At 35.2% G+C, this 72,089-nt stretch overlaps 3 protein-coding genes, 1 non-coding gene and 2 pseudogenes across 4 annotated transcripts; 4 read left to right on the top strand and 2 right to left on the bottom strand.

Moving 5' to 3' along the window:
• Nucleotides 1–1,752: 1,752 nt before the first annotated feature.
• On the top strand, nucleotides 1,753–3,125 carry LOC148198580 (uncharacterized; annotated as a pseudogene).
• Nucleotides 3,126–13,835: 10,710 nt separating this feature from the next.
• On the bottom strand, nucleotides 13,836–21,900 carry LOC124833036 (65-kDa microtubule-associated protein 1-like). The gene is made up of 10 exons (XM_047307404.2): nucleotides 21,737–21,900; nucleotides 20,501–20,594; nucleotides 20,219–20,422; nucleotides 19,834–20,094; nucleotides 19,501–19,716; nucleotides 15,763–15,918; nucleotides 15,371–15,682; nucleotides 15,134–15,221; nucleotides 14,499–14,647; nucleotides 13,836–14,322 (listed from the first exon to the last, which is right to left on the bottom strand). Exons 2-10 carry the CDS (start codon nucleotides 20,570–20,572, stop codon nucleotides 14,032–14,034), a joined length of 1,749 nt encoding a protein of 582 aa, XP_047163360.1. The 5' UTR covers nucleotides 20,573–20,594; nucleotides 21,737–21,900; the 3' UTR covers nucleotides 13,836–14,031.
• A 30,634-nt stretch (nucleotides 21,901–52,534) lies between these two features.
• Nucleotides 52,535–53,359, top strand: LOC148198579 (uncharacterized). Its single transcript, XM_088115859.1, has one exon. The coding sequence runs from the start codon at nucleotides 52,535–52,537 to the stop codon at nucleotides 53,357–53,359; it is 825 nt and encodes a 274-aa protein (XP_087971985.1).
• Nucleotides 53,360–53,365: 6 nt separating this feature from the next.
• Nucleotides 53,366–55,060, top strand: LOC148198578 (uncharacterized). Its single transcript, XM_088115858.1, has 5 exons — nucleotides 53,366–53,519; nucleotides 53,715–53,916; nucleotides 54,056–54,199; nucleotides 54,289–54,534; nucleotides 54,604–55,060. The coding sequence occupies exons 1-5, from the start codon at nucleotides 53,366–53,368 to the stop codon at nucleotides 55,058–55,060; spliced, it is 1,203 nt and encodes a 400-aa protein (XP_087971984.1).
• A 5,887-nt stretch (nucleotides 55,061–60,947) lies between these two features.
• Nucleotides 60,948–62,268, top strand: LOC148198577 (uncharacterized; annotated as a pseudogene).
• On the bottom strand, nucleotides 61,594–61,701 carry LOC124822456 (small nucleolar RNA R71). Its single transcript, XR_007027569.1, has one exon. It is a non-coding gene; the product is annotated as a small nucleolar RNA R71 (small nucleolar RNA).
• Nucleotides 62,269–72,089: the final 9,821 nt, after the last annotated feature.

Raw genomic sequence — 72,089 nt, 5'->3', positions numbered from 1 at the left:
GAACCCATATAACTCTGCAGTTTTCAACAATGTCCAACTAATATAAAAGTTTGTGAAGGAAAATATCATTAGCTTTTCTCATTCTATTGAGTGTATTAAAGGAGACTTTGCTGAAATACTCACTATTTCTCAGATGGTGAAGAAGAATGTTTTATCATGTATTCTAATTAACTGAATTATGACCAACCAACACATTTGTTACAGTAAAAATATATTTTAGGAAACTTTAAATATTATTTCCATGTATTTAATTTGTTATATTTCCTGTGTCTTGCTATTATTATTAGAATAACAATCCCACAATTTTAGGGATTTGTTCCGTAGAATAGGTTGCTCATTGAGCTCTTGTATATAGGAGACATATAATAGAAAATAGGTTTAATACCTATTTTGGTCCCTAGTTTCGTAGGGTTTGTTCAAAGTTGTCCTCCTTTTTTTCAAAAGTTCATTAACATCCTACTTTTCACAAAAACGGTGCACGTTAGTCCTTTTTGCTTACGGCGTTAGAAAGATTAACGGTAGAGTTGCTTACCTGGCGAAACCTGAATTAGCTGTACAGTTTATTATTACGTGACATTCTCAGTTTTTCCCTCTTTTCGCTTCTCTCTCCTCCCTTCGCCGCTGCACACCGTCTCCCTCCTCTTCGCCAAACCCTAACACCACCCCTCCATCCTCTACACCAAATGCAAACCCTCCTATGACATCGACACCTTCTTCTTCGACAACGTCAACCCATTAGAAGACATTGACTTCAACCCACCGCCCCCGGAGGGATTTGTCTCCCCTCCCTACACTGTATTTCTAAACTGTTTTGTTTGTTTTGAGTGCGGGAAGGGCGAGGAGATGGGGCGCAGCGCAGTAGCGGAGAGAGCGGAGGCGTACGGGGCGACGACGATCTTGGTTTACGACAACGGTGAAACACTGAGATTGGAAGATTGTGAGGTTTTTTACGTTAAATTATTTCTGAAGCAATGTGCAATTAGGGATTAGGGTTTGGGAAGAGGGGAAAAGGGGATTAGGGTTTAGCGTGCGATTATGGATTTCACAACGGAGAAGAAGGAATTAGAGAACAACAGTGCCAATAATCCCGAAAACGCTCATCAAACAATAGATTCTTCTTCTCAGTTAACGTTGGTCTTCACCCCTCTGAAGGTTTTTCTCCCTCACTTTGATTTTTTTGAATCTTGGCAATTGAATTACAGTATGATTGGTTAATGATGAAGATGAAGAAGTGTGATAAAGCTTTTGAGTGGAAAGAGGACTGCCACGTGGCACTCTCTTATTGGCTGAACTTGCCAACTAATTGGACTAATTGGACAGGTCATCTAATTTTGGCCACCAGAGCAACTTTGCCGTTAGTTTTTTAACGCCGTAAGCAAAAAGGATCCACTTAAACTATTTTTGCGAAAAGTAGGATGTTAGTGAACTTTAAAAAAAAGGAAGGACAACTTTGAACAAACCTTACAAATCGAGGGACCAAAATAGGTATTAAACCTAGAAAATAATATATTCTCTCTCCTAAATTCAAGATGGTATTAGAGCTCCCGATCCTTGGGAGCCTCTGACCGTGTGTTTTGATTGCAGCCTTCATTGCTGTCTAACCCTAGAGTTCCATCACAGCCTTCATTGCTGCCCAACCCTAGAGGTCCATCACAACCTTCATTGTTGCCCAACCCTAGAGTTCCATCCCAGCCTTCATTCCTACACATTTTCAATCTTCGTTTTTGTGTGCCTTAATTACACACTTTTGTAATGGCTGAAATGGAAAATGTAGACAAGTTCCAAAGTACGGGAGAATTGCAGAATGTTCATTCAACTTATAGATTGAATGGGAAAAATTATCTTAAATGGTCTCAACTCATTAAGACCATTCTAAAAGGGAAAGGAAAGGTTAGCCATCTCACTGAAGATGCTCCTGCGAAAGAAGATGCCAGATTCAAATCATGGGATGAAGAAGACTCCATGATCATGGCATGGCTATGAAACTCAATGGTTCCGGAAATTAGCGATACATGCATGTTCCTCACTTCTACAAAGGCTATATGGATTGCAATAGAGCAAACCTACTCTAAGGCAAAGGATGTTGCCCAGATTTATGAGGTGAAAGTAAAAACAATGGCAACCAAACAGGGCACTAAAACTGTCACAGAATATGCTAATCAACTTAAATCTTTATGGATGGAGTTAGATCATTACAGGGTCATAAAGGCCAAGTGTTCTAAGGATTCATCAATTCTAAGAGAATACATTGAACAAGATCGGGTGTATGATTTCTTGGTAGGCCTAAACCAAGAATATGATCAAGTTAGAATCCAAATATTAGGCAAGGAGAAGGTTCTTATACTCAATGAAGTAATGGCAATTATTCGGAGTGAAGAAAGTAGAAGGAGTCTAATGCTAGAGACCCCAATTGCGGATAATTCAACAATGCTTGTTGAAGGAGCAACAGTCATGGTTGCAGAACAAAAAAAAGTAGGTCATCTTCCAAGAACAGAGAAGAAAAATGAAGGAGTTTGGTGCACCTATTGCAACAAGCCACGTCACACAAGGGATAAATGCTGGAAGTTACATGGAAAACCTCAAAGTAAAGATTGGGGACACAAAGGAGGCCTTCCAAGGAGAGGGGGGCAAGCTTATGTTGCTACTGGTCCTGAAAGTCAGGAAGAATATGTACAACTCAACCATGAGGAGTTAGAAAGAGTAAGGTCCTTTCTTAGTAAATTGGAAAAACCCATAGGTACATGTTCATTGACATACTCTGGTAAGTTTCCATTTTCTTGTGGATTTAATGTCTCAAATACCCCATTTTCCCATTATTGGATACTATACTCTGGAGCCATAGACCATATGACACAATTCCCTAAACACTTCTCCACATATTCCCCATGTCCCAGCAATAAGAAAATTTCTACAACTGATGGAACCCTCATAACTGCAGCTGGACAAGGAGATGTCCAAATAACCCCAACCATAATACTAAAAAATGTTCTTCATGTCCCTAAGTTATCCACAAGTCTGATATCTATACAAAAACTTACCAAGGACCTCTTATGTAATGTAGTTTTTCATAGTAACTCTTGTATATTGTAGGACAAGAAGTTAGGGAGGACGATTGGACATGCTAGAGAATGGAATGACCTTTACTACATGGAAGATTTGAGTCTGCCCATTGAGAGTCACTCTCTAATATCTGAATCCTCCATGGCCAACAAAGAAAAAATCCAATTGTTTCATTGTTGTTTGGGACATCCTTCATTTCGGGTCATAAAGTTAATATTTCCTTCCTTGTTTAAAAATTTAAATATAGAAGATTTTCATTGTGAGGTGTGTGAGCTTGCCAAACACAAGTATGTACCTTTTCCTATCAGCAATAAAGTAAGCAATTCTCCATTTTATCTTGTTCATACGGATGTGTGGGGTCCCTCTAATATTCCTAGTATTTCCGGGGCTAAATGGTTTATAACCTTTATAGATGATTGTACAAGGGTAACATGGCTTTTCCTTCTTAAACACAAATCTGAGGTCAATTATGTTTTTCTTCACTTTGTTTCAATAATTTAAAAATCAATTTGGGGTTAATATAAAAATAATTAGGTCTGATAATGCCAAAGATTACTTCAATCATACTCTAAATTCTTTTTGTCAAAAGGAAGGAATAATCCATGAATCCTTATGTGTAAACACACCCCAACAAAATGAGATTGCAGAAAGGAAAAATGGGCACTTATTAGATCAAACTAGAGCTCTTCTTTTTCAAAATAATGTTCCAAAAAGATTTTGGGGGGAAGCCATTCTCACTGCTACTTACTTGATTAATAGATTACCTTCTACTGTTTTATCCTCAAAAAGTCCCATGGAAGTCTTAAACTCGTTCTACCCACATATAATCCATACAAATAACCTTCAACCTAGAATTTTTGGGTGTGTCTCCTTTGTACATGTTCATAGTAATGGAAGAGGAAAACTTGACCCAAGGGCAATAAAATGTATTTTCTTGGGGTACTCAGCCACACAAAAAGGGTATAGGTGTTTCCATCCCCCATCCAAAAAATTCTTTGTGTCAAGAGATGTTACTTTCAATGAACGAGTAAGCTACTTTGACCAATCTCATCTTCAGGGGGAGACTTTAAGAGAGGAAGATGAAACTTTGATATTACCAAATCTTTCTTTTGGACCAGAAACAAAAACTCAAAAACTATATGTGAGGTTGAAGCTGAAGAGGAACAAGTAGAGGTGAATCAAATACCTCAATCTATAGGACCAACAACTAAACCTCATGATAATACAAAATTTGGGAAAGATTTGGTGTACACACGAAGATGAAAGGCCATTCCAATATCTACTCATGTTCAAGAATCCAACCCTACAAGATTACCTGAGGTAATTCCTTCTGATCCTATAAATTCTATCTCTACTACTTGTGATGAATTTCCTTCTGAAAAATCAGTTGAACAGATAGATCATAATTTAGACCTCCCAATTGCTCTTAGAAAAGGAACCAAAACATGCACCAAACAACAACCTTACCCCTTGACAAATTATCTATCCTTTGAAAAATTCTCACCTACCCATAAAACCTTTCTCACAAGCCTAAACACGACAACTACACCTTCTTCTGTATCTAAGGCATTAATTAACAAAAAATGGAAACAAGCCATGGACTTGGAAATGGAGGCGTTGGAGAAAAATAATACTTGGCAGTTAGTCTCCCTACCGCCTGGAAAAAGGGTTGTTGGGTGCAAGTGGGTTTATATAGTGAAGTACAAGGCTGATGGGACTATTGAGAGGCATAAGGCAAGGTTGGTAGCTAAGGGATTCACCCAAACATATGGAGTGGATTACTTAGAGACTTTTGCATCAGTTGCCAAAATGAACACGGTTAGAGTAATTTTGTTGTTGGCAGCAAAGTACAATTGGGAACTGCAACAATTTGATGTAAAAAATGCATTCCTACATGGGGATCTTGAAGAAGAAATATACATGGAAATACCACCCGGGTATACGGGACAGATTGAGGCCAACACAGTTTGAAAATTAAAAAATGCGTTATACGGGTTGAAATAGTCACCTAGAGCATGGTTTGGGAGATTCATCAAAGTTATGACAAGTCTTAAATACAAACAGAGCCAAGGGGACCACACTTTATTCATCAAACATTCTGATTCAAGGGGAGTGACAATACTATTGGTCTATGTGGATGATATAATTATTACTGGGAATGATAAAAAGGAACAACAAAGGTTGAGCCAATGCCTTGCCAAGGAATTCGAAATCAAGACTTTAGGGAAAGTAAAATATTTTTTGGGGATTGAAGTAGCCCATTCCAAGAAAGGAATCTTTATATCCCAACAAAAGTATATCATTGATTTGCTACAGGAGACAGGTAAAACAGCCTGCAAACCAGCAAGTACACCTGTTGATCCAAATATAAAGTTCGGAAGTGTAGAGGAGGATGTTTCTGTGGATAAAGAAATGTATCAAAGACTTGTGGGAAGACTCATTTACCTATCTCACACTAGACCAGATATTGCCTTTGCTGTGAGCTTAGTTAGCCAATTTATGCACCAACCAAAGGAAGCACATTTACAAGCTGCACTTAGAATTGTCCAGTATTTAAAAGGGACTCCGGGAAGAGGAATTTTGTTTAAAAGAAATAAGAATGCCAGTCTTGAGGCATATATAGATGCTGATTATGCAGGTTCAGTTGTGGATAGGAAGTCAACTACTGGATATTGTACCTTTCTTGGTGGAAACCTAGTAACTTGGAAGAGCAAAAAACAAAGTGTGGTAGCTAGATATAGTGTTGAAGCAGAATTTCGAGCAATGGCCCAAGGAATATGTGAACTTTTATGACTAAATATTATATTGGAAGACTTAAGGATAAAGTGGGATGAACCAATGAGGTTATATTGTGATAATAAATCTGCAATAAGTATAGCACACAACCCAGTACAACATGATAGAACCAAACATATTGAGGTGGACAGACATTTTATCAAAGAAAAGCTTGACAGTGGCTTGATTTGCACCCCATATGTGTCCACTCAAGGTCAACTTGCAGACATACTCACCAAAGGACTGAGCAGTAGTAATTTTGAAAGAATTATATCCAAGCTGGGAATGGAAAACACTTATTCATCAGCTTGAGGAGGAGTGTCAAAATATATTTTAGAAAACTTTAAATATTATTTTCATGTATTTAATTTGTTATATTCCCTGTATCTTGCTATTATTATTAGAATAACAATCTCACAATTTTAGGGATTTGTTCCGCAGGCTGAATGAGCTCTTGTAAATATTTCCAATTCATGTAAGGAGAAATATAATAAAAAATAATATATTCTCTCTCCTAAATTCAAGAGTTACGAAATAAAAAAGATGAACACATTAAATAATAAATATACTTTAATATACAAATATTTAAGAAAGGTGATAGAAATGTAACATGTCACTTTGTTGGTTGGCTGCTTTAAACAAAAAGGACCTTAGCAGAAATGCAAAGGAATCTGCATGCAATCCTGAATATGCATCTGAAGCATAGAAAGGGTGATTACATCATGTCTACCAATAGAAGGTGCAACAGCTTTGTCAAAGAAAAGGTCCCCTCAACAAAACTTTCATGGGAAAGAAGACATGAAGATGCATATCAGAAGAAAGTCTTTCTAATTGGAACGATTCTGCATGTTTTTGATTGATTCAATGCGATTACATTGGTATCAGAATTTTGGAAGATAGTTTGTTTTTGTCCACGCTTTCAGGAGCCAAAACATGCAACCACTGTCATCTTGTCGTCACAGTTACAACACGAGACACGATCATGATGAAAAGTGTAAATACAGACATAACAGAATCATAAGCTTCTCTCAAGTTGCTAAAATATGAACACTACAATCCAAAGGAAATTACTTAATTTTATCAACATATTCTTACACTCTGTACTTTGTTTACAAAGGGATTAAGACAGTAGCTGACAATCTGGTTGTAATAAATATGACTCTCCTTTTAGATGTAGTTGATTTTTTTTGCATAAATTTCTAATGAAATTTTACTATTTTATTAGATTACCTGTTCATTGTTATGATGTGGTGATAAAGGAAATTGGTAAAAGTTAATTAGCTTGAACATGGTGCAAAGTTTTTTTATACATATGATGTGGGGTAAGTTTTTTTATTGAATTTATCAGAACTAGAGTTACATGATTCACTCTTAACACAAAAAATCTATTCAAAGTCAGTGTTTTACTGGATTTCTCACTCTTTTTACAGGCTGAACTAATACCTATTTAGAAAAAAAAAATACATGGCAGTGAAGGGTTGAAACTCCATGAAAAAACAAATTAGGTTTAGGTAAGATCTTATTGATCAGATGAATGATTATTCAGCAACTGAAATGATTTTCTCAAGTATTGTTGGTATGTTTTTCTCATCCCTCAATCATTGATAACAGTCCATTTTGATATGTTGCATGTATAAAGTTCTTCTGTGATGGGAAGAGAAAACAAAAGAATAGTTTGGATTTCCAAAGCCTAAGTTCTCTTGCATCATCATGAAATAGAGATATAACAAGGTTTAGGTTTAAGAGATAGTTAGTTCTGTAACAAGTTTTATAACTTCAAAACAATGGAAGTATATTATTTAAATTTTGATCCTATTTTATGCTTCCAGAGAATGGTTTAGATGGATTTATTAAATAAACTCTTTAGTCCAGATAATTTAGGAAATTTTAAACATTTGGTATAAGAGTGTTTTGTCTCTCCTGCTCTTTTTTTCAGCAGATGTTATGGAGAGACAAAGTGTTTTTTATTTCCATAAAAAATTAAAAAAATTGAGGATTACAACCTGTGAACATTCTAATAAAATTACAGGGAAATATACTTAATAATTTTTGCAAACATGTTTTACCTTCAAAATTACAAAGATTCTGAGAAATTTCAAAATAGTAAATATTTAAAGGAAATAAATTACATCATATAACAAATCTAACCTATCTTGTGAGTATAGTTTGCTTGCCATCTATGATTTTGTTTAGGTTCCATGATCTCATGTGAACTTCATTCATTTTAAAATAACTATTTTATTTATTTTTAATTCATAATAATAGTGATAATAATGATAATAATAATATTTTTTTAATTTTTCTTATATTTGTAAAATTTAAAATAATAAATTAAGTTTTAATATCTTAGATTATATATTTTGAAAGATTAAATATAATCTTTTAATGGTTATCCGTAATTAGAATAAGTAAGTTCAAAATTGTACAATTTTAAAAATAAAATAATATTTGTTATATTATAAATTAAAAAAAATGTGTAAATTATTCTTAAAATATCGAACTCAGAAATATAATTATAAATTCTAAATTTACCTAATAGGATGCATTTTTTTTATCACTCTTAGAATATCAATTCCCAAGTTTTTTTTATTATCAGTTACTATAATACTCTCTAATGTCCTTTACCTTTTGTCTCATGCGCCAAGAGACAGTGACTATATGACTCACTTTCTGCCTCTTCACAAGCGAGTATGATTCTCGTGCTTCGAGTTTAAGGACAAAGAGAAGTTCGAATTAATGTTATGTTTCTTTTCCTCTGTCTGGACCCAGATGCTATTCACTTTGTCTGTTTGAATCTGGTTTTTTCTGAGAGACAAGAAAGAATTAAGGAAGTATTGTCACTGTTTGTGAGAAAATCGAGACTATTCAATAGTTCTATTCAAACAAGTTTGAGATCCTTGTCACTCTAAATCCATGTGCTCTCTCCCTTTCAAAATTCATAATTTCAATTGTTTATAAGTTCTAAGTTTATCTTTAATTATACAATTTAAAATATATTTACAAATTAAAAACATGTTTTGGATTATGTAAATAAAAATATATACATATTTTTAGTTTAATAATACATTTTGATTTTTTAAAATCTGTAATATATTTATAAATTATATAATTAAAAAAACTTATACTTTAAAAACAATAAATTAGAAAAAATCATTCACAATAACTATTAATAAAATAAAATTTCGATTAAATATTTTAAGTTAAATTGTGAATAATATATCATTAAATAAAATTTCATGAAATTATTTGAAGAAAAGAGTAGATGTGAGATCATAAAAATGTGGTAACACTGGTAAAACTCAAAAAATAAATTAAAACTTTTATAACTTATGCATTAAATGTGTTCTAAGGACATTTTTAACTTTTAATAAATTTCATGAAAGAAAAAAAATAAGAGGGGTGCAAAAATAAACCATAGAGGTGTATGAAGTAAGTATTCTCCTTATCTTTTATATTGTGGCATCATATTTATCTCAGACTCAACTTGTGAAAAAGTTAATGGAAAGTGTTATTCCCAGTCCTTAATTTTACTAATGTATCTTTTATTTTATTTTATTTTATTGAAATATCCTTTTTTAGTAAGAGATTTCAAAAGTGTTGAAATTTTAACATATTTTGAAATTAAATTTTCCTAAGTGTTAAAACTTGTAATACCTTCCACTAAATAGTTTATAGAATCAGATATTATAGTTAAAGAATTGAAGTATCAAACCATTTAAAAAAAATGTTCTAGAAACTTGTTTTTGAAAGATATTATATAGTTTTGAAAAGCTTATTTTAGAAATATTGTTCTAGAATTTCTTGAATGTATTATTCATTTCAAAGTCTTGTTCTAGAAATCCATTCTAGAAATTCTAGAACATAGAATCAGGATGTTAACTTTATGAAAGGTGGTATATTATGTTAGTGCGCTAAGAAATTATGGTGGTGCAGGAAGAAGAAGCTGAAATATAGAGGTTTAGGTACATTGTTAACTACTTAACTGAATGCTTCTAGGCCCAAAAATTAAGTAAAAACAAAGTGGAGGCATTTCTTTCTGCACCTCTATAATTTCTTTCTACCTCTATACTTTTTAAAATTTCAATTTTAACATTTTTTTCATTTTTAATTCTAAAATACACAATTCATAAATGTTTCGAAATATGTATTTCAAAATGTAAAATTTGTATTCCGAATCTCTGAAATACAAATTTTATAATTGGAATTATATAATTTAGAATATATTTTTCTTATTTTGAATTATACAATTTAAAATATAAAATAAATAATATATTTCAAATTGTAAATGCAAAATAAAAAGATGCATTAAATGTTATCCAAAAATATATATATCAGACATCACAAGAACATAGCATGTCGGGATAAACAATACTCATCTCATTAAGTAATATACTAGCTTAGACCTATGCTAAACGATATAGATTTCCTGATAAAGTATTTATACTCTATAACGTCTAAAACTAAACAACATGTGCATGATCTAACGATAAAGCATCTAAGCGCTAACCTCGCTCAAACAAAGACACAAGATTAGGTAAACATTCTTCTAAGACAAGTGTCTAAAGAATATATAATCTACATCATCTAAGTCAACTTGATAATAAATGATGAATTAATTAAGTGATGTTGACATATGCAAATATGCTTTGAACATGACATGTGTTGTACAATCATCAATGGATAAAACATTTAATGATGTACGAAAAATGCTTTTATGTTAACATGCTTTGCTTTCTTTATCTGTGCAGGAACTAAAAACACCTAGCTTAACTCAAAAGCGCTGCACAAAGGCCAGAAAGACATTGAGAGATAAAAAGACATTCTTAGAATGTTTCATCAAAGTTTCTTGCCTAGGAAGACCATACAAGTTATTTATGCGAAAAAACTCTACTACTCTACACCGTAGACTTGAGTCTAATCAAGCTACCAAAAAAAGGATACGAAGCCTATCTTGAAATCAACTCGATGTCCAACGATCATCTCACAAGATAATCTATATAAAGAAGATCAACTAAAGAGAAGAGTGAGTTGGAAGAAGAATAGGGAAGAGGTGAGAAATGAGAGTGAAAAAGAGAGAGTATGCTAAAAAAGGATCAAGTAATTATCAATTCTCAATGCTTTTATCGTCTGATGCTCTTCAACCTGAGAAAAATGATAAAAACAAGCTCAAGCAAGAGAAAATATGAAGAAAAAACTATCATCACATATAGCTTTTTACTTCATCTCCAATCCTACAACGTCATACCTTCAAAATGAAACGAAGATTAGAAGCAGAAAAGAAAATAAGAAAAGGAAAGAAGAGAAAAGAAGACTAGAAGCAAAAAAGAGAAGATGGAAAATAAAAAAAGAGAAGAAAAACAAAAAAGAAAAGAGAAGAAGAAAAGAGAGAAAGAACTTCATGAGCTTATAGAGTCTAATGCTCTTCAACTTAAATGAAGAAACCTCATGAGTTCACATATCGATTTGCATCTTTTTAATCCTCTCCATGAAAGTTTATTCAGTTTGTATATGTAATCAAACATCAAATGTGTTTGTATTAAAACACTCATATTATGCTTATACAAGTTAGGTTAAACTAGAGAATCATGGTTGACAATACTTGTGTACCAGGAATGGTCATAATACTCAATAACTAGGAGTGGATAAACTTGGACTAGTTAGAATTGACTACGGAAACCAAGAGTGGTTTATAATACTCGGACTAGTCAGGATTGATTAGGGAAACCTGGAGTGGTTTATAATACTCAAATTAGTCAGGATTGACTAGGCGAGAAAGAATGGTAGTAATACTTGTAACCATGAATAGGTTAAACTTGTTATAATCTTTGATAAGATTAGTGGAACCCCTTAAGAGTTCTTAAGGGAGAACTAGACATAACTCAGGTTGAGTGAATCACTATAAAAAATGTGTTTTATTTTTTTTTCTTTTTTAAAAGTTTTTATTAAGTTTTCTATGTCATCGTCTGAAACATACCCTTGTTTGACAATCCTTTGAAAACTCATCAAACACCTGTGAAAAAGTTTAGAAAATACTATTTACACCTCCTCTCTCCCTAATGTTTTCCTGTGTATTTCAAAATTTACCACATATATGGTAAGGATAACTTAAGTCTTACAAAAGTTATATTGAACAAATTAAGATGAGACCTCAACAAATAAACCAAAAATCACACATATCAATTAGATTCCTGATCTGTGATGTGATGCTCATAATACTTTTTTTTGGTCTTATAAAACATGATAAGAACCTTTTTTAATTCAAAAGTAATAAGCAGAAATAACAATGAATGGAAATAGATAACTTGATAGTTATGGTAAATGACTTATTAGAAAATGTTCAAATAATTAATTTAATAATCACTTATTGTAATCATAACATCATTGAAACTTGTCTTTATCCTTAATTTTTCCTCTTGTTGTTCATGCCTCAACATGACATATTCATCCAACATAGTAAGGAGAGGAACACAATCATACGTGAATGACATGTTGTGTACTTCTTTCCAAGGGTTACATTTAGCAACCAATGTATCAACAAAAACTATATTTTTCAACCTCAAAGAGAAAAAAAAACATAATCAATTATTTTGTGTCCATGCATTCCGGAAAGCTATGATAATACACAATATGTAAAGAATATAAAAGACTAAATTGATCATAGTATGACAACTTCAGTTCATTGTAGTGCAAAATTAAAGTTATCACAATATGACACAATTTCAGTTGATTTCAATATAAAACTGAAGTTGTCATAGCATGACAATTTCAGTTGATTTTAGTGCAAATTGAAGTGGTCACAACATGACACAACTTAATGTTATTTTAGTGTAGAACTGAAATCGTCGCAGCATGACAACATTTAAGTTTATTTTAGTGCAGAACTGAAGTCGTCACAACATGACACGACTTAGTTCATTTCAATGAAGAACTGAAGTCATTACAACATGATACAACTTCAATTCAGTTTAGTATTGAATTGAAGTCGTCATGTCATAACACGACTTAAGTTCATTTTAGTGCATTGAAGTCAAACCAACTGCAGTAGTCCCAACATGCAATGACTTCATTTGTTTAAGTGCGTCACAACATGACACGACCTCAATTCCTTTCAGTGTAGACTTGAAGTAGTCACAACATGACACAATTTCAATTCATTTCAACGCAAAATTGAAGAAGTCACAATATGACACAACTTCAGTATTTTAGTGCAGAACTGAAGTCATCATAACATGACTTCAATTTATTTCACTGTAAAATTGTAGTCATCACAACATGATAAGACTAAGTTTATTCTTTATGGAAGTTATAGTGGTAACGAAACAAAAATGTAATCATCCAAGACTTTATCAATTAACGAACTATATAAACAACTATTTCCAAGTCTAAAATTTCACTACTAAAGAAAATTATAACAATTATAAAAACTTAAATGATACATAAAAGAAAACGAATATAAAAACAAAATATATTAAATATGATCATTAATTTACTAATAAAAACAAAGTAAAACGAAGATTAAAAAAACTTAAAAGATATGATACCACTAAACGCATTCCACGCCTTTATATTTTATTGTACAACTTTCTCTCTCCATGCAAATGATATCATGCTTCGAACAACACCAATTGCAACGAAAATGAACATGAGAAACTCTCGTCAATGCTGGAAAAAGGAGGAGTTACAGGTTTGATAACATTTATTAGCTATTTAATGTTAAATTAAGTTTTATAACTTCAAAAAAACAATGGAAGTATATTATTTAAATTTTGATCCCCTTTTATGCTTCTGGCAATAATTTAGATGGACTTATTAAATAAACTTTTTTACTCCATTTTCAGTAGTTAGATTTTATGGAGAAGCAAAATGTTTTCTATTTTCATAAAATTACGCGAAAATATACTTCACAACAATTACCTTCAAATTTACAAAATTTTGAGAAATTTGAAAATAGTAAACATTTAAAGAAAATAAATTACATCATATAACAAATCTAACCCATCTTTAGAAGAAGAAAAGGATAAAGCAACATATATTGAGAAAACCTCTAAATGACACATATAAGATACACATCTCAAAAAGAGTTCCTCTCCTATTACTTGTCAACTATGTAGTACATTTCTAACAGATTAAAGCAGCAGCAGTAGTAGTATGAGTATTATACAAAAATGACATTATGGGACTAAAATACATATTTCACTAGGGTGATGTTGGAACTGGTTCAGTACCAGAAACATGGGAAGCAGCATCTTCTTTTGACATTGATACATAGTTAAGGGGAGCAACTGGTCTAGTATTATCCCTTTTTCCATCTTTTGCTGTGGACCTGCTTCCATTTTGATGAGCATTAAGAGATAACCGTCTATTTGGAGTACCATTTGGTCGAGGGCCAACTACCTTCTTGTTGCCAAGTGGTCTTGCAGGACTAGGTCTTGAACCAAACACAGATTCCTGATCTGTGGTTTGCTGTTCATAGTACTTTTTCTGGTCCTACAGAACATGATAAGAGCTCTATTTTCAGTTCAAGAGTAATCAGCAAAAATAAGAATGAACAGAAATTGATAGATAACTTGACAGTTCACTTCTGCTAAATGACTGATTAGCAAAATGTTCAAATAATCAAATTGTTAATCAGTTATTGTAATCATAACATCATTGAAACTTGCCCTCATCCTTCGTTTTTCCTCTTGTCGTTCATGCCTCAGCATGGCATATTCATCCAGCATAGCAAGGAGAGGAACACCATCATATGTGAATGACATGTTGTGTACTTCTTCCCAAGTGCGAGTTTTAGCAACCAATGTATCAACCAAAGCTGTATTTTCCAACCCCAAAAGAAAAAATATAATCAATTATTTCGTGTTCATGCATGCCAGAATACTATGCTATGATATAGTACACTACTATCTGCCAGACAAATGAATTTGTCAATGCATTGCATCCACTTGATTGGCATAAATCTGATGCTGACAATCTGACTTGAAGAAAAGTCCGATATATTTACAGAAGAAAAGGTGAAGATACAAGGACAAGAGGTTTCTTGACTTGTATTAAAGTACAGTACAGTGTATTTGCAAAAGAAAACATGGTTTACATGTAAAAAAACTGAAGATATATTTCATCCACAATCTGACAATAATCATGATAATAATTTAATTTTGAATGCTTGATTATATCCATCCAGTGGCACCTATCTAAAAAATTAAAATATCTTTTTTGGCACTTTCTTTTGAGCTAATTATAATGGATCAAATAAATAACAATCGCTTCTGGTGGTTGTTTATTTTCATTCAACACGTACCTGGAATTTTGCTGACCAGAATTCGGGCTTTCTCAGCACGTTTGAGGTTTATGTGTGCACCTCTACTTGCATTATACCTGTTTTCATCCTGTTTTACAATGTAATGTCAGGGAAAATTAACAATCAAGGTTAAAAGGGTATTATTTATTTATTTCAACTTTCCCACAAAAGATGCAAACTTGCGATCATAGATAATATAGACTTGGACATAGAATGAAGACGGTTGATTATAAGTACCCTATTATAGTCTTCAAGCCAGCTCTCTTCTTCACATGCAGACATCCATTTCTCAACCTTGTCCAATATTTCTTTTCTGCTTAAAGCTTCTTCTTTTGCTGCAGCTATCTGATTATCCATGTCAGTCAGTAATTCAGATGGTTCAATGTTTCCAGAGTCAATCAATGACAAAATATTCCCTCGAGCAGCTTCAGGGTTTATTTCTACATGAGCACGGGCATATATCTCTTCAAGCTCGTCTTGCTTCTTGAAAGCAATTTCTTTCATCTTACTGGCTTTCAGCTGATCAAGCCTTTCAACTTCCACTTCAGCCTTCACCATACAAAACAAGAGAAAATCAGTTAGCATCATTTTGGAACATGAGTTTGTTAGCACCAGAAAGTCATTTTTACCTGCTCAATCAAATCTAGAGCAAGAGCACCAGGAACAGTGACTTCATCTACAGAAGCTGAGATATTACAAGTAACATGGTCAAATAGTCTCCTTTCCTCGGTAGGGGTATCCATTAGATTCCACAGATCAATCAACTGAGAAGCTAATTCTTGAAGCTGCAAAGGACGAATAGGTTAATACACCATGATATCATCATTGTCGAGGAGCAAAAGTGAGAATTCATGGCAATGCCATGCAAACATGAACAAAAACACTGGTTTGCCATAACTAGTAACCTTTGAAGCAGATATTCATTGTAGCCATAGTATAAGTAGAAAATGCATGAATGAAGGAAACAAAATAACTCCTATAACAGAAAACCTGTTATCCTGTAGAATGTCAAACTGAATTGTTAGGATTAATCTATACTGATCTAGCTGATTTAAAACAAGTCATGTCTAGAGGTAGTAAACATTATTTTGTAACATTTGTAGATGATTATTCTAGATACACCAAGGTGTACTTAATCAAACATAAAGATGAAGCCTTTGATGTGTTTTTAACTTATAAAGCATAAATAAAAATTCAATTGAATAAAAAAGTTAAGAGAATTATATCACATAGAGATGGTGAATATGTATTGTTTAATGAATATTGTGTTAGAAAAGGTATTATCCATGAAGTAACCTCACCATATTCATCTGAGACTAATGGAGTAGCTAAGAGAAAGAATAAAACTCTTAAGGACATGATGAATGTTATGCTTATTAGTCTTATTACACCTAATAAACTTCGGGGGGAAACCCTTCTTACTGCATTTTTTTACAAAATAGGATACCTCATAAGAAAACTAGTAAAACTCCCTATGAGTTGTGGAAAGGTTATCAACCTAATCTTAAATATCTAAGAGTGTGGAGGTGCCTAGCTAAGGTAATGTTACGCGATCCTAAGAAAAGGAAAATAGGCCCCAAAACCTTTTATTGTATGTTTTTAGGCTATACTGAACATAGTGCTGCCTATAGGTTTTTTGTTCTTAAAAGTGATGTGATTGAGCATAATACTACAGTGGAGACAAAAAATGTTGAGTTCTTTGAACATATTTTTCCTTTAAAGGTTAGTGATACATCTGATCAACCTATAAGTACTAATAATGATGCCATGTGGGAGGTTTTGAGAATAAGTAAAAGACATAGGAAGGAAACTTGATGACTTTTATACTTATCTAGTTGAGAATGATCCAACAAGGTTTTTAGAAGTTACTAGTGCTCCTGATGCAACACATTGGAATAAGGCCATTAGGCTAAAATTGAATCAATTCAAAAAAATAATATTTGGACCTTAGTCGATTTGCCTAGAGGAGCAAATCTCATTGGTTGTAAATGGATTTTTAAGAAAAAGTATCACCCTAATGGATCCATAAAGAAGTATAAGGCAAGATTAGTAGCAAAATGTTTTACTAAAAAAGCCAACATAGATTACTTTGATACCTTTGTCCCTATGATTAAGATTTCCTCTATTCGAGTATTGTTAGATCTAGCAATTATGCATAAGCTAGTGATACACTAGATGGATGTTAAGACTGCTTTTCTAAAACGTGAATTAAAGGAAATTTATGACTTAACCTAAAGGGTGTGTTGTACCTGGTCAAGAGTATAAAGTGTGCAAACTTTTAAATCTTTTTATGGGTTGAAACAAGGACCAAAACAATGACATAAAAAACTTGATAATGTGTTACTTTGTGATGGTTTTAACCTAATGATGTTGATAAATGTGTGTACTGTAAATCTAAAAATGGTGAATGTGTCATTATATACTTGTATGTGGATGACATGTTTATCTTTGGTACATGCAATGAGATTGCCTCTAGAACTAAATTGTTTCTTGATTCTAAATTTGAAATAAAGACATAAGTGAAGCCAATGTGATTTTAGGTGTTAGAATCATAAGAAAGGAACATAGTATATTACTATCCCAAGAACAATACATAGTATATTACCTTATGATACTAACTCTAAATTGAAGAAAAATAGAGGATAATCTATTTCTCGACCTCAGTATGCCTAGATAATTGGGAGTTTATTGCATTTGATTTATATTGCTTATGCAGTAGGTAGACTGAGTAGGTACACTCAATGTCTTAATCAGGAACATTGGGATACACTTGCAAGACTTATGAGATACTTAAGAGGTTCAATAGATTATGTCATTGAATATAGTAGATTTCCCACTGTACTAGAAGGGTATAGTGATGCTAATTTGATTTCTGATTCAAATGAGACAAAATGCACTAGTGGTTATATATTTAGAATTGCGAGTGGTGTGATTACATGGAGATCAGCCAGGAAAAATTAATTGCAAGATCAACGATGAAATCTTAGTTTGTTGCTCGACATTAGCTATAGCTAAAAACAAGAACTACAATGGAAAGAGAAGACATATATTGAGACATAATTTGGTGAAACAACTGTTACAGAGCAAAACTATTTCCATTGATTATGTGACGTAAGAACGGAATCTAGCAGATCCTCTACCAAAACCTTGGAAGAAATATGATTTTAGAAACATTGAGGGGAATGAGACTTACACCATTTGCAAACAAACAAGTGATGGTAACCTAACCTTTGTGATTGGAGATCCCATGAATAAGGTTCATATGGATAAAGACAAATAACTTGTTAGTTTTGATAGCACAAAATTGATTTTAAATCAATTGTGTCAATTCCTATGGTGTGTGTGAAATTGCAAGAGACTGCATTATTAAGAGGTTAAACTTTGTAATTAGAATTCTATGTGCTACAATAATTTTAGTTTAATCAAAGTTTTTAATGATTTTCATATCCCTTACAAGTAGTGTATGGTTTGCAGCATACACTTGATGAAAACACCTATATGAGTGTCGAGTGGGGCCGCTTGTATGAGATCTTGGCATAATCTCTAGAGCACTCATAAATATCGGGCAAACGCATGGCCTAGTAAGCGCAACGCAATGATAACAACAAGAATTGTTAAGGGGGTGTAGTATGATTGATAAACAATTAACACACATCAAGTGTCTTTGATTCATATAACTTGCTATACCAATTACACTATGTTAAGTTTCTCGATCTAGGACTAGTTTACATTGCTATACTAGCTTTGATGCATTACATCTTATATAAGACCCATGATTTTCTTCTTTCAGTCTTTTTATATCTTATCTTTCGTAATATGTGAGAAATTGTTATAAAAACAATGTTTATAAATGTATTGCAAAAATATATACGTTACTACAACACTTTTTCTTAAAACCGTAAGCCTTTCCTTCATTTTTTGGATGCAGGTCCATTACAACTAATATTTTGTTAGGCTTGAGCCGTAAGTTGTGGTTCCGTTTCCACAAGTGTTGGGTTCTTTGCAGATTTTCAGCTACAGGTTGAGGGGCTTTTAACCCATACTACACTTATAAATAGGTGCCAATTTTTCTTCCGAAAAGACACAACACACAATCCTCTTATTCTCTCATTCTCTTTTCTCTCTTATATTTCTTTTATAATATTGTAGATGTATTTACTCTTTAAAAGAGATTTTCTCGCTAGTTCTAAGATCCTTGGAAAATTTGAAAAGTTTTTATTGTATCTTGGAAGACTTGTGCAACATATCGCGGATAAGTCTTAAGATCGGTAAATATACACACCTCAGTTAATTCAATTTATTTAAGTAAAAAATGCATGAATGAAGGAAACAAAAAAACTCCAATAATATAATTCTAAATGCATTACCTTGTGTAGCCGCTGCTTTTTATCTTCTTTCAGGGAAGAGACGGTCTTAGCCAGTTTAGCTAGTGTGCCATTGCTTATGCTTTTGGAATGAACACCTACAGCATCATTTAAGCTTGGATGAACTTCAGTGACAATACTAAAGAAGTCCATGCCAAGGACAGCACATAGATCATGCACTGTACTCACATATTCAAGAACCTTCTGCAACCTCTCGCTCTACAAGGCAATACAAAGTAAATAAACAAAAAACCATCGATGTATGGTTTAGCAAATCAAACAAAAGTTTCAACTTTTTACTAACCGATAGATTATTTGATGATATAGCAAAGTTACCTTTTCCCTTTGCAGTTCTTGGAGTTGGGCTTGATATTCATCCAACTTCTTCAAGGAAAGGTCAGACTCATCAACTGTAAATGATCCTGATCCAGTCTGATCAGGGTTCAAGTCCCCAGTTATCTCTCCACATATTTGTTCGATCTGTAACTGTACATCTGAAAACTCCTTTACTCTTTCCTCTTTTTGTAGCCAAAGCTGTTCAAGTATTGGTGCTATGGCTGCAAGTTGTTCCTTAATAGTACCTAAAGTCTTGTCAGGCTGCAAAGAAACCAAAAAAATGCACAGGAAACTAGATTAGCAGTTCAGTATTTAAATGCGTCACCAAGTTATATCAGCAGTTATTGTTTGTTGCATATATCAGGATATATAATTAGTCACTAACCATTCCAGTGAAACTGTTTTCACCAAGAGCCAATAAAAGACTAGACAGTTCAAGCTTAGCATCAGACAAGGATTGAAGTAACCGTGCCCTTGACTTAGCAGCCATCTCAACCTTTCTTTTGTACACATCCAAGCACTCTTCCTCTATCTGAAGGAGCATCTTGTCTCGCTCTTCATCACTCTCACCAACCTCATCCCATATTTCCTGCAGTAAATCAAGGTAACCTCACTGCCTTGTAGATCATGCACATCTGCAGTAACATATATGAAAAGCACAAATTACCTGAAGCTTATGTAACAAGGAACCGCAGGTGATTTCATCAAGAAGAGGATTTTGACCATCCATAGCCGCCATTGAAGTTCACGCACAACCTAGCCTGCACAAAAGGGGAAAATAATCATGCAAAATTCCTATGTTCTTCCCAAATATAGAGAAACACAAATATATCTAGACACAAAAAACAAGCAGTATCCATTGATTCATCCAATTCCACAGACACAAAAGCAGAAAATGGAAAACTCACAATTATGAGTACAAATAAGATTCTCATGAAAGAATGAAACACCAGAAATATCGTGATGCTATATATGTTTATACAAATTCTCCATAAAAAACTTACAAGAAAAGAAGATAAAAAGGATTAATGAATTGAATTTCTCCTACAAGCAAAAATAAACTTATGCACCAAATTTCTATAAAAGTTCTGTCATTTAACTTCTACAAAAACTAAGGTGTATAAGTTGATTTTAGCTTATTGGAGATGCTCAATGCATTTTATCTTTGTATTTTTTATCATATAAGTTTTTATAGAAAAGTTTATCTAAATTGAGCCTAAATTGTTTGCTTTAGAAGAAATGATTGTCGAGTTGAATGCATTGCATCTGCTAAGAAAATCTCTGACCATCAAATATTGACTTAACTCAGCACAAAAGCATAATTTATACCAAGTTATATAAATTAAACAAAACATACCTAACAAGATCACAACAATTGAACAAAATGAGTTCATCTTTGACCAAATGCAAACGCGAAAAAAAGCCACAGCTCCTCTATGAACTTTAAACGTAAAAAAGCCAGAAACTATCAAGAAACAACAAACAGACCCTCTTCTAAATCAACACAAATTTCACCCATTTCAGAAGCATTCTCCAAGAATTAAAAACAAAACACAGAAAACAATTACCCAAATGAAAAATGAATAAGAGCTAGAAGGATCAAATTCACAATCATCCTGGGCACTAAACCAACACAGTGGCAACCTCAATCACATCACCAGAAGAACGAAAAAGCATCACAGTCAATGTCAACCCAACAAGAAAAAATAAATAAAAAATTTGAATCAAATATTGAGAAGCACAATGCAGAATCCAGAAGCAGCAATCTTACACCTTGCATTGACAAAGTAAGAGTAGGAAGCAAAAGGATCTTCAGGGTGTGGAAGATCAGGACAAGAAGAACTGAACAAGAAGCACACTGTTGGTAATTAAAGAAGGAGAAGAGAGAAAAAAAAATGCTCACCCAGTTGTCTTTTCTGGCTTAAGAGAGTATTGGATTTGTGTGGCTTCAGATCCAAGCATTACTCAAAAACACACACAAGACTGTGAGTGAGAAAGAGACAGAAAAAGTGCTTGTGTGAGTTCAGTGAGAAGAGAAAAAAAGAATCTGTGTATGCAATCTTTGTGTCAAAGGACATAGGACCAAGATTATCAGAGTGTCACTGTTTATTTATGGTTCCAAAACTCAATTACCTTATTGTCCCCGTTTTGGCGGGTATTTTACCGATGTGACACTCTATGCTGCATATTTGAATAGTGGGTTGAATGAAAAAAAGTACTTGGATAAGATTTTAATACCCCATTTTCTTCTTTTTAGAATCTTATAATTTCTTTTTAAAACTAAATATTTTGTTTTACGTATAAGATGTCGTTCATCCTTTCTATTATTGACGTATAACAGATCAAAAACAAGTACACGATATGAAATATTAAAATATAATATACGTTAATTTTTTTATTACCTGTTATGGAAAACATTATACTAATAAAAACACTAGAAAATATTTCAATAATTACTTAAGAGAATTAATATAATGATGAGGATAAATATAGTTATTATTTTTAATAGCGCTTTAAATTAACATTTTATATTTTATTTAGTATTTATTTTGAAGAAAAAGTTAATCAAATATTGAAAATAAAAACCATTCATTCGTCAACGATCTCAAAATTATTTAAGAAAAAATATATATCATTCAACTTGGTTCTGAAAAGTGAGTGGCGGAAACTTTAGACTCTTATCTGAAGAAAATTTGAAAAAAAAGCGTTCGAAAGTCTTATTCGTCTCTCTCTCTAATTCAAAATTAAATAAACTATGACTTAAATTATTTCTCTTTAACGTTTTTCAATAAATTAATATGTTATTTACTACAACAATTATTTTAACTGGTTGTTGACATATCTACTAGTACTTTATTTACGTAAATCTAATAATAATACTTCCAACAAAGAAAAGATAAAAGTATATATATTAAAAAAATATAATACTTCAGACAATACAAGAAAATATATTAAAAAAATCTTCTCTTTTTGGCAATTACATCAGAAGACAAGAAATGCTAGCTAGAAAAACATGATTACAGGAAATGTTGTTTGATGTATGCATCTACGTCAATTTCCATTAATAGAGTTTTAAGGTCTTCAATGACAATATTTGTTTATGATCACTAGCTTTTGATGTCTGAGCTGAGCACAGATCCTTTGAATATCCATACTGAAATGGTAGTTGTTTTTCCCAATAACTCTACATTCATTTGTCTGGTCAAATTCTTCAAATCTTTGGTTATAGAGAACATCGAAAGCATAAAGTTAATTTCTCGTAGGACTTATTTGTAAGACAAATTTGGATATGCATGAGTCGAGAGTAAGATGTTGTATTTTACTGGAATGTATCCCTTGGAATAGTCACGACAATAAGAGAAAACTTTAATAAAAATAATGATGCAAACAATTTTGAAAATTGGTCCATAAGTCTATTAACTTTATGCTGGAAAAGTACGAAACTAAGCCATTTTCAAAAATAATTCTTTAAGTGAAACCTGCAAAGAACAAGTCATGGATAAAAGTTTTGCAAATTTGGTTATTATAAAAAACTTCAACCAAATATGACTGATTTGAAATAGAACTCGAGTCTATTCTTAGACTCAGTCCAACATATTTTTCATGTTAGGAAGATTTTATAAAATTATCGTAACTTTTATGTTGGAATATAAATAATATCAAATTATAATATATCAGTGGGAAGCAAACTTTTATTGTTCTCACTTACTTATATATTATAAATTGGTCTTATTTTTAGTTAATATGGGACTTCTAACACACCCCTTTCAAGCCGAGGTATAAACGTCTCGATTGTGAGAGTAGAATTAATGGATGGTCCGATGGTAGCCCGACAACGGGGTAGTACATGCTCACATAGATCTCGTTAGGAAAGGCTTCAACTTGGATCTATATATACATACAAGGATCCTATAATTCTTCACCTATTGAAGGAATGACACGTGCACAAATATGCACAAATTATAACTAACATAATATTTAATTGCCTAATATCCTTTAATAGAATATTCGGCATATCTTAACACTTACAAGCCAATTTTGTAGAGTTGAGTTAAGCTTAAAGTTCACTTCTTATTATGGTATCAGAGCCATGGTTGAAACCTATCCTAGTGAGATCTATGTGGGCATTTTGTTCCACCCGCTATCAGGCTGTTATTGGATCACCCATTAATATCTACTCTCACGCTCAAGATGTTTATACCTTGGTATGAAGGGGGTGTGTTGGAAGTCCCACATCGGCTAGAGATAAGACTAAATTATAATATATCAATAGGGAGCAAACCTCACTTTACAAGCCGGTTTTGTGGGGTTGAGTTAGGCTTAAAGTCTACTTCTTAATATCTTAGTCTTTGTTAGTCTTTGTGAAAGGAATAGTTGATGGGATAGAGAAAATGTAGATAGTTGAATGTAGAGAAAATGTGGAGATAGTGGAATGTGGAAGTAGTAGTTGGAAGAAGTGTTGTAGTTGTCTTTAGTTGTAATAGATGTTGGCTTCATGTGTTAGATGTTGGCTTCTTACATCAAATGATAAAGTTCATGTGTATTTATAGACCCATAGATTATTCTAGAACTAGCCACAACTTTTGTGGAATGTCCTAGATTTTTACCTATGTAGAATATTCTTGATTTTTCTTCCTATCTTAGGCTTTTCTACAATATTCTAGAACTTGTATTACATTTCAATTCTTCTATCTAAGGAGCTTCTACATTCTTCTAGAATTTGCATAACACTTTAATACTCATCCTTAATGCAAATTCGGTAATTCCAAGCATTGTGCGTAGTAGTTCAAATCTTGGTCTTGGTAACATATCTTCAATTTGATATTCTTCCTCCATTGCCTTGACCATAGTTCTTGCTTTGATGCTTCTTCATAACACTTAGGCGTAATCATGGCCATATTGCAAGTTGTGCATATGTCTACCAAAGATCATACTCTTGGATTAGATTCAGGTGAAGAATCTTGTTGTTGTGGAGGTGGAGAAAGCGTACCTGAATTTTTTGCAGTTTCTTTTTGAGATTGTTGTGCTGGAAGTAAAATATTTCTTTTAACAACTTTTTCTTCTTCCCAATTCCAAGAAGCATTTTCATCAACTTCAACATCTCGACTGATGATGAGTTGTTTTGTTTGTAGGTTGTAGACTTGATAGCCTTTTGATTGTGCGCTATATTCTAGGAATATTCCTCGTATAGTCTTGTCTTCAAGCTTGTGCCTCCTTTGATCAGGAACATATATGTAGCAAGTAGATCCAAATACTCGTAGGTGTTTAGCTGATGGTTTTCTTCCACTCCAAGTTTCAATAGGAGTTTTGTCTTGGACTGCCTTAGTTGGACATTTGTTTAGAATGTAGACTGCAGTGTAGACTGCTTCAGCCAAAAAAGTGTTAGGCATACTTTTCTCTTTTAGAATTGATCTTGCCATCCATAACAGTGCAATTCTTGCTCTCTGACACGCCATTTTGTTGTGGAGTATATGCGAATGTAAGTTATTGCTCTATGCCTTCATCTTCGTAAAATTTGTCAAACTCGTGAGATGTGCACTCCTTGCCACGATCACTTCTAAGTACTTTTATCTGTTTTCCACTATTCTTTTCAACAAGGGCCTTGAATTTCTTGAATAATCCAAAGACTTCTGACTTTGCCTTTAAGAAATAGACCCATGTCATTCTAGAGAAGTCATCAATGAAGAGGATGGAATACCTATTGTTGTGAAGTGAAGGTGTTCTTGTCGGTCCGCAAACATCGGTATGAATAAACTATAATAAGTATTTTTCTCTCCATGCTTTGTTTGTCGAGAATGATAATCAGTGTTGTTTTCCGAGGAGACATCCTTCGCATGAATCATTATTCTCTTTCAAGCATGGAAGATCTCTCATCATCTTTTTATGATATAAAAGCTTTAAGGCATGTGTGTTGAAGTGGCCACATCTCTTATGCCAAAGCCACAAGTCATCAACTTCTACCTTCATGACAATATTAGTTCCAGGTTTGAAGCTTATAGGAAAGCTTCTATTTCTCTTCTCCATTTTTACTTGGCCAATTTCTATCATTTTACTATCATAAATTTTGCATGTATCTTTCTCAAAATGAAGAGAATATTCATTCTACATCATTTGGCCAATACTTAAAAGATTCTCTTTAAGATTGGGAACTAGTAAAAATCCTTGATGAATTTCGTACCTTTCTTTGTCTCCACCATGACAGTTCCTTTTCCTCAAGACTCCACTGTGGTGCCATTTCCTAGCTGAACTTTGACATTGACAGATTTATCAATGTCTTTGAAGATACTTTGATCTTTCACCATGTGATTACTGCATCCACTATCCAAGTATCAATTCCCTTCCCCACTAGGAGATTCTTGATTGGCAAAGAATAAAAGTTTCTCCTAATTATCTTCTTTCGCAAAGTTTGCTTGATGTTTACTTTTATTACGACAATATACTTCTCTACATGACCAAATTTCTTGCAATATTGGCATTGTGATTTCCCATGATGCCAAAAATCTTTTTCCAAGTGACTTGTCTTTTTACATATGCCACATGGAGGATATTTCCTTGACGAGTCATAGAGAAGTTTCTATAATTTTCTTTATTTCTAGAAATTTCTCCTCTACTTTTATTTCCTTCATATTCTTTATTCTGAGACTGTAATTTTCGTTTTGATCGAAAGACATTTTCAACCAAGTCTTCTTCACGCCTTTTAATGTAGTCAAATCTTTTGTTTATTGAATCGCAGTTGCGATTGCATCATAATTTTGGGGAATAGAAATTAAAATTTTCTCAACGATTTTTTTTGTCAAGAATATTTTCCCCATAGGCTCTCATCTGACTAATTATTTCTTTCATTCTAAAATATTACTCTTTAATGGTGCCAGATTCCTTCATTCTTATTAATTCAAACTCTCGTCTTAGTGAATGAAGTTTAACATTGCGTACCTCATCACTTCCTTGAAACTCCTCTTGTATTATGTTCCAAGCTTGCTTTGCAGTTGTCTTACCAATTATCCTTGGAAAAATTGTGTCATCAACTGCTTGTTGAAGAGTAAATAAAGCCCTTGAATCTTTCTGTTTGTTTTCCTTCAACTCCTTCTTTTAAGCTACAGTAAGAGTGGAAGTGTCTTCTAGAATAGTGCATCCCTCTTCTATAATATCCCATTAATCTTGAGAGTGGAAGAATGTCTTCATTTTGACACTCCAAAAATTATAATTTTCTCCTGTGAAAATAGGTACTGGAATTGATGATGTTTGATTGGCAGTAGCCACGAGTTGTGAAAATATTTTGGAAGTAGTATAGAATGAGTTATTGTTTTGTTTAAAGTGATTGAAAATTTTATCTACGCCTAGTAGATGACCGAACGTAGCTCTAGTACCACTGTTAGTATTTTAAGGTTGTGAAAGGAATAATTGATGGGATAGAGAAAATGTAGAGATAGTTGAATGTAGAGAAAATGTGGAAATAGTGGAATGTGGAAGTAGTAGTTGGAAGAAATGTTGTAGTTGTCTTTAGTTGTAGTAGATGTTGGCTTCATGTGTTAGATGTTGGCTTCTTAATCAAATGGTAGAGTTCATGGGTATTTATAGACCCATAGATTATTCTAGAACATACTAGCCACAACTTATGTGGAATGTCCTAGATATTTACCTATGTAGAATATTCTTGATTTTCTTCCTATCTTAGGCTTTCCTACAATATTCTAGAACTTGTATTACATTTCAATTCTTCTATCTAAAGAGCTTCTACATTCTTCTAGAATTTTCATTACACTTTAATAGTCTTTAAGAAGATGGTACAATAAATATATATTGAACTCCCAAAATTATGCTTAAAAAGTGTTTTTTTTGGCAAATTCCCGAACTTGTTGCTGAATAGACTATGAAAGTGTTAAGATGAACTGATTCATGTAACTTCTTACATATCACATCTTCAAAGAAAATTACTCGATATGATCCTCAAGAATATTATAAAATTGTACGAGTTTGTTTATAAGAGTGCATTTTCTCTTATTAAGGTCTACTGTTGAACCCTCGTTTGATCTAGTGTTGCTCTCAATCTCAAAACATACTTCTTGGCATGCCCATAAAGTTGTCTGATCTCTGTCAATTAAGGAGAAAACAATCTCTTTGTTCATGGATTAGTATCCAATGATGTCTTAATTGTACTTATTACTATTTATCTGTCATTAATAATTTCTTCCAATCATGTCAAGAGTTGACATCTTTTGGTGTCGAGTTCTCTGCGTGTGTTCATCCTTGGTGTCAATGTCTTCTGTTGGATATATTGGTGTTGGTTTGACTGTCTTACTTGTTTTCAGATTATTATATATGGTTGTCGGTCGAGGTGGTTCATTGGTTCCCAGGCTCGAGTCATACTGAAATGACGCAAAGGTCGGCGATTGTTTTAGAAGAAAAATCTGTTTCTTTACCTTTTTGGTGCCATCTAGCCTACTGTTTTATTTATATGATTACCTCATCATCTTTATATTGTTCACATATCAGCAAGAACTCAATCATGTCTTAATTGTGCTTAGTACAATTTATGTCTCGCTAATCGTTTCTTCCACTTAATCTTAGTTTACACACTAATGCAGAATTGGGCTTTAACGTCACCCCGTAGACGTCGGACCACAAAATAACCAACGTAAATTATTGACAGGTGGCATTTTCGTAAATAAGTGGCCATATAGACGTCTGTTAGGAGGGGCCCCGACGTCTATAATATTATAAACGTCGGGGCCCCTCCTAACAGACGTCTTAATGCTTGACAGGTAGGTGAAAATTCATTTTTTTCTACCTTAGAGACGTCCGATCCCGCCACCCCGACGTCTATATTCGATTATAGACGTCGGTGGCCCTCCTAACGGACGTGTATATGTCTGACAGGTAGATGAAAAGTTATTTTTTTCGCCGTACAAACGTTGGATCATGCCATCCGACGTCTAAATGTCCTGATGAAAAGTTGTTTTGGACGTCATATTAGTGAGGGCCCCGACGTCTAGGCCAGAATAGACGTCGGTTCACCTGGGGAGCCAACGTCTAGTTTGTTGTTAAATTAGACATCAAACTCGTTGTTACAAGCACTTCATCGTCTTCCTTCTCACCTTTTCTCTTCGCGACATTGCTTTTCCAGGTGCGTTTTTGTCTCTTTTAAACTGTTTAAACGTACTTTTATTCCGATTATATTAGTCTTTGGTTGATTATCTTTCATTTGAACCGATTAAAATGAGTTTTTGTTGTGTTTTGGTGTAGTTTTTCTCGTGGCTTTTGGTAGCATTGTAGTGCATTCTCCCTTTACTAGTTTCCTCGTAAGAAAAGCTTGCGTCTTTTGGATGTCTTATAGCGTTTCAACCCAAAACTGAACTTCGGTCCTTGCCTAGTTCTATTGTGACCGTTCGTTTTCATTGGCGGTTTTAATGGAACTAGGCAATGACCCTGATTCGGTTTTTGGTTGAAATGCCATAAGAGATCCAAAAGACGCAACCTTTTCTATGACGAAACTAGCAAAGGAAGAAGGTGCTACTACGCTACCCAAAGACACGAGCTGTCGTAGACGTCGGTTAATACAATGTCCAATGTCTATGGAGCCCTTTAGACATCAGACATTGCATTGTCTGACATCTATGGAGCCCTTTAGACGTCGAGGTCATGCAATAACCGGCATCTATAAAGACATCGGACTTGTTTGAGTCTGACGTTTGATTAACGTCACCCACAAAGACGTCGATTCTGGAGCTGACGTTAAAAAGCTAAAATAACATATGTTAAATGCCCTTTATGCACTAGATGAGTACATGCTCGCCAACTATTGAGAACCGACATCTTTTGGACTCGGGTTCTCAACTCTATAAGATATTAGTAATGGTTCAACTGTCTTGCTTGTTTCCGAATTATTCTCGATTGTTGGTCGATGTGGTTCAATAATCTTTCTTTCAAACAAGATTTAATCAACCATAACAATAATATCATCTCATTTATCATGAGTTATCATGTATATTTCAACATAATCTTTTCTCTTTAAATTTAGAAGTGAAAGTGGCAATACAAGCTTATTTTCAACTTTCTTTCAATTGTTATATACGTGAAAATATCTCACTTTTTTCAAGAATAATTTGGGTATTTGAAAGTAATTATGTCGTTTGATGCAGGATTTAGGATATTTCTGGTGTTGATTAATTATGTGTTGGTGGATGGTAGATTAATGAAATGTTGGTTGAAAGTCTGTAAAGATTATTATTTTATCATTAATTAGTATGATAATGGCTTGCAAAGTAGGTTGGAGATAATCAAAGCATCAACTATTTGTCATCGCCTATTATTAAACTATTGAAACTTATCTGTCATTTATTATTCGAGTCGTACATATACGAAAAATATCAAGTGATAATTTTCTGATTGTAGAAAAATAAAAAAATAATGGACGTATGTGGTTTAGTTATTAATTCATCATGCGATGGACATAAATTGTATATTTACATGATTATTATTAACTAAAACGAAAATGTAAAATATACACGTACTTGATATTCGACTTTGTATAGAGCATAATTTATTATCTATAGTTGTATAAACTTAGATTCATGCTCTCATATTCTTAATTGTTAATATTTTAGTTCGAATAGAAATAAGTTTTTTTTAACTAAATTTTGATTTTGATTTCTGATAATATCATGGTAGATTTAAAATTATTAAAATTTGGTTTAGAATTGAACATTACATTAAAATAAAAGTAAAAAAAAATCATAAACGTTTTGATGGAAGCAAAAGCCTTCATATAATTTTTTTTACAAATGTCGTACTCATAAGAATAACCAAAATATTTTTATCTTGAAAATAACAATAATAATCAAATAAAATATTCATTAAAATTTACATTTTATAATATCTTTATTATAGTAAATTAAAAATTGTGAAGATGTTTTAAAAGTAAATTTATGAAGATGGCTTGAAAATGAAGTATTATAGGAAGATCTAAAAAAAAAAAAGTAAAAAAGTTATATAATTTATAATAAAGATAAAGATGATTCAAAAACTCTAAGATTAAAATTGTTAAATAATTAAATACCAAAGGTTCATTAAAGTCTATTCTATTATTTCTTTCTTATTATTTTTTAAAATTTATGTATTCTTTCTTCTTTTTATTTGTCCAAGTCTTCCTACTCTTTTTCTTTCTAAATTGCTTACTCGAGTTCTCGTTATTTAAAAAATTAGAATCAACCACAAAATAGTAGAAGTGTTTTGAAGCACTTGTATCCAATAAAATCAAGTTTAGAGTAGGTTCCTTTTTATTATGAGAAAACCTCTTAATGATCTTCAGTAAAGTTATTCTCTCAACTAATATTGTATAGATTTGATTTTGTTTGATTATATTGTTTCTAGAAGTTTGATGTTCTTTGAGTCTTCACTACCTATTTCTTAAAGTATAACTCATTTACTGGGAAGAAGATGTTATCTTTGATGAAGTATTGTGTATGGAATAATGTTTAGAGTTGGAATGAAATTTGTTTCAGTTGATGAAGTATCTTGCTTTCTCACCCGGAGGTGTACCTGTTAAAGGTGTTTCGATGCCAAAGTCAGTAGGTGAATCGTTTGGTAATTCAATGTAACAACAATAATGCATAGTAAATGCAATCATTTATCTCTTACCTTTAACTTATATTTATAGTTTTTGGTTATGAGCCTAAGATTAGTGATATTTTAATCTCGGCCTAATCTTGGTCCAATACCCTTAATCATGATTTACCTTAATTTCGGATTAGTTGTTATCTATTGTAGGGCCGACCGTCCTTGTCGGGCATCATTCTTTATTTCTTCCCTCCCATTCGGTCATACAATACACTATGCCCCCCAAGCCCTACACAACATAGGTGGCGTTGGGCTTAAATAAAGGCCTCCAGTCGCTTGAATGTCAGTCGTCCCTCGTGATCTTTTTGAATGTAGCATTTGAGCGGGAAAACACGTGTCGCAAACCTACGTGGCCTTTCTCTCTAGTAGTGGGAACGTCGCTCGATCTGGACCATTGGTTCTGATTGATCTTAACGATTATCGTGAGGCGACGATTATCAATTTTTTTTCTATAAATAGGGGTGCAAGGTGTCGTCATTTTCATCCTTTAATTCTTCTTCATTCTATACCATTCGCTGCATTCTTTTTCCAAGGTAACTTAATAATGTTTGCTGTTAACATTTCTTCGTTTGAGGAGTCAGCGGACAGAGGGGCGGGGGCACGGTAGGTGATAACGGTTGAAAAACCGATATTTTTATACTTAATTTTGACATTAAAAGCACCCTTTATGACTTAGAAAGTAGCTTGAAATCATGTTTTTGCTTAAGTTGTGGAAATAAGAGAGTTGGATGGGTTTTAAGCTTGTTTTTCCTCGTTTTGACAAGAATTAAGATGAAGTGGATGAAGAAGTTGAAGTAGTAAGGAGTTGGACTCAAGAAAGGAAGGAAAATTGCACAAAAGAAGAATCGCAGCCACCCCTGAGCGCCATTTCACAACTGAGCGCCAAACTTGCTGTTGAGTTCTCTGTTTGACGCTTAAGCGCCATCCCTGAGGGCTAATCTAAGTATCGCAGTCACCGTTGAGCGGCATTTCTACCGCTAAGTGCCAGAGTCTGCTGTTAAGTTCACTGTTTCACGCTTGGGCGCCATCGTTGAGCGTCACGCTGAGTGCCGCACTTACCGCTGAGCACAATTCCTACTACTGAGCGCTGTTAATTTGAGCCTGGGCCAATTTTCTGTATTTTTAATAAACTATATAAGGGTTTAGTCAACCTAGGGTTCATATCTTTGGACATAAAGAGGCGAAATTACACTCCTTTCACCCTTCGGAGGCGGATTTTGGATGTGTAAGCTCCGATATTCAACTTTTAGGGTTCTATCTTTCATTCTTTTCATTATTTTCAACTTGTTTCACCATGTCTATGGTGAACTAAACCTCCATTATTGTTGAGGAAAACGATGTAATCCTTTGAAACTCTCATGTATTGAATTGATTCTTGATTATGTATGCTTTACTTCATTAATTGTTAGGGTTTTTCCTCTACACTCTATGCATGATTTGTTTAACTCATTCAATTGCATGATTATTAATTTTGTCACTATGGACACATATGAGAAAATCTAGAATTGGGGAAATTCTCCTGGAAACAATATTACCTAGACATAGGAATAGGAGGATCGATTGCCTTTAAGCTTCTGTGCAAATGTAATGCATGATTAATTGCTAGGGAGACAAGACATTGTGAACTAGTAATTAGGATTAGGCTTTCTTCACCGAGACATCGGGTTTAAGGTAAATTAGAAAGTGACATTAAAATTAATGAAGAAGATAAGTTCATAAATACATGAGAGTGGATAGGATAAGTGAGAAACCCCAACAACATAATCATTCCATATTTTATATCAATCACCTTCGCATCTTTCAATTCAATTGATCGACACATGCATTCATATTTATTTTTCAGTATTTGCATTTAAACCTAAAAGAATTTGTTTTCAAGTCTTCTTTAATCAAGAAATCACATAACTGTCTAGGCCGCGAGTCTCTTGGGAAACGATACTTGGTCTTACCATTTATTATTACTTGATATGATTCGGTACACTTGCTGAAGTGTTAACAAGTGTTTGGCGCCGTTGCCGGGGACTCGTGGTTTAACTATTCTATTTGTGTGATTATTGATTAGCTTTGACCTGTTTTTTATCTTTATCTTTTTATCTTTTTTATCTTTTTATCTTTATCTTTTTATCTTTTTTATCTTTTTTGTCTTTTTGTGCTAACAATTGTTTCTAGGGTTTTGTTTTCTTGTGTATGCAGGATACAATTTGTACTAGGAGCAAGAAAATTTTGGAACCTCTTCTTAAAGGATTAGACGAGAGTAGAAGGAGGAGGAGAATTTGAGCATCTAGAGAATCATTTCCTTCTCCGGAGATACTTTTGCAACCCTCACCACAAAGATCTGAACAGAGCATTGAAGAGATGGCCAGAGAGAACAATGGTAGACGTACTCTGGCAGATTACACCACAGTTGTTGGCCCTCATCACTTTAAAAACATTGCTATGCTGAGGGTCAATGCTGCAAATATGGAGGTGAAACAGACGTTGATACAATTGGTGAAGAGCAACCAATTTAATGGACTGTCACATGAAAGTCCATATGAACATCTAACCACATTTAACGAAATTTGCAACACTGTAAAGATCAATGGTGTGCCAGATGATGCTATAAAGCTTAGTTTGTTTCCTGTCTCATATGGAGGCAATGCTAAGTTATGGTTGAATTCTTTCCCGGAGGATAACTTTACTGAGTAGGAAGCTGTGGTTTCAAAGTTTCTAAACAAGTACTTTCCACAATCCAAAATCAACAAGGGTAAGCAAGAAATTTCTTCTTTCAGGCAAGGTATGGAGGAAACACTTGGCCAAGCATGGGATAGATACAAGAGCTTGTTGAGAAAGACGCTACTCATGGTTTTGATGAAGCAACAATAGTCATTATTTTCCTTGGAGGTCTTGGTTCACAAACCAAATTGATGCTAGATGCCTCAGCTGGAGGTAATATCAAATGCAAGAATTCAGAGGAATCTTTTGAATTGATAGACAACATGGCTACTAATGACACTGAGATGCATAGTAAAAGAGGAGCTCCACCTCAATAGAAGGGAGTCCTACAATTGCAATTTCAAGATTCCTTGCTTGCACAAAATAAAATCATAACTCAACAGTTGGAGAATTTGACAAAGACACTCGCTCAGTTACCAAAGGAGCTGAAGAACGTTTCACAGGTTCATCAACAACTTTGTGAATTGTGTGGTGGTGACCATATCAATGGTCAATGTGCTTTTCTAGTGGAGGCCCTAGAAGACGTTAATTTGATGGGCTATCAATTTCAAAATCAATTCCAATACCGCCAAGGGAACTTCAACCAAGGGTGGAAACCTCACCCAAGCATTGGTCAAGGTCAAAATGGACAAGCTGGAAAAGTAGGACAAATTAATAGACCACAACAACAACCATCACTATGGCAACAAGTATCTGCATTAAATGAGAGATCAACAAAGCTAGAAGACACTCTTTAACAATTTATGTAGGTGACTATCTCCAACCACAAGAGCACAGAAGCTGCAATTAGGAATTTGGAGATACAGGTTGGCCATATGGCTAAGAAGTTGGAGGATATGCCTGATAGGAGTTTTGGGGCTAATAATGAGGTTAACCCTAAGGAAAAGTGTAAAGCTATTGTGAGTATACATGATGAGAGGGTGGATGAGAAAAAAGAGAGAGTTGGGTTAGATAAGAGAGAAGGAAAAGAAGAGAGAAAAGGTGAGCTTGAGAGAAAAGAGAAAGAAAAGAAGAGGGGAGAGAAATTTTTTGAGAAAATGGAAAAAGTTCTTCCTTATCCTAAGGAGAGTGAAAAAATAGAGAAAGAGAGACAATATGAGCGTTTTAAAGATATCTTCATGCAATTGGAGATTACTATACCTTTGACCGAAGCACTGCAGTATTTTCCTACTTATGCAAATCACATGAAGAAATTCCTTACGAAAAAGAGATATTTAGATGAGGAGACCATGGATGAAAAGGGAGATTGCAGTGTTATTGTGAAGAAACCACTTCCTCCAAAAGTGAAAGATCCAGGAAGTTTTACTCTTCCTTGTCTATGCTTGAAAGGGTTGGTGATCTTGAAGTCAAGTCAACAAAGGTGTCGTTTCTTATGGCGGATGGGTCGTCAAAGAAACCATATGGTGTAGCGAAAGATGTTGTCGTTTGTATAGACAAACTTAAATTCCCGGTGGACTTTGTGGTGATGGAGATGGAGGAAGATGAGAAGATCCCAATTATTCTTTGAAGATCGTTTATGAAAACGACAAAGGTAATCATCAATGTGGATGATGGGATGATAGTGCTTCAAGACCAAGAAGAAAAGGTGGTCTTTAATGTTTTCAAAGCTAAGACATAGATTCAAGAGAAGGAGGTTACTCATAAAGCTACAAAGTCGGTCATCAAAGATAAAAAATGTTTCTTGTCACAGGTTAGGGAAGAAGAAAAAGATGACATAGGAAGGATGGTTATTGATGACTTGATGGATGCACAATTCAAACTTGGCACACCGGTAAGATTCAAGAACAAGTTGTGGGTTGTGAAAGACTTCAAAGAGAATGGAGTGCTAGAAATTGAAGCTCCATATTGAAGAAGAGTCAAGAAGGTGAACCGGAAGCAATTGATGAGTTGGCGTGATGAAAGCAAGAACACCAACACTAAAGAAGGAACTTGAGCTTTATTGGGTCAAGTTAATGATGTTAAAAGAGTGCTTACTGGGAGGCACCCCAATGACTTGAGAACATTAATTTCTTTAATTTTTTTATTTTGGTGATGTAATTTAAAAACTTTGGAACATTGATTTATTTTGTTATGAGACTTCGTGGTATAACATCTACTGATGGATGCTAGGTGACTGAGTATCTACTGAAGGATACTATGCTATCAAAAACTTACTGATGGGTGTTGGAAGATTTTGGTTCAAGCTCGTGACGTTAAACAAGCGCTACCTGGGAGGCAACGCAGTTGATTGAATTTGTCTTTGTGTGTTTGTTTTGGTTTTGTTCTAGTTGCATTATAGGGATTGATTGTTGAATGTTTGAGTGGTGTGAGAGACTAAGTGCATTGATTAAGTGAGAGTGTATGGAGTGAGTAGAAAGTATATGGGATTTGAAAAATTGAGAGTTGAAGTTGAGAGGCATTGGTGATGGATGCTTAGGGAAAGCTAGGAAGAAGGAGATTGGGTATCGCGCATGCCGCTCAGCGCCAGCTACCGCTGAGCACCAATGCTGCAGATTTTCTTTTTGGGTCTTAAAAATTTGGGCTCAGCAGGGGTTGGCCCATTTAGGCATTTTTCTAACCCTAGGGCGCGCCTAGGCCGCCACTTTTAGCCTCCATTCTTTCTAAGCACTCTCAAGCACTCTCAAGCACTCTCCAAAGGATTCTCTCCACTTTTCCCTTCATCCCTTTTCACAAAAACCCTTTCTCCACCCATTTTTACATCAAGCTTCCATCCAAGTTTGGGGTTTTGTGAGAGCATTGCTGTTAGGAGTTGATTTCCTCACATTCATAGAGCATTATTCACACATTAAGCATCTCCACCCAAGTAAGTACATACATTTTACATTCTAGGGTTTTGAAAGCATGATTTTGAATGAATATGGTTGTCTAAGCATGATTCTTTAGGGATTTTGATGTTTTTACATGATTGATTGAAATAACCACTATTTGGACCGATTAAATTGCTTGTTTAAGGTCTGGAATTAGGAAAAATACCGTTGAGCGCGATTTTTGCAGAATTGTAATTTTTGTGCGTTCTGGATGTTTCTTTGCACAGGTGACACTGAGGGCTTCTATCTTGCTCTCAACGATGATAGGAAGAGTGTTAGGAAGTTGTTTATGGTTTACTAATGCTTAACAAATAATTCTTGTGGTTTTGTGAATTATGTTTGATGTAGGGATGACCTCTTCATCAGGCAAAAGAATCAAGACTATGGGAGCTAAGAAGAAGGAACCAGAACATCCTTATTCTAACAAGTTCCTTTCCCGTAGGCAAGAGCAACACTTTATCCAAGATAGAAGGCTCTTGATGGAGCAGAAGGCAAGTTGGATACCAAACTTCGCTCAACAATTTGGAGAGGAACTGGAGAACAGAAATTGGGAGAGAATAGCCACTTACCTTGCACCAGCCAACATAGCAGTGGTCAAGGAATTTTACACCAATGCAAGACCATTGGGTGACTCTCACACAGAGCACTACATGAGCTATGTCAGAGGAAAAGTCATTCGGTATGATCCTGACTCTATTAACAGGTTTTTACATACTAAATGGACTGGTGTACAGTGTCAGTTTGCTCTGAACATGGAAGAGGGAGCAGCGTTTGATGATATGGAGAGTGTGCTATGTGTGCCTAGAGGGCCTTTTCAGAGGAATAGGAATGGTGCAGTCGTGCATATTAAGAGAGATGATCTAACTCCCATTGAAAAATACTGGATGACGTTTTCTCATGCCAATATCCAGCCTTGTTCTCATGTCTCTAATATTACTATCAGCAAGGTCCTTTTTCTGTATTGTGTGCTTAGAGGGATGAATATTAATATTGGACAGGTCATAGCAAGTGAGATTCAGACTTGTGCCAGTACTATGAACAACAAGGCACCCTTGGGACATCCATCTCTGATCACACACCTCTATGAGTTAGCTGGGGTTAACACTTCTACACCGCCGTTGGAGCGGCCTAGGAAGGCGCTTGATGAGGCATATTATAGACAGTATTGCGGGAGAAATGAGGTAGTTCAGTGATAACAGTTGAAAAAATGTTATTTTTACACTTAAATTCTATATTAAAAGCAACCTTTAAGACTTAGAAAATACCTTGAAATCAAGTTTTTGCTTATGTTTTTGGAAATGAGAGAGTTGGAGAGGTTTTATGCTTGAAGTAGAATTCCATACCGGGGGGTCAGAAATCGAACCAACCAAGTGTTTAGGCCAAGCGAAAAAAGACTGGAATGCTTGTGCCATAGTGAAAATCTCATCTGTAGGCAAAGGAACTGAGGCATCTGGTATGATAATGTCGTCTACTAAGACCTTCAGCTCATCCTCTAATAGCTTCATACCATGAACAACAGTCGCTGCCTGAAACACTGTTCCACGAGCTACTAGCATCGTCCCGGTACCATCTAAAATGTATAGTAGACATGGACTACCATCGTCCATGTCATCCCTTGGGACGACTGGTGCTAACAAACTTCCTTTCCCGCTTCTCCCTGTCAGAGTAAATGTTAGATTATACAAAACATAGAAATTATTGAACATAAATGTTTATTAATTTTACCTGTGGGAGGCATAACATGTTCCTGTTCCTGTACATGAGATGGCATCGGGCGCATGCCATAACTCTCAAACTACTGCTGGAACTGGCGCATAACTTTGTCAGTCACTTCTGTAGTGACCTCATTATATAATTCCTCCCTAAGCTCTGTCCTAAGCTCCGTCCTAAGCTCCTCCCTAAGGTGTGCTCGAAACTTTTTTATGATCTCTTGTGTCAGCCTTTGTTCTTGTGCTTCACTGTATGCATATGAAGTCTGACGAGAAGAACTCCCAAAATAATCTTGAATGCCTACAACAGTTCCAGTAGCACGCACACGTCTAGGGTGCTCAGGTTGTCCAATTGTAGTGGTAAGAATATCCTGGCGACCCTCTGGAGTGAATTGACCTTCTACTCAACCAAGGAGTCCTGTAACATAACAAAACACCATTATTCTTAAAAAAGCTCAAGGTAGTATGTATAATGAAATTATTATTATTTTAGGAACAGTGATAACTTACAATTCTTTCAGATATTTCCAATGCAGTGTCAAAAGAGTAGGCGCCCGATGATCTTAAACGAGCCAACTTCCATTTCTCATGTCGAGAAGGTGGAGAAGGAGGCTGGGGGCTACAACCCTCAGATGATGGTCTAGCTTCTGTCTTGTGCTTGAGGATTTTCTCCTCAAGCTTCCTATACCCACCACGAGATAATAGGTGGGGGATTTTATTTTGAGCACTTATTCCTTGTGCTTTGCTTCTTTTTGCCTGTCACATATGTTTAATTAATTAGTTCATTTGATATATATTGTTAATGAGGAATTGAATAATATCAACTATACTAACCTTCCATTCCTCTGATGTTCGACTTTGTACAAAGAAGTGCCAAGTCTCCTCATCAATGGCCTTATATGTTTTACATGGAGACTTATTTTTTGGCTTCCAAATATATATCTCGAGGTCAACTTACTCTTAAAACCCCGGAAGTTTTCAGCAACAGTTGATAAACACTTATTTTTAAGTGTAGTGACATTTGGAATGTCAAATGTCATATGAAATAAACATAATAAAGTTGTATCAATACAAAATTATCAATATAAGCAAACTCTAATTCAAATGATATTAATTAACTTATCAATACATCGTTCCATGTAATGTTCCGATCAACCTCGAATACATGGTCAAGAGATGGAATAAGAATATTAATCTTATCACGCACCACTTCTCCAAGGTATGATCGGAAGTCATCTGCATTTCGGCCAGATGCCACACCCGTGATCACATTAACATTCACGGGGTGTTCTTTCACCACTATTTTTTCTGATCAAATGTTGTTTCATTCTGGTGGGTCCTCTAGTAGGTCTGGATGGGGGAGCCTCATCCCCTGATGAATGTGGATGGTCAGCCATATATCTGTCAAAATAAATAACATTTAATATTAATAAAATATAATTTAACAAAACATATAATAGTAGTCATAGGAAATATTAATAAAATACTAATGTAATATTAATAAAAAACTTATATACACAAATTTGAAATTCATACATAAAGATATGGATTCATCATATGTATATTCCCTCATTATGATTTGACCGAATTGCACGTACATCGTCAACTAGAGGTTGGTCATCCAAATTTGTCGTAGTTTGAAATGAATGATTGTCAGCAATATGAATATTAATCAGATTGTCTTCGTTAACTTCAATTTGTTTTTTTGCCTTGAAGAGCGACATACCAATGGTCAGACGCAGGATCTTTGACATAAAAAACCTGAGATGCTTGATGTACCATGATAAACGGTTCGTCTCGATAACCCACCTTTCGAAAACCAACTAGTGTCATACCTGATTCATCTATTTTCACACCACTCTTATTGTCACCACTTACATTTGAATAATGGAACAAAAAACTTGGTGTAATCAACCTCCCATATCTCTTCTATTATACCTTAATATCTCATTGATTAAAGTACAAGAGATTGATCTTTTGATGTGGAAAATTGAAGCGACTCAACTTCTAAACTGACTCCACTATTTTGTACTGTGCTTTTATCATCCAAAGTCTTCGTATAGAATGTGCAATTATTGACTTCATAACCTGTACAACATATGACATCAAACTTTAAACCATTTGCAAGGCACAACAAAGTCTAAGAAGAATTTGGCTCTTTGTCAATTTCAGATTTGAACCAAGACATAAATGTTTTGTTATGCTCCATCAACTGTCATTTCTCTGATTGTCTTAGATTTTTATTCTTCACAATGGCTTTGTGTGCTTGCAAAAAAGGGATCACCTCATCTGTGTTGTTCAATATATAAAGATGTGCTTGCAACAATTCTTCGTGATCCTTTGTCACCACATTCACACCTTGGATGCTTTTACTTGTAGAACTTTTATTCATCCATGATGTGCGAGGAACTCCTATTGGATTTGTTGATGTCATGTAGTATGGACAAAACTCGATACTTTCTTTAGCAATATACCTTTCAATCATTGAACCTTTGGGACGATATGGATTTTTAACATACCCTTTCAAAATCTTTATATAACGCTCAATAGGATACATCCATCTTAAGTATATTGGTCCGCACAACTTGATTTCTCTAACCAAATGAACAAGTAAATGTGCCATGATGTCAAAAAAAGATGGAAGGAAAAACATCTCTAGTTGACACAAGATCATAACAATCTCGCCTTGAAGTTCATCTAATTTTGTAGGATCAATGACTTTACTACAAATTGATGAGAAAAATGAACACAAATTGTTTATGGTCTGCCTAACATTTTTGGGCAAAATTCCACGAATAGCCACCGGTAACAATTGTTGCATTAAGACATGACAATCGTGAGACTTCATGCCAACAAGCTTTAAGTCCTGCATCGACACTAAACTCTTCATATTTGAAGAGTATCCTTGTGGTACTTTCATACTCTTTAAACAAGGGCAAATATTTATCTTTTCTTATCTAGACATTGTGTAACATGCAGGAGGCAAATAAGTACGTTTACCAATCTCCTTGGGTGCCAACTCTTCTCGGATATTCATGTCAACCAAATCCAAACGAGCATTCACTCAATCTTTTGTCTTTCCCTGATTGTTGAGTAGTGTATCAATCAAGCTATCACACACATTCTTCTCTACATGCATCACATCTATGCAATGTCTAACATCCAATTTTGACCAGTAGGGAAGATCAAAGAATATTGATTTCTTCTTCCAAGGGGTCGTTACAGATGACTTCTTGGATTTTTTTCTCAAATACATGATGTATTTTATTAACTTTTTCAAGAACTTGATGGCCAATAAGTGCATTTGGTGCTTCGTCCCTCTCTTGATATCCATTGAATGCTTTTTTTAACCTTCGATATGGATGATTACATTTTAGAAATCTCCGATGACGCATATACACCATCTTTCTTCCATGTTTCAATTGATGAGCTGTAGTGTTTTCTTCACATATAGGACATGCTTTATGACCCTTGACATTGTATCTTGACAAATTACCATAAGATGGAAAGTCATTAATGGTGCAAAATAACATTGCACGCATCACAAAAGTTTCAGAAGCGAATGCATCAAATATTTCAACCCCATCCACCCACAACAACTTCAAGTCTTCAACTAGTGGTCTTAGATAAACATCTATGTCATTTCCAGGCTGCTTTGGACCAGATATCATCATAGACAACATCATTTACTTCCTCTTCATGCACAATGCTGGAGATAAGTTGTAAATTATCAATATAATTGGCCAACAACTGTGATTGATACTTAGATTACCAAATGGGTTCATTCCATCAATGGCTAAACCAAGCCTAAGATTTCTACACTCTTTACCAAATTGGGTGAATTGTTGATCAATATTTTTCCATTGCTTTGAATCAGCTGGATGACGAAGCAGCCCGTCAATTTTTCTCTCATCTGCATGTCATCTAAGGTTTTTAGCATCTTTTGGATTCGCAAACAAATGCTTAAGTCTGGGCACAATTGGAAGGTACCAAACAACTTTCAAAGCAGATCCATTTTTTTCTACCTGACCATTATCTTCACTATTGTTTTTTGACTTGTATCATGATAACCCATATTTTGGACACTTTGTCAAAAATTCAAATTCTTTCCTATATAAAATGCAGTCATTGGGAAAAGCATGTATCCTTTTATACTTCATACCCATCGGACAAAGAATTTTCTTCGCATCATAATTACGAGTGGGTAGTGTATTTCCATCTGGCAACATTTCATTCACCAACGTCAACAATTCTGTGAAACTCTTATCAGTCCATCCATTAGTCGCCTTCAAATTCATGAACCTTCAAATTTTGTGAATATTCTACAAAATTACAATCATACAATTATACAATATATTCAACATACAATCAATTCAACATACAATGAATTCAATCATACAATCAATTCAATTATACAATCCAACAATTAAGAAACATTCAAATTATCAATTCAAACATTCAATCATACATAATTATTCATATTCAACACACAAAAAATTAAAAAAAGAACAAAATGAAAATTAATAAACAGAATAATACAATCATACAATCAAACATTTAATAAGCATTCAAATTATCAATTCAAACATTCAATCATACAATATTATTCATATTCAACCTACAAAAAATTAAAAATGCACAAAATGAAAATTAATAAACAGAATAATACGAACCTGGGAGCGTGAAAAACCACACAATAATGAAGAAGGTTGAACAACCCGTGGTCTGAAAGGAACAAATTTAAAAGAAAAAACACAATACCTACAAATTTTGCAAGGACAATAGACCGCGGTGCCCCCAGAACTGAGGCCTATTCCTTGACTGTCTGATTTCAAATTTATTTCAGACTGACTTAGGTGGGAGTGTCAGAATTTTGCAGGGATAATAGACCGCAGTTCCCCCCAGAACCGATGCCTATTCCCTAACTGTCTGATTTCAATTTTATTTCAGACTGACTTAGGTGGGAATGTCAGAATTTTGCAGGGACAATAGACTACGGTTCCCTCCAGATTCGAGGCCTATTCCCTGACGATCTGATTTTAGACTGACTTGGGTGGGAATGTCAGAATTTTGCAGGGACCATAGGCCGCGGTTCCATGGAGAACCGTGACCTAAGCGTATATATAACCGCGGTTCTGTTGCAACCGAGGCCTATACTGTTGATATAATTTCAAAAATGCCACCGCGCAATATTATGCTTTGAGTTCTAATTAACCGATGCATAATGTGCGCGGTAATAGATCAATTTTTTACTAGTGGAAATAGGAAAAAGGGGCATTGACCTTTAATGGTCTAAAGAAAACAAAAGATGGTTGGGTGTTCAAGGATGTTGACGAAACTCCTTCTACCTTCACTCCACACACTGAGTTTAAAAGATTTGTTATGGATCAATTTCGAAGGCTTTCAACAAGAATTTCAAATGTTGAAAAATCTCTGATCATGATTCACAAGAAATTAGATGAAGAAAATGATCTCAGAACTCCCTCAGCAAGTGAATCTGATGATGAAGACGACACAATAAAAGATGAGTCTTGGAGACATCTGACTCAGATTAGGAAGAAGAGTTCATTGTAGTTTATTTTTCTGAAAGTAATGTAATATTTTAATATATTTTAGTATATTTTTCTATGTTTGAACTCTATTTGAAATTTTATTATATACTTTTCGTGGTTATATTTTCATATTTTTCCTATGTTTAATGTTATTATGGATTTTTTTTCTAAATCCTTGAAGTTTTTTTACGTCGCACTCTGAAAAATGTCGACGTTTTAAAAGATAAAAATAAAAAAAAAGGAATGTTACATCGAATATTGTAAAAGTTGACGTCAAAGATCAAGTCCATTTCTTTAAATACAATTATAGATCCTTGATCTAGTCAAAATTTAGGCGTAACTGGTCACTCTGTTACCAATTTTTTTTTGGTTTTCTCATAGCTCTTTCAATGACACAAAAGTTTGGGTAATGCATGAAGGAGCTATAGAAATCCAAAAAAATAAGTTAACAAATTTGGATTTCGTTTGAAGAAGTACAATTTGAATGATTTTTACTTTTGTTTTTCCATTCATTTGTCCACTAAACGAAGACATTTCTTTGTTAACGTTCAAGGAATGGTGGAAATCCATAGGAAAATGTTAACGCTCATGAAATTTAAAAACATTCAATATTTCTCTACGTTGAACGAAACGAGAGTTCGACGTCAACTGCGCAAGTAGACTCTTATTTTTAATTGTCTTGAAGATGTTTCCACCCAAAGAAATCAGATAGGTTTGAAATCTAACGGTAGAAAACAACTCCAGGACAATTTAAAAAAAGAATCATACATTGCAAAATGATGAGTTTGAACAACTTTTTTATAAATTTATTTTAGTTCTCAAAAATTTTTCAGCATTAAATATATTGTGAACCGTATTTCTTTTTCCTCAACAATTCCCTTTCAGTAAGATAACTTAACCATTTTTGTATTATAGAAAGTATTTTGTTAACTTGAATTTAAAAGGCCGCCTTCATATTAACTGAGGCCTGAATGCGACACTTTGAAATTCAAGTGAGCAAATTACAATTTAAAGGACAGACATGTTTCGAGATCTAAGGAAAGGAAAATGCTAAGGACATAAAAAACATGAATCCTATAATGTTCAATACGGAAACAGGAGACATGGGGTTATGTAACTTCCAAAAAATATAGTCCAAACTATATGTTTAAGAATTCATTACACCATAATATTGTATAACAGTTTCTAGAAATAAAGTTAACTTACAATTATCCACAAAATAACTATAAATTTAAACTTTACAAAAATTTATCCTAAAACTATATACATGACCGAACGGTCTATACATACTATATTTATATGACTAAACGATCATAGACTACACCATTGGGTCTTCACCGTCCAATGCTTCATCCAACGAACACTCGCCTCCCTCTACTCACACCCACAAGGTGATCATCGCAAATAAAGAGTACCGAACGGAAAACATGAACAAGATAGAAAAGAAGGGTAAGCTAGAGTAATTTAATTGATTATAGTTATCATGCAAATTAAACAAATACATAAGCACATGTCAACCGAACACTTTAAAAAATACAATGAACGACCATACATTACAAAAAGAATGACCGAACACTTGGGTCGTTCGTGCACCCGGGTGATGTAGTAACTGGATACCCTCAGCTGCCACTCGGGGTTAGTCCGTTATAACTCACCTACGATGCCCTATAGGCTAGGACCTCCTGCTATTCTCTTGACATGACTTACCCATCTCTACTTGAGACTTGGTAATCATTAGAAAGTCAGGATGAATGCCGTGGATTTCGCTGTCCATATTCATACTTTACCACCACCTTGATACCAAATCACTGAGACATTCCTCCTTGGAATTCTCTTTCACATCCATATTACAATTATCATACCATACTTTTCCTTTTTACACCATTATGATAATATATACATAATCCATCAAAGCAATTGGATCAATTAATTAAAACAACACACTGGAATAACTATGAATATAGGCCAAATAGAAATCACCAACATAGAAGAACAAGACCGAACACCGTGTGAATATTTGAGACCAAACAGTCAATAATAGGTACAGTTGAAGAGAAAACCGAGCGCTATTAACGATTGACAACTAGAGGATTTCGAGTACCACATTACGACCGAATATTACCACTAGTCCAAATACTAAGTTTAGACCTAACACATTTAAGACCAAATACATTTAAGACTGAATACAAGTACGAGGTCAAACACATTTAAGACCGAATACATAATATTGTATAACAGTTTCTTCCAGGCCGAACACATTTAAGACCGAATACAAGTACGAGGTCAAGCACTAGTACAAGAACCAGCGCTACTAAGAGACCACACAATCCACCAAGAACGATCGCTACTAAGAGAACACACACCCACTAAGACCGATCGCTAATAAGAGACCACAAAACCCACTAAGACCGATCGCTACTAAGAGATCCTACAACCCACTAAGACCGATCGCTACTAAGGGACCACACACCTCACTAAGAACGATCGCTATGACTAAAACAGAATACTAGTACAAGATCGATCAGTCATTAACTGAAAAGTTTTACAGAAGTAGAACTTAGTTAAGACCGAACACAAGAAGAAAGTCGAACAGTCAATGAATGACACTCGGCGATTTGCATAATTCTGCAGAATAGCTGCAGAATTATGATCAACCACTATCTTCACCAAGTCCTACCATTTCCCAACTTCTAATCCTCCAAACATGATTCATATACCATTTTAATCCTATCCAAAGGTACCTAAAATCGTTCTAACATCATCCCAAAGAGTCCTATACCAGATTTCACTCCCAACCCCAAACTATCATATTCGCATACCCACTTTCTTAAGATTATAACATACCGACACTCATGTAGAGAAACTCCAACTAGTTCACAGGTTCCAACATTCACAGATTTAACACAATTCAATCAAACATTCAAGTTACACACATGCAACCATCCAAACAATAATTTAATACATAGAAAACCACAATTAAAATAACAAGCTTCCCTTACCTCTTGACCGAACAGAAAGCTTTTACACCTTTAGGAAATTGTTTGAACATCAAGAAAATCTAAAAACACCTAAAGATCATCGATTAAAAAGAAAGGATCAATCAAAAGACCAAGAACATGATCAGAATTGAGAAGAAGAAGCTGATGAACACATGCAACATAATTTCCCTTGCATGCACCAGAAAACCGAAATGCTAAGAAGAGAAGATGAAACTTACTGACTCAAATTATTGAATGTTTTAGCATAAAGTTAAAGAGCAAAATATTTTATGATGTCTCAAAGTCAAGTCTCAAGTGCTCTTATTGCAGGAAGATCTTCATGAAAACTTGTTTTTATATTAAAGCTTTTATAATTTAGTAGATTTATGTATAGGATGTGGTTTATATTTGATTCTATGTATTGTTTCTCTTAAGCTGTGTTAAAATTTATTTTAAATCAGAAAACCTCATTTTATACTCAAGATAATTGATTATCAATTTATAATAATTGATTATCAGTAACCAATTATGGCTTGCCATAATTGATTATAATGAGTAATTATGAGAATTTTTAAGCAAGTTTTTTTTACCGTTGTGCACTCATTAAATGCATAATTAATTACCATAATTGGATAATTGATTATCACACGTTAATTAGTTGACAACGGATTTTTGGAGGTATCCTTGAGTGAGATCTTTATAAATCAGATTGGGATTCTCATTCTAAAATACGAAATAAAAAATACAAAATAAGTGTATTTTGAAACATCTTATCTACAGTGTGAGGTGATAAGTGTTCTAGGGTTTGATGAACCCTTGTATTGTGTCTTTGAGAACTTGGCATGTTGGCATAGAGCGAGAACTTTCACAGGGAGTTTGATTGAGTGTTGTTGTTGCTGAGTTAAAAGCCTATCATCCTTCGTGAAGCATTCAGAGGAGGTGTTCATCCTTTGTGAAGATTCAGAGGAGGTGTTCATCCTTTGTGAAGATTCAGAGGAGGTGTTCATCCCTTGTGGGTGACAAGGGAAGTGACTTTCATCTCTTGGAGGTAACAAGAGAGGTGGTTTCTAAACTTTTACAAATTGATTCTTTGTGATTGTAATTTGTAATTTTTTGTGAGTAGTGAATTGTTTATCTTGATTTGAGATAAGAGATTGGATGTAAGATTGGTAAGATCCGAACCAGGATAAAATCATCTCTGCAAATTTCTCTCAACCATACTCTCTTTATTTGTTATTATTATTTGTTTGGTAAGTTTAATTGAGTAGAAATTAAAAGGCACACGTTCGTATTAAAAATCCTCTTGGTTTGTTATTTCACGCTAACCATTATGTTGCAAACGCTTTGACAGAATTAACTCGTTGAATAGAAATCCTTCAGCTCAAGGATCTCTTAAACTCCTCCTGAACGAAGAACAACTGATTAACTGATGAAGATTTTTAGAGAGAAGGAGGAGAAAAGAGAAGATCAGATTTTTGGAGATAGAGAGTGTATGCAGAGAATGAGACAAAATTTGAAATTTTCATTTATATAGTACTCTCAAAATCGAACGATCCAATCCAGTGAATACACTTGTCCTGCTCTAATTTCCTTTAAATTTCTTGGCTCTTACTGGTTATGTGAAATACAAGCTACATTTATAGATGAACCGATAACGTCAACGGGCTAAGAGATAGACGAGCATTAAATCTTATATATTTTTTTTAGATCTTAAAATTGTTTCAGCATTAAACATATTGTGAACCATATTTCTTTTTCCTAACCACTTCCCTTTCAATAAGATATCTTAACCATTTCTGTACTTGAATTTGAAAGGGCACCTTCATATGAAATGACGATGAATGCGCCACTCTCAAATACAAGTTAGAAAATTGCAATTTGATGAACATTAATGCTTCGAAATCTAAGGAAAATAAAATACTAAGGGAATAAAAAACATGAATCCTAATATATGTTCAACAGGGAAACAGGAGGCAAGGGATTACGCAAAATTCAAGTTATACTTAGAGATGAAATGATGACGTACATTATATCATAAAATAACGGTACATCGTGTAATTATGTTTAGCAACTACCACAGTCCATCATCTGTTGGAATGTCGAAGCCCAACCATAGTCGAAGTTCAAACATCATTCAGTGAAAAGTAATAAATCTCTAATTGACGTCCAACCCCCCAAAAATCGACATGAAAAACATCGTTAGTAACAACACACAATTAATGTCCCAACTACTCGAATTTCCTTTACGTCGAAGCCCCACATACTCGGACGTGCTATGGAATGATTAAAAAGTAAAAAGCAAAATAGAATAAAAATTAGATGAACCGTTGATGAAAATTAGATCATGATAAAAGCAGTACATCGTGTAATTATCTGCCACATTATTTAAACGTCGAAACCCAGCCGAATTCGACATTCAAACATCATTCACTGAAAAAGTAAAATATCTCTTTGGATTCTGATATGAACTCCTTACTGACTAAACAAAGACATTTCTATGATATAGACCGTCATTGATAAAAAATATTTGACATCAATCTCCAGTCTTTTGCATCAATGGACTCAAAATTCTACGTCAACGTTATAAATTTAATTTGTATTGCAGTTGTTTCCACCATAAGAAATCAAATAGCTCTGAAATCTAATGGTAGAAGAGAACTCCAAAAAAATTTAAAAACGATTCATACATTTTTATATAATTATTTTAGATCTGAAAATTGTTTCAACATTAAACATATTGTGAACCATATTTCTTTTTCCTAAGCCCTTCCTTTTCGGTAAGATAACTTAATAATTTATGTACTATAAAAATCATTTTGTTGACTTGAATTTCAGAGGCCACCTTTATATGAACTGAGACGTGAATGTGGCAGTTTGAAATTCAAGTGGGAAAGTTGCAATTTAAAGAATAGACATGTTTCGAAATCAAAGGAAAAAAACACCAAGGAAATAAAAAACATGAATCCTAATATGTTCAATATGGAAACAAAAAGCAATGGATTACGTGATGCAAGCAATATGTATAGATGAACCGATGACGTACATCGTGTAATTATGCTTAATTACTCCCACACTCTACCATCTTGTATGAACGTCGAAGCCCCGTCGAAGCCCTGCCGAATTCGACATTCAAACATCATTCAGAGAAAAAGTAATAAATTTTGTTTGATTCATATAAGAACAAATTGACGTCCTACCCCCAGAAATTGTCTACTTTTCAATCACCCACGAAGAAGGTGAGATTTGGAGGGATCGAAGTTAAAAAGTTTGATGTGCCCCTCCATATTCATATAATTCCACTTTCAGTTTTCCTAAGTTAATATAATCGATTCTAAGTAATAAAGAATCGATTCAAAGCGTTATAAATTAAGAAATGCATAAGAGCTTTTATTGATTATTTATGGTGACATTAATGACAACGTGGCTGGATATTGATCACACTTTTGTTAAATTACTAAAAAGAAAATTCAATAATGCATGAGAGGGGTCAAATTTATTTTTCTAATAATGTTAATCATAGTATTTTTTGATATCATAATCATTTATACTAATAACTAATTATAATGATTAAGTTTTTCAAAATAATTTATTTGAATGTGGCCAAATTTTTGGTCTAAGAGTTCGTTTGAATTTTTATCGTCGTCGACCTTTTAAATTCGATTTTTTTATAACCGCTTATGTGGTAGTCGTGATTGGTTTGGTTCAACGATACAGACCAATAAAATAGTGACACATAGCCTATTGTCACAAAAGTTATTAACATATCATGGTCCTTAACAAAATTTTGGTGGTAGAATTCTGCCAAAATCATGACCTGGCCCGTCCGTCTCGACTTTTTGCTTGGACTGGAGGTTCATAAGACATAGATGGAGACGCCACAATCTAGTTTATTGATAAGAAAAGGAAGATTCGCCACAAAGATGTTAATCTTTGATAAAAATCAGAGTTGTAAACTTGTAAACCAAGAGAATCCTCTCTCAAAGCTGAAAATGCATATATTATGACTTCCAAAGTGTCTACATATGTATTTGGTGCCCCTATATATGTGTATAAATATTTTTAAGGTAGCTAAGAAACCCTAAAAGAAAGCCCAATGACATTGGGTCCAAAACTAAATTGAAAAATATAAACACATTGTTTGCAATTAAAAGAAAAATACAATTTATTTTATTTCCTATATTAATTATTCTTCAGGAGATAGTCCTCTATCCTACCTTTTGGCTCAAGTCAGCCCATCCCGACCTTTGGCTCAGGCCGACCCGTTTTGACCTTCAACTTATGTTAGTTTGTTTGGACCATTAGTCTGAATGAACCCATCCCAACATTCATTTTGGGTCAACATGTCTCTACCGTTAGTCAAACTTAACCTGCCTTAATATTCGATCCAACCTATTCTGTTTTAATTTGTGGTCCATATCAGTCGTTGACCTTTAATCCAGGACGAGTCTTGGACTTCGATATACACGTTGTCTCTTCTTGATCTTTGGCTTGGTTTGATGCATCTCAGTTATTAACTTGTCTCAATATTTTTTTTCTAACTAATCTATCTCAATTTTTGTCGACAATAATCTATCTTAACTTGTAGTTTATCAGTCAACTTAATTTTTTGGCTTAATACCTCTTTTTGTCCCTCTTTATAAGGGAAATGTTCAATTTCGTCCTACCTTTTTCAAAAAGTTCAATGTGGTCCCACGTTGTGAAAAAAGTGTCCAATTTAATCCTTTTTGGTCATGGCGTTAAATATTTAACGATCTTGCTGACATTGTGGACTGATGTGTGCAACGTGGCTTTTTACCTTCATAACGTGGCAGTGACAGTGTTTTTCATTAACTGAGAATGTTGTAGTAGGCAGTGATTAAAATTTTGAGTGTTAGGGTTTGGTTTGAGTAATTCAAAATCGTGATTTGGGGATAAGCATTTTGGAGGACCTGCAAATCCAAATTGGGTGATCTTGAAGGTGAAATCTGCAGAGGAAATCCAATTCCGCAAATCAAATCAGGTTAGAGGTTTTTCGAAAATGTTTTCATTGTTGTTGCGTTTGAGGGGGTTTAACTATGGGTGAAATTTTTTTGTGTGAAAAGTTGTCTTCATTTGATGCATGATAGTGGTCCCATAGGTCTTACTTTAACTGAAATTAGTGGTCCCCCGTTTGCATTTGTAGGGTTCGGGTAGGGATGTCTGATGACATGTTTCGGGTAGTGGTCCACCATGGTGGGACCTTGATCAAAGAAGTCCCCTTTAATTATATAGGAGGAGAGATAGTTAATTGGGACGTAGACCCCGATAAATGGTGTTATTTTGGAGTATTAGGTTCACTTAACCATATGGGATACATGCAAGTAGAAGAATTATATTACAGTGTCCAACATGTTCTACATAAGGTTGATGATGATAAAGGAGCTATGAACATGATGAATGTGGCTAAGTATTTGGGGGAAGTGAACCTGTATGTTGTGCATGGGGTGGACGAAGCAACTATCTTAGAAAATGATGAGAATGAGATTCTTTTGCTATGTGAAGGTCATGCAGAGAGTGGTGAGGATAGTGGCGTAGGAGGAGAAGCACATGTTGAGGGTGGTGAAGAAGGAATGGAAGACGTAGTGAAGGGTGCAGTGGAGGTTGAGAATGAGTATGCAGTGGATGCTGAGAATGAGGATGCACGGGATGTTGAGAATGTAAGTGAAGGATTAGAGGTTCACAATGAGGATTTACTGGATGTTGACAATGAGGATTGGTTGGATGTTGAGCATGACGAGGCATTGGAGGTTGAGAAGGAGGATTCAGTGTATAATGAGGATGTTGAGCATGAGGATGCAGAAGATGATGAGGTTGCAGTGGAGGTTGAGAATGAGGATGAAGTGGAGGATGTAAGTGAAGAAGCATTAGAAGTAGATAATGAGGCTGAAATTGAGGTCGAAAGTGAAGAAGAAGTGGAAGTGAACAATGATGATGCAGTAGGAATGGATGATCTGAGTGGTGATGAATACGTGGATGATGAAGACAGTGAAAAAGAAACCCAACAATGTAGGGGTTTGTCAGATGATGATTGGGAGTCTGATAAGCTTTTAACTCCTGAAAATAGTGCAAGTGAGGAGGATGACAATGATGATACAATAGATGTAGGTCCTTTCTCAAAATATGCAAAGTAGAAGTCCATGGCAGATTACAAGTGGGAAGTGGGCACTATTTTTACTAACAGGGAAGAGTTTAAGGATGTTATTAGAAGATATGTTGTTCATGCTGGGAGGGATCTAAAATTTATCAAAAATGATAACCGTAGGGTGAGGGTGACATGCATGGGTGGCCAAGGTAAGTGCCCACGGTTAGCTTATTGTGGTTATTTGCCGTCATGAAAAATTTGGCAATTGAGGAAGATAATTGATACTCATAGTTGTAGTAGACAACTTAATATTAAACTGATGAATGCTAAGTGGTTAAGTCAGGAAATAGATAGATCTTTAGTTGAGAATCTTACTTTAAAGGTGAATGATATTTGTACTAAAGCATTAAGAAAATGGAATACAAATGTTTCAATATCCAAGGCAAGAAGGGCAAAGTTAATTGCCACAAGACAGGTTGAAGAAGATTTCATAGAACAATATAAAAGGGTGTACGACTATGGACATGAGCTGTTGAGGTGTAATCCAGGATCAACAGTGCAAATTAAAGTTGAATCTCATAATGGTGACCCAATCTTTCAAAGAATGTATGCTTGTCTCAAAGCTTGTAAAGGATATGGTTTTATTACTAAATTTAATTGTGCCGGGGTTAGTCTTAGCTATCCAAGAGCTTTTTCCTCGGGTAGAACAAAGATACTGTTTAAGGCACCTCTATGCAAACTTTAGGAAAAGGTTTGGTGGGCAGGTATTAAAAAATCTGATGTGGAGTGCTGCAACCACCACATATCCCCAGGCTTGGGAGAGAGAAATGCTGAAAATTGAAGAAGTCAATGTTGGAGCATATAAATACCTCATAGCCATTCCCCCAAGGTAACCCATTAGCCATTATATACACATTACTGTCATAGATGCATTGCAACCCATTTGAGAATTCTTTTTTTCAACATGTTTTGGTCAAGGTATCTCTTCACAGCTCAACCAATGTGTGATACCTTTGATAACAACATCATTGAAGCTTTCAACAGTGTCCTCATTCATGCAAGAGGAAAACCAATTATCACAATGATGGAGGATATCAGAGTGTATCTCATGAAAAGGTGGGCCACCAATAGAAGCAAGGTGGCATCTATGAACTTCACAATATGCCCAAAGATAAAGAAGAGGCATCAGAAAGAATGTAATTTGTCTAGGTTTTGGCTGTCAAGGTAATCTTATCACCACAATTTATATACATTTTGTTATTTACGTTCATTGATGTGCTTTATTTCTTTCAGCTGGGCTGCACGGAAGATTTTTGAGGTTAGGCACACTTCATCTGTTGGGAACAAGTTCACAGTGGATCTGGACACTAAAGAGTGTAGCTGCAGAAAGTGGATGATCAGTGGCATCCCATGCTGTCATGCAATTGCAGCAATGAATTACTGTAATGTTCATCCAGAAAATTTTATACCCACTTGCTTCAGAAGATCCACATATGAAGAGGTGTATGCGTCCATAATTTTTCCACTCAGTGGTCCCCAACTATGGCAAACCACAAATTTCAATGATGTACTACCACCACTGATAAGGAAGTTGCCTGGGAGGCCAAAGAAAAAACGTAAGTTGGAGGCATGGGAGTTAACTAAGGACGACACTCAAATGCGTGTTGGAGGGCATAGGAAAAAGTGTACCATTTGCCGTCAGACAAAGCACAACAGGAATAACTGCCCTTTACGGCCCCAACCAGCATAAGCAAACCACCCACCAGAAGCAACCCAGCCACCAGAACCAACCCAGCCAACACAAACAACCCAGTCACCATAAACAACACAACCAACCCAGCCACCTCCAACTTCCCAATCATCCCGTCCACCAAAATTCAGAGTCAGAAGAAAAGATAGATAGATAGATGAATTGGTTTATTATGTACTGTACTGTCTTTATTTTGGTAACAGACATGTATTGTCTTTTTAGATGAATTGGAGGTTATATGTATTCAATATCATGTACTTTGGTGACAAACCTGTACTGCCTTTATTTATTGAATCAAAGTGCTTTCATCATGTTTTGTTTAAAGCTTGTATTTAGATTTGTAATATGTGCCATTAGTCCTCAGTCATATGCATTATTGGGTTGACCTGTTTCAACATTTTAAAACCAAATGGGGAACTGATTCGAACATTTTCTACATTGCATTGCATAACTAATGTTACACCAACCAAAACACCTTCACATTGTCAACGTACTTTTTTCAAGCATCCAAATACATAAAAGGTATTAAGCCAACTTATAACAAACACCCAAATTCACGATCTAACTAAATCAACCTAACCACAACTTCAAAATTACAAGGTCAACCACAATACACACACACAAAGCTACAACTAACAACTTCATCATTTTCTGGATTTTCTACAAATCCTTCACTGCATTTTCCAGCTCACTTATTCTCTTCAGAATTGTGCAATCTTTTTCATCCACGTTGTCTTCACAACACCACTTGAAAAAGTTACAGCAGCTCCCAATTGAAGATCCACCCTGTTATTCACCATGTTAGGAAATCTATGAACAAATGCATCAAATCAACTCAAGAAAACATTAACTGAGAAGGGTATACTTCAAATCTTGTAATGAGGACAACCCCAAAAATTTCTCCCAGCATTCTTCGTAGTTCTGGCCACTTTCATTACTGCAATATCACCACAGTAACAAGTAGGGATTAACCCACCTCCCTTACAAGCACCACCATAGGACGAATGAGAAGATCCTTTGGCCCAACTTTTCGAAAACGAAGAACACCCTTGGGAACCCATTCTCAATCCTCAAAGACCAATTCGAATACCCAAACCAAACCCTAACACTCAGAATTTTAATCACTGCCCACTGCCACGTTCTCAGTTAATGAAAAACACTATCACTGCCACGTTACGAAGGTAAAAAGCCACGTTGCACACATCAGTCCACGCTGTTAGCAGGATCGTTAAATATTTAACGCCGTGACCAAAAAGGATTAAATTGGACACTTTTTTCACAACGTGGGACCACATTGAACTTTTTGAAAAAGGTAGGACGAAATTGAACATTTCCCTTATAAAGAGGGACAAAAAGAGGTATTAAGCCTAATTTTTTCTCAAATTTAAAGTTTTATTTTTTAAAAGTCAATCAAAGTCTTTTAGTATAATCATACCTATCTTTATCCTAAAATTAACACACACCTAAAAAGAGACATTGAAGACTTGATTTATGTTTTATCAAACCTATCTTAATCTAAACCTTTTAAAGAAAAGGAAAGAAATATAAGGTTTGGAAATGTTGTTGAATGTAAAAAAAAAAATATTTACGGTGTATACTATTTTTCATTTTTTATATGGAAAAAGTTAGTTCGGATGTTAAAAACACATTCATTTCACATGACTTTTAATAATATAATAATATAATAATATTTATTATGATTTTAATTATTGTGAACTATAACTAAAACTCAATTATCATAAACTATTATTATTATTATTTTCCATATGAAATTAAAATAATATTTTAAAGAAATAAAATTTTATTTTCTTTAAATTTCACCCACAAATCTTTCTTATATTTTATAATACGTAAATATTACAAGATACATTTACAAAAATTTATAATATAAAAATACCAAAAAAATTGTAAATCATATCTTAAAATATAAAGGTAATGGGAGGTTATGAGAGGTTTATAAAGGAAAAAAGGACACATAGGGCGGGAGGCTCAAGAAGAAAACGTCGAATATCGATAGAATTTGACGTTGCATTTGTAATGGGACGTTATCTTAAAATGTAAATCTTATCTTAAAATATAATGGTAATGGGAGGTTATAGGAGGTTTATAAAGGAAAAAATGACACAAAAGGGAGGGAGGATGAAGAAGAAAACGTTGAATATCCGTAGAATTCGACGTATCCTTTGTCTTTTTTCAAACTTTTTCTCTTTTGGCTAACAATTAGTATGTAGATGCCTAGTATAATTCGACGTCTGCTTTGTATTTTTAAATCTGAGAAATTGAGAAGTTAAAAACTCTAGATTGTGAAAGACGTTCCTAAAATTCTCTTCAGACATGGCTTCTTCATCATCATCATCAAGAAGAAGCCCGAGTTACAAGAAACTCAAACCCATCTGGATGGATAAGTGATGAAGATATTTGAGGAAAGTTTTTATATAGGAGACATTTAAAAATTGTAGTTCCTCACAAGTATCTGGACCTGCAATTGTTGAAGAAAGAATGGTTCCCTTTTCAAGAATGGATTGCATATCAAGGGCTTACTGATTTTGTCCAAATGAAAGGAGATTGCTATCCAGATTTGGTAGAGGTTTTCTACACAAACTTGAGGGTTGTAAATGAGGTAATTCACTTAAGGGTAAAAGTTGTTAACATTACTATTGACGATAATGTTTGGTCAAATATTGCTGGACTGAAAGTTGAAGAATTGGATTCTCATATCCGTGATTCTGACTCAAACAAATGGCTAACAAAGAGAACTATATATATATATATATATATATATATATATATATATATATATATAAATTTCTTAAGATAAACAGGAAGGTACAAGGTCGATAAGCAGTACCTACATGATGGCTTAAATAAGGAGGAGAAAGTTATTGTTTATGTTCTGACTTGGCTACTGCTGCCTGGAAGATTTGTCGAGGATAGAATGTCAACAGAAGATGTATTTCTGTTGAATGCTATCAAGACTAGAATCCTAACCAACTGGGTTGCGGTACTAATGCTCCCAACTACTTCATTTCCCTTCACGTCCCAGCCCCGCAGCCTTTGACGTTCTATGGGAGGCAAAAAAGAAAAAGGATCCAAAAGTACGATAGTTTTTGATATTGTTGGAAGAAGAAACTTTTGGCTTCCAATCGTACGTCTAAGCCCTTTCAAATTCGACATAAAGTTTGCAATTGATAAGAAAAAAGAATAAAAGAAAGGTGTTGTTTTAAATATTTACCATCATAAAACGCTGAATGGTTTGTGGCTCGACATTTTTTCTCTGTGCTTCCATTTGTGCTTGAACATTCTTCTTCGAGGATGACTCTGATAAAGTAATAAGGTGTTTTTTAAGTCGTTTATGTCTTTCTAATATCATTTGGTACTCATTTACTTTGTTTTTAATGTCGGTTGACCGATTAATTTTCGTTGATCTTTAGGCTATTTTTTGTGCTTGGTCAGCGAACTTCATCATCTTCTCCAGTGACACCATTTGAAGTTTGTTTTTTTTCCTTCAATATTTCTTACATATGATGTTAAATGTTCGTGTTTGTGTTGTGTTTGTCGATTCTGGACGTATGATATATGCATTAAGATAGATATTTGTGTTCGTGAACGTTTACTATGATAGTCTTTTTTTTCCTTCAACGTATGATTGGTAGTTTTTTTTGGTTCTCAACGTAAGTTAGTTTTTTTTCATGGATTCTTTGCTTTTAGAGTAGTACTATGGATTGAAGCTGGATTCATCAGCGTTGTATTAGTGAAGAGTATGAGCGAGGGGTTTCTGAGTTCATAGAATATGTTAAAGAACACGCAAAACTAGTGAACGGGACATATTTTTGCCCTTGTGTTCGTTGTCTCAATCAAGTATATCAAGACTGTGACAACATTTGTGATCATCTATTCATCTATGGAATAATGAGAAGTTATACAGTTTGGACTTGGCATGGGGAACTATTATATAAGCAAAATACGTTAAGAGGTTCGGATTATGTTGACGAATGGATGAGTGATCATTTAGACGAAATGGTACGTGATGTTGGCGAAGAAAATTTTGGAAGAGCTCATTCATACGATAGTCTTAAGAACAATTCAGAGCAAGAGTTGTATCCAGTATGCATCAATTTTACAAGGTTATCGGCTACCTTGAAATTGTTTTGTTTCAAAGTAAGAAACGGATTGACTGATAAAAGTTTCACGGAATTGTTGGAGTTGTTGAAGGACATGCTTCCAGAAAATAACACGTTACCTATCTGTAATTATGACGCGAAGAAAATTCTCTGTCCAATGGGTTTGGAATACCAAAAGATACATGCATGTCCCAATGACTGTGTATTGTATAGAGATCAGTATGCTTCAATGAAGGTGTGTCCGACATGTGGTTCGTCACGATTTAAGAAGAAACCTCATGGAAATAACGATGAACACAATAAAGGTCCACCGACTAAGGTCATGTGGTATTTACCTATAGTACCTAGGTTGAAATGATTATTTTCTATTAAAGAAGATGCGAAAAATCTTATGTGGCACGTTGATAGAAGAAAATGTGATAATCTTCTTCAACACCCAGCTAATTCCCTACAACGGAAGAACATTGATGGGCACATTTTCGAAATTTAGTGCAGTGCCAAGAAACTTAAGACTTGCACTTGCTACCGATGGTATGAATCCTTATGGCAACTTAAGTAGCAAACATAGTTCATGGCCAGTTATGTTGAGGATTTATAATTTATCTCTTATGTTGTGCATGAAGAGAAAATACATTATGTTGTTTATGATGATATCGGGTCCTAGACAACCTGGAAATGACATTGATGTTTATCTTAAATCGTTAATTGACGATTTAAAATGTTGTGGGAAAAAGGCGTCGAGGTCTTTGATTCATACTCAGAAGAAAACTTTCGTTTGCGTGCAATGTTGTTTTACACCATAAATGATTTCCCACCATATTGGAACTTGATTGGTTACAGTGTTAAAGGTCATTTTGCATGTCCGATTTGTGAAGAAAATACTAGTTATCTTCAGCGTCTTGCCTGAGGGCAACCAAGCATCCTTCGGTGTTGCTGGCTAGTGCTCAGCGCTGGAGAGGGTGCCCAGGCGTGCTTACGAGGAGAGTAGTGCTCAGCACCCCAAATGGGGGCAACCAGGCATCCTTAAGAGACTTCTTACGCTGAGGGCCCCTATAAAAGGCAACCAGGCATCCTTGCAAGACTTCTCAAGCCTTCTTTCAGCTTATTTTCCTAGTGCTTCTGTTGTCCCTCCTCGGTTCCAACTCCTTGACACTTTTGCTCCTCTTCTAATCCTACCAATAACCTACACAATTGAGGGAATTAGTGATCAAGTTCATAAAGTATAACCTCTCTTCACTTATTTACTGAATTCAATTAAAACAAGAGTTTAATAGCTAGGGATGTTATTTAATTTGATGATTTTTGTTTTAATAGCTAGGGATGTTATTTTTCGTTGAAATTTTTTTTGTGCATTCCTTATGGTCCATACTTTGATAGAAAAACCATAGAAGCAGTTTTGGTAGTCACGGTTTGGAGTTATAATTATTTGTGAAAACAAGAGGTATCAAAACTTCAAACTATGATAACTTTTGCTTAGGAAGTCAGAATTGGACAATTTTTTTTTTATTTTGGGTAGAAAAAAAAGGTTTTTTTCTATTTATTTTGGATTTTTCAAGTTTATTTTTCTCTCTCCTCCAAACTTTGTTAAAATCGTAGAAATAGTTACCCTTTGAATTTTTCTCTACCAATTTTTATGCTATCATTTCATGGTTGTAGGGTGTTGCTCACCAAATTTCAGCTTATTCTGATAAGTTTTGCTCATACTTGCTGTTAAACCCCTTATATTTTCACTATGTTGACTTTTTCTTATAGAGTTGACTTAGTGTATGACTAGGGGAAATCCTGGGCAAATACCACCGTTTGATCCTGAAATTGATAGGACTTTTCATAGATTAGCTAGGCATAATAGGATTTTATCTTTAGAGTCTGTCCCACCATTAGGGTCTCCACCATTTGGGTTCATACCATTAGTGTCCAACAATCTACTTCTGCATCCACTTTTCCATATTTTGTGCATTCTACATCTGCTACATTTGTTTCATCTGAGAATAATTCTGATTCTGAATCTGTTTTTTATCATATTATTGAGAACAATATGGCCCAACCTCCACCTCGCGAGAGGATTCTTAGGGAGATGGCTGCACCTGATTTCAATTATGAAAGCTTGTGCATCCAATATCCTGATGAGGACGTGCCATATGTTCACAAGACTAGACTAATCCATTTCTTGCCAAAGTTCCATGGTCTTGCAGGTGAATGTCCACACAAACATCTGAAGGAGTTCCATATCTTTTGCTCCACAATGAAGCCCCATGATGTTCTAGAAGATCATATCTTCTTGAAGGCATTACCTCATTCACTAGAAGGCGTGGCAAAAGATTGATTGTACTACCTTGCATCTAGATCCATCAGAAGTTGGGATGATCTGAAGAGATTATTTTTGGAGAAATTCTTCCTAGCATCCCGGACCACAACTATTAGAAAAGACATTTCTGGGATTAGGCAGTTTGGTGGAGAAAACTTATATGAATAATGGGAAAGGTTTAAGAAGCTTTGTGATAGCTGCCCGCACCACCAGATATTTGAGCAACTCATTCTCCAATATTTTTATGAAGGTCTAAACAACATGGAAAGGAGTATGATTGACACTACAAGTGGGGGAGCGCTTGGTGACATGAAACCTGCTGAAGCCAGGCATTTGATTGAGAAGATGACTTCCAACTCCCAGCAGTTTAGCACCAAAAATGATGCCATTGTGCTTAGGGGAGTTCATGACGTCATTACCCACCCTTCACCATCTGCAGATAAGAAATTGGAGAACAAGCCTGGTGCTTTTGTGAGTTTGGTGACACAGCTGGCTACCAATCAGAGACAACACCTCCATCTGCATCTATTACATGGTGGTGTGCTATATGTCCTTCTAGTGACCGCTATACAGATGCATGCCCATCTTTGCAGCAACCTATTGGCCAAGATGCACCTCAAGCCTATGCTGCAAATATCTAAAACAATAGGCAGCCACAACAACAAAGTTATGACTTAGTCAGGAACAAGTACAACCCAGGGTGGAGGAATCACCCAAATCTTATATGGTCAAATGCTCCCCAGCATCAACAACAACAGCAGCAGCAACCACCACCTTTCTAGAATGTTGTAGGTTCGAGTAGACCATATGTGCCTCCACCAATTTAGCAGTATCAGAGGCAACACCAGCAACAAGAGATACCCGTCCAACCAGTTCCTCAACCTTCTACTTCTTCTAACCCTACACTAGATGAGCTTATTAGGAACTTGACCACGCAAAATATGCAGTTCCAACATGAAACAAGAGCATCAATCCAGGAGACAAGAGCTTCCATCCAGAGCTTGACCAATCAAATGGGGTGGATGGCTACACAACTCAATCAGGCACAGTCTCAGAATTTCGAAAAATTTCCATCTTAGACTGTTCAAAATCCGAAGAAGGTTAGTGTCATCACCCTCAGATCTAGGAAGCAGATTATTGTGCTCATAGTACCATCTCCTACTCCTGCATTTACACCTACACCTACACCTGCATCCCAGCTTCACCCTGCTATTTCTTAGACAAAAGAGGACCAGGCTAGTCCAAGCAGGACATTTGAGGTAGATGGACCTTTTTCCAGGTGGACCTTCTTCTCCTACCACCACCACCAGTAGTGCATCTCCTACCTTGCACCGTCTGATTCCTCTTCCATTCCCTCCGAAGGCGATGCCTAGCAAAAAGATGGAAGAGGTAAATAAAGATATTTTGGAATCTGTTGAGATTGTTGATAGGGGAGCACTGGTTTAGCTAAACCCATAATCCTAGTGATATCTGAGTTTTTGATGATGACAACACATAATTAATAAAACGCATGTAGTTGGTGTTACATGTTCTATGCTTACATGTTATATGCGTTTTTGAGAACATGGTTGTGTTGTTTATGTTGTTCATTGCATTTCACTGTATTATATATGTGATTTTATACATGAATGCATGACACATGTTTTTGGAAAAGAAACACCACAAGCACTTTTGTTGAACTTAAATTGTGTGGAAAAACAACAGTTTTAAGTCGATTTCATTATGGGGTGAGTCGATTAAAACTCGTGTCTTTGCATAAACATTTTCAAGTGTGTTATGAGAGGTTTTCAAAGAGAAAAGTTTGCAAAATTGTTTTACTCTGTTATAAAGTAGATTACATGGGTATTGCATTCGACTAAGTTTGTTATGTTTTGAATAACTGTTAATGTTTGATATAACTATCACAACGACTATATTTTTAAATATGTTGACCAAGCATTAAATGAAATTCTTGTCTCTATCTGATTGTACTTCTTGTTTCATATCAATGAAATCAGAATTTATGGTTAAAAATTTGTGATTGATTTATACTGAAAAGATCAAATCGATTACACTGTTCTTGTATGTGAATGGATTATTGATTATTGTTACTTTTATACATTTGCATACTCATATATTAATTCTTGTATTACATTGATTTTAAAATGCTTAATCTTGAAAGACTTGGAAAGGTTTTGTAGGAATATCACTTGCTGACTGGATGGAACTGGATAATCTGAGATATGCTACAGCAAGAAATCGACTTTGACTAAGATCAAATCGATTAAACATCAACAAGAATTTAAAGATTCTAAAACTGGAATATCTAATATCTTTAAATCTTGCTTTAATTGATGTTGATTACATATTCTTATATCTTTATGCTTATCTGCTGCATAAAATATCTGAGATGATAAGAGTTTGAAATGTGTTGATTGATTGAATCAATATCTATATGTTATTATTGTGATTTATCTGATCTGATACTATGTTATTCATACAGATATATGCTTTGACAATTTCTGCTTACTGAATTGTGCATCTGGATTTTAAGACTAAAATATTCATAATGACAAGGGGAGTGATGAGTCAATATTTTCTCAATTTCACTTAGCTTATTGTACCGAATTTAATCAGGGAATTGTGCTTAAATGTCCAGTATTTTCCCATTTTTCTTAATTGTGTTTAATTTGATCGGAAATTCAAATTTTAATTAATTTGAATTATTTGAGCTAATTATTTGCATTGTTAATTGTAGGGAAATTGTTGGATAAATTTTGGAACATTTGGAGGTCAAAAGAAAGATGCCACATCAAATATATTTTAAAATAAAATGAAAGAGAGGTGTGGATTTAAATTGGGGGGTGCACATTGAGAAGCTGGATTCGTTTGGAGAGGTGCACACGGTGAGCAGCCACGCGTCCTAAAATGTTTCTTCATTTTAAAGCAGCCACATGCCATAGGTCACGGCCCACATAATGGAAAAGAGGTGCAGATTTTAATTCTCGGTGCTTTCCACTCTACACATAAACTTTTGACTTTTCAATTGGAGATGAGAAGCAACTCTCGGTGTGTGCTTATTGGAGGGGCCCTCATGGTTTTGCTACAAAATTAAAAGCACACGGCCTAGGGCCCATGAAGCAGCATAGGAGCAGGTGGTGTCACGGTTTGGGCCATTCAATTCTTCTAGAGAAGAGGCCTTCACACGTTCCAGCAGTAGGGGCTGTAGCTGGACAGCAAGCACACGGAACTGTAAGGGTGCACATCCAGCTTTCAAATGGAAAAGAATTCCACACGTTCACGGTGCATTCAGCAACTTGGAGAGATTCGGCCCACACTTGGCAGCACCCACGGTCCCATTTTGTTTGGCACGGTCCAGCAAATTTTGGAAAGGAATCCACGTCCAGCTTGGAGAGAATGGAGGGAAGCGGTCCAGAGTTGAATGGAGAGGTGCACCTAGCACATTAACGCCCAGCAGAGGCACGAGGAGAACACACAGCCGCCACAGTAGAAAGGAGTGTGACCTAACGGGGGAACAACTACCAGCTTCACGAGAGTTTTCCTTGGAGCAAATTTTTTTTCATATATTGTAGAAATGGAAGGTTACGGGTGACGGCCTGGACGGGTTTGATGTGCACACTTGGAAGCTCCAGCCGCCACTCTCTCTCATTTTATTTTCCAGCTGCCGTGGATGGCTCTTTGCTTTGCTTTTGAATGTTATTTTGAGGGCATTTTAATGCTTATGCTTGAACTGAGTTTTTTTTTACGTTGTCACAATGGATGAGAAATGAAGCACATTTACTTCTCCGTTTAGTATTCTTTTTGCAAGCACAAAGGGATAAATGAAATCAGCCAACTTCTCCAAGTGAAATCATCAATCACTGTGCGCTTCTAAAAAGAAAATGAATCTGCCCTCCGAGAGCTCCACGTGACCGTGCTCATCCAGCTCCTACCTACCACATTTAAATCACTTCTTCATCCTCCAACAATTTCTGCCAAATGTCCCATCACCCTATACTTTATCCTAATCCACTCTTTTTATTCTCTGAATAAAATTAAAGACACCATCCACCTTCACAGCAACCGCATACCACTCTCTCCCCCTTGCGTGCTTCCTAAACGTGTCACCATTTCACTTCTTTCTCCAAGAAAGAAATTAAAAACTCATTACCGCTTCATTCCAGGACGCTCCCATGCTTGTGCTCCAAACCGAAAGAAACACTACACCGTGCTCTTCTTTCCAAGTGTCCACCTTTCATTCTCTACTCCAGCTAAGCTAATAGAAATACTCTCCTAAAGTCAATCACCGTTCCATCTCTTCATGCAAAGTGAGTCACGCTTCACTTTTCTTCCAGCAAGCCGAGAGTCACCATTCCCGTATGTTCATTCTCTATCACCGCTCCATTTCTCTCTCAGCTCATCATCCACACTTATCCAAAAGAAAGAAGAAAACATTTGTGTTGCTACTGTCTAAAGAAAGAAAAGAAAAATTGATTTCCCTACTGGAATAAAAACCAAGATGTTTCATTCATCCCTTTGTGCTTGCAAAAAGAATACTAAACGGAGAAGTAAATGTGCTTCATTTCTCATCCATTGTGACAACGTAAAAAAAAACTCAGTTCAAGCATAAGCATTAAAATGCCCTCAAAATAACATTCAAAAGCAAAGCAAAGAGCCATCCACGGCAGCTGGAAAATAAAATGAGAGAGAGTGGCGGCTGGAGCTTCCAAGTGTGCACATCAAACCCGTCCAGGCCGTCACCCGTAACCTTCCATTTCTACAATATACGAAAAAAAATTTGCTCCAAGGAAAACTCTCGTGAAGCTGGTAGCTGTTCCCCCGTTAGGTCACACTCCTTTCTATTGTGGCGGCTGTGTGTTCTCCTCGTGCCTCTGCTGGGCGTTAATGTGCTAGGTGCACCTCTCCATTCAACTCTGGACCGCTTCCCTCCATTCTCTCCAAGCTGGACGTGGATTCCTTTCCAAAATTTGCTGGACCGTGCCAAACAAAATGGGATCGTGGGTGCTGCCAAGTGTGGGCCGAATCTCTCCAAGTTGCTGAATGCACCGTGAACGTGTGGAATTCTTTTCCATTTGAAAGCTGGATGTGCACCCTTACAGTTCCGTGTGCTTGCTGTCCAGCTACAGCCTCTACTGCTGGAACGTGTGAAGGCCTCTTCTCTAGAAGAATTGAATGGCCCAAACCGTGACACCACCTGCTCCTATGCTGCTTCATGGGCCCTAGGCCGTGTGCTTTTAATTTTGTAGCAAAACCATGAGGGCCCCTCCAATAAGCACACACCGAGAGTTGCTTCTCATCTCCAATTGAAAAGTCAAAAGTTTATGTGTAGAGTGGAAAGCACCGAGAATTAAAATCTGCACCTCTTTTCCATTATGTGGGCCGTGACCTATGGCATGTGGCTGCTTTAAAATGAAGAAACATTTTAGGACGCGTGGCTGCTCACCGTGTGCACCTCTCCAAACGAATCCAGCTTCTCAATGTGCACCCCCAATTTAAATCCACACCTCTCTTTCATTTTATTTTAAAATATATTTGATGTGGCATCTTTCTTTTGACCTCCAAATGTTCCAAAATTTATCCAACAATTTCCCTACAATTAACAATGCAAATAATTAGCTCAAATAATTCAAATTAATTAAAATTTGAATTTCCGATCAAATTAAACACAATTAAGAAAAATGGGAAAATACTGGACATTTAAGCACAATTCCCTGATTAAATTCGGTACAATAAGCTAAGTGAAATTGAGAAAATATTGACTCATCAAAATAGACCACACTTAGTCTTTTGCACTCCCGGGCAAAATCAAGACGCAGATCAAGGAATAGTTCAAAGGACATTAGGGAAGTGACACAAACTCAGCACACAGAAAACAAACACTAACTAGGACAAGAACAAAATTACACAATTCTCAATGAATCTGGACCAAGAAGGGAAGTAGACAATATCCAACACAAAATCAAGGAAATCAGATACTCATGAAATCATCCAAGCACTTCCAAGCATGGCAAAATTATCAATCAGTTCAAGAGATGAATCAAAAGCAACAGAGCCTCACAGGTGCACACAATCAGTGTTTCTCTCAAGTGTTTAAGGTAAATCAATGTCACTCAATGCACTCAAGAAAGCAATCACAAACAGACTTGGCAAGCCTCTAATATCAACACTCAAGCACATACGCATGTTTAAATCAAAAGGTCTTTTCATGGTTGTAATGGGGCCAAGGACAAGGCATGATATATCTGGATAAGAAGCTACAAACCATAAGGAACAGAGGAGCAATGGGGAACAAGTGTAAACACATTCAAACACACCCACAACCTCTAACTCCATCCTCTTCTTGACTCCATTATTCACAATTATTCACATTTTTTTTTCACTATTTTTCTGCTCTCTTTTTTTTTTCATCTTGTCTCTTTTCTTTTCTCTATTCAGCACACAATTTCAAGAGACAAGATACACATATATTTACAACAACAACACAAGAAGGGGGACCAACTAGCCAACTCATAAGAATCCCTAAGGAGACCACACTTGTTCCCAAAACACTTCCAAAGCTCCAAAATTCCCTAAGGTTAAGGTAATCATGGTTTTTCACTTAGGGCCAGTGTATGAGCTTCAAAACAAAGAAATGAGGAAAGTATAGGCTCAAAAAGGGTTTTCAAAGAATCAGAGCAGGGTAAGCTTATTCGGCTAGAGAGGCTAAAAAACAAAACTGCCTTTATCACTTCCAAACATGCATATCAATCAAGAGTTATCAACAAGAGTCAAGCCAAGGCATATGCGCAAGCAATCAAGAGACATATCACACACAAGAAAGAACATAAAGTGGCTCAAATCTCACACAGGGTAATTCTGTCACAATCAATTCAACTCTCAAAAATCATAATCATCTTCCAAGCAGAGAAAAGCAAGGATTTCCAACCAATCAGAGTATCAATGAAGTGGAAGACATATTTACAACCCAAACAAAGTCCAGAAATCAAGAGAAACATGTAAAACTGTACACAAAACAAAACAAAAACTACCTAGAAAAGAAAAAAATTAACACGGAAAACAAAAACTATCAAAGAAAAATCAGAATCTCCCCCAATAGACCACACTTAAACTACACAGTGTCCTCAATGTGTCACAATCAGCAGATCAAACAATCAGAACAGTCAACAGATCATGGACAAGTGCAATAAAAGTAGGGAAAGGGGGAGAAGAGAAAAAGAAAACTCCCCTGATCATGGTGGCAGTTGCCAATTTTGGACTTTCAGGGAGATGTCTTCCACCACAGTATCCAGCAAGAAGGTTTTGAGGACGAACTGCTTCATCCTCCAGATTTGATCTAGCAGGGAGATATCATCCACAGCTGGATTTAAGAAGCAAAGATTGTTGATGAGCAGGTTCAGCTGGTGCCTATTGATCTTGAAGCTTTTGTCAGTGTTAGCACCTTTATTTTCCACTGTGGGTGTTTGTCTATCAAATTCATGTGTACCTCCTGCAACATGGTTAGTGCGATGTGTTTCCAAAGAAATGATATGCAGGGGTATAACACCCAATCCCAGTGTAACAGGCTGAACAACAGATATACTCTCAGAACATGAATCAATTTCAAATTCAAAAGCAATATCAACAACAGACTCATATTCATGTTCAGTGCATGGAGAATAAACATTTGGATGTGATAGCAAAAAGTGGTTCTCATCATGCAGAGAAGGACAATTAAGAACAGACTCATCAACAATATAATCATCAACACACCTATCAACATCATAATCATGCATCGCACAATCATCAACAGAATAATCAATTTGAGGTATGTTTACCTCCACTTCCCTAAAGATTGGAATAGTGGTGGAGGATGAAAATGGTCTACCTGGCTCAAAATTGCTGCTTATACCTGCCTGCTCCTCAAAATACTCATCACTCTCCTCAGGTGCAAGAGTAGGGACATAGGATGATGGGAAAGTAGATGGCACCATAGTAAGTTCATGACTCTTCTCCCCATCTTCTATGTTGATGCCACTATCATCATCATCTGGAATCTGAACAGTCTGAAATGGTAACTCTGAATCTTGAGACTGTTCCTCAGTGAGTTGAGTGGCCATCTGCCCTATCTGATCAGTCATACTCTGAATGGCAGCTCCTATTTCTTGCTGGAACTGCATGTTCTCTTGCCGAAACTGAAGGTTCTGCATGGTCATCTGCTCCAACAACTCCTGCAATGTAGGCTCAGAAGTAGAAGGCTGAGGAGTTATTTGGGCAGGAGCATCATATTGCTGACTTTGGTATTGCTGGACTGGTGGAGGCATAAAAGTACTCTGGAATGGTGGTTCTTGATATTGATGCTGTGGAGCATCATACCATCCCAATGTAGGGTCATTCCATCCAAGACCGTTGCTGTAAGCATATTGCACAGGGGAAAATTTGCTCAGAAACTGGTGCTCAAGATATCCCCAATCGGTAACGGATCTCAGAGGAAGAGAGTCTTTCCAATCCTTAGCTGCTCCTTGTAATGAATGCGGAAATGCGCTCAAGAAAATGTAATCAAGAGGGACATTTGGAGGCTTCATTGAAGAGCACATGATGTGGAGCTCCTCCAAATGTCTGTGTGGGCATTCTCCTGCAAAACCATGAAACTTAGGCAGCAAATGTATCAGTCCAGGGGTGAGATCGCAATGAAGATCATCCTCCTTAAGTGAAACCGGCTCACAAAGAGCACTCTCATAAATTAGAGGATGAGTCATATTGTTCTCAACATAGAAATCAGCAGAATATGAATTACAATCAGAGTAACATGCAGAAGGAGAATCATAATCAGAGGCACTAGCAAAACAAGCAGTATTCACGAAATCAAAATAGGTAGACATGGAAAAAGAATAATACTAAAAATCACGAAACAAATAAAACACAACACATTTATACATGCAACACACACACACAACAGAACATCACGTCACGTCACATCACAACACAAGACAAAACACAACACATACTAACACAACAGAAAGACCTAAGACCGAACCATTGGTCCCCGGCAACGGCGCCATTTTGCTCCAACAACTCCTGCAATGTAGGCTCAGAAGTAGAAGGCTGAGGAGCTATTTTGTTAGTATTCATAATGACAAGGGGAGCATTGCATATCATTGATATATTTCACATGCCTTCATTTAAGGGGGAGAATATCTTAATTTCATGTGAACATTCTTGACAGGAGGAGCATCATTACTTGTTTTATGATTATCTGATGCATCTCTGTTTGCTTGATTATCTGTCTATCAATACCTTTGTGTGCTTACCTTTTTTGCTAATGCCCAAAGGGGGAGAATTTTTGGTTGATTGATTAATAATTTGTACTAAGTTGTGCAACATGGTTGATTATTAATCATGGTTGTGCATCATTAAAAAATGGAGAGATTGTTGATAGGGGGATGATAACAGTTGAAAAAATGTTATTTTTATACTTAATTTCTACCTTAAAGACAACCATTATGACTTAGCAATTAGCTTGAAATCATGTTTTTTCTTAAGTTTTGGAAATAAGAGAGTTGGATAGGTTTTATGCTTGGTTTTCCTTGTTTTTGCAGGTTTTAAGATGAATTGAACTCAGAAAAGGAAGGGAAAGTGCACAAAAGAAGAGTCGCAAGTACCGCTCAAAGCCACTTTTACCGCTGAGCGGCACTCTAAAGTTTCGCAGTCACCATTGAGGGGCAAAACTGCAGTTGAGCATCAAAATAGAAGAATCGCACTTACTGTTGAGCGCTAATTACCACCGAGCGCCATTTTGTTTGGGCTTGGGCTTATTTTCTGTAATTTTTAGGAATCTATATAAGGGTTTACCCGAATTACGGTTAGGATCTTTAGACAGAAAGAGGCGAAATCACACTTTCTTCACCCCTTGGAGGAGGATTTTGGATGCTCAAGCTCTATTCTTCAAATTCTAGGGTTCTATCTTTCATTCTTTCATTGTTTTTCATCTAGTTTCACCATGTCTATGGTGAACTAAACCTTCATTGTTGTTGGGGAACCGATGTAATCCTTTGAAACTCTCATGTATTGAATTGGTTCTTTAATCTATATGCTTTCTTTCATTAATTATTTGGGTTTTTCTTCTATACTCTATGCATGCTTTGTTGAAATCATTAAATTGCATGATCATTGATGTTATTTGTATGGACACATATAAGTAAATATAAAACTGAAAAAATTCTCCCAACAGTAATATTTCCTAGACATAGGGATAGGAGGATTGGTTGTCTTTAAGCTTCTGTGTGAATGTAATGCATGAATAATTGAGACAAGACATTGTAAACTAGTGATTAGGAGTAGGCTTCCTTCACCGAGACATCAGGTTTAAGGTAAATTAGAAAGTGGCATTAACATTAATGAAGAAAGGTGAATTCTTGAATACATGAGAGTGGATAGGATGAATCGGAGACCCCAAAAACATAATCATTCACATTATAGATCAATCGTTTTTGCATCTTTCAAGTCCATTGATCAAAACCTTGCATTCATGTTTATTTTTCATAATTCAACAACAATATTTTTGTTTACAAGTCTAAGATAATTAATAAATCACATAACTGTTTAGGCTGTTAGTCCTTTGGAAAAC

Source organism: Vigna umbellata, chromosome 5 (genome assembly GCF_029865625.1).
Source record: "Vigna umbellata cultivar VRB3 chromosome 5, Vumbellata_1.0, whole genome shotgun sequence".
NCBI classification, from domain to species: Eukaryota; Viridiplantae; Streptophyta; class Magnoliopsida; order Fabales; family Fabaceae; genus Vigna; species Vigna umbellata.
Note: the sequence above shows the minus strand (reverse complement) of the source record. Positions and strands in the feature narration are given on the sequence as shown.

Bases quoted from the DNA above. Each gene is read 5' to 3' on its own strand.
- LOC124833036 (XM_047307404.2), bottom strand. From the start codon at position 20,572: ATGGCGGCTATGGATGGTCAAAATCCTCTTCTTGATGAAATCACCTGC. The intron at 19,717-19,833 runs GTAACTTTGCTA...ATTGCCTTGTAG, and splicing joins AAGAACTGCAAAGGGAAAAG to AGCGAGAGGTTGCAGAAGGT. The intron at 15,683-15,762 runs GTAAAAATGACT...TGTATGGTGAAG, and splicing joins CTCTAGATTTGATTGAGCAG to GCTGAAGTGGAAGTTGAAAG.
- LOC148198579 (XM_088115859.1), top strand. From the start codon at position 52,535: ATGGGATACATGCAAGTAGAAGAATTATATTACAGTGTCCAACATGTT.
- LOC148198578 (XM_088115858.1), top strand. From the start codon at position 53,366: ATGGCAGATTACAAGTGGGAAGTGGGCACTATTTTTACTAACAGGGAA. The intron at 53,520-53,714 runs GTAAGTGCCCAC...TTTGTACTAAAG, and splicing joins GACATGCATGGGTGGCCAAG to CATTAAGAAAATGGAATACA. The intron at 54,535-54,603 runs GTAATCTTATCA...TATTTCTTTCAG, and splicing joins TCTAGGTTTTGGCTGTCAAG to CTGGGCTGCACGGAAGATTT.